Source organism: Ctenopharyngodon idella, chromosome 1, assembly GCF_019924925.1.
Source record: "Ctenopharyngodon idella isolate HZGC_01 chromosome 1, HZGC01, whole genome shotgun sequence".
Taxonomy (NCBI): Eukaryota; Metazoa; Chordata; class Actinopteri; order Cypriniformes; family Xenocyprididae; genus Ctenopharyngodon; species Ctenopharyngodon idella.
The window spans coordinates 41,270,248-41,341,150 of record NC_067220.1 but is presented as its reverse complement, the minus strand read 5'-3'; the positions used below and the strand labels follow the sequence as shown (position 1 = coordinate 41,341,150).

General features: G+C 36.0%; 7 protein-coding genes across 12 annotated transcripts in view; 5 read left to right on the top strand and 2 right to left on the bottom strand.

Moving 5' to 3' along the window:
- The window catches only part of LOC127513576 (protocadherin-23-like), a 24,474-nt gene extending 17,179 nt beyond the window's left edge, over window positions 1–7,295 (bottom strand). Inside the window, exons 1-8 of the mRNA XM_051895482.1 lie at window positions 7,149–7,295; window positions 6,305–6,376; window positions 5,835–5,998; window positions 5,638–5,682; window positions 5,443–5,532; window positions 5,247–5,336; window positions 2,852–2,959; window positions 42–155 (exon numbers count right to left, since the gene is read on the bottom strand). Coding sequence (XP_051751442.1) covers window positions 42–155; window positions 2,852–2,959; window positions 5,247–5,336; window positions 5,443–5,532; window positions 5,638–5,682; window positions 5,835–5,998; window positions 6,305–6,376; window positions 7,149–7,224 — 759 coding nt within the window. The 5' untranslated portion in view covers window positions 7,225–7,295. The remainder of the gene's footprint in view (window positions 1–41; window positions 156–2,851; window positions 2,960–5,246; window positions 5,337–5,442; window positions 5,533–5,637; window positions 5,683–5,834; window positions 5,999–6,304; window positions 6,377–7,148) is intronic.
- Window positions 7,296–14,583: 7,288 nt separating this feature from the next.
- LOC127512246 (mucin-5AC-like) lies at window positions 14,584–17,523 on the top strand. The gene is made up of 3 exons (XM_051892974.1): window positions 14,584–14,740; window positions 15,633–17,384; window positions 17,501–17,523. The coding sequence occupies exons 1-3, from the start codon at window positions 14,584–14,586 to the stop codon at window positions 17,521–17,523; spliced, it is 1,932 nt and encodes a 643-aa protein (XP_051748934.1).
- Window positions 17,524–19,121: 1,598 nt separating this feature from the next.
- On the top strand, window positions 19,122–33,324 carry commd1 (copper metabolism (Murr1) domain containing 1). Its single transcript, XM_051906912.1, has 3 exons — window positions 19,122–19,339; window positions 21,402–21,689; window positions 33,111–33,324. Exons 1-3 carry the CDS (start codon window positions 19,166–19,168, stop codon window positions 33,216–33,218), a joined length of 570 nt encoding a protein of 189 aa, XP_051762872.1. The 5' UTR covers window positions 19,122–19,165; the 3' UTR covers window positions 33,219–33,324.
- A 3,825-nt stretch (window positions 33,325–37,149) lies between these two features.
- Window positions 37,150–45,082, top strand: b3gnt2a (UDP-GlcNAc:betaGal beta-1,3-N-acetylglucosaminyltransferase 2a). Of its 4 annotated transcripts, none has more exons than XM_051908851.1 (3): window positions 37,150–37,580; window positions 40,707–40,795; window positions 42,286–45,082. In XM_051908851.1, exons 2-3 carry the CDS (start codon window positions 40,756–40,758, stop codon window positions 43,548–43,550), a joined length of 1,305 nt encoding a protein of 434 aa, XP_051764811.1. In that variant the 5' UTR covers window positions 37,150–37,580; window positions 40,707–40,755; the 3' UTR covers window positions 43,551–45,082. The 4 variants fall into 4 exon arrangements, with proteins under 4 accessions (XP_051764811.1, XP_051764802.1, XP_051764819.1 ...); XM_051908842.1 differs by having other exon boundaries at window positions 40,687–40,795; XM_051908859.1 differs by lacking the exon at window positions 40,707–40,795 and having other exon boundaries at window positions 37,153–37,580.
- Window positions 45,083–45,917: 835 nt separating this feature from the next.
- On the top strand, window positions 45,918–54,692 carry zgc:66455 (uncharacterized protein LOC393502 homolog). Of its 2 annotated transcripts, none has more exons than XM_051890276.1 (10): window positions 45,918–46,123; window positions 46,202–46,232; window positions 47,720–48,133; window positions 49,232–49,915; window positions 51,040–51,099; window positions 51,244–51,332; window positions 51,445–51,503; window positions 51,583–51,734; window positions 53,838–53,975; window positions 54,097–54,692. In XM_051890276.1, exons 1-10 carry the CDS (start codon window positions 46,046–46,048, stop codon window positions 54,474–54,476), a joined length of 2,085 nt encoding a protein of 694 aa, XP_051746236.1. In that variant the 5' UTR covers window positions 45,918–46,045; the 3' UTR covers window positions 54,477–54,692. The 2 variants fall into 2 exon arrangements, with proteins under 2 accessions (XP_051746236.1, XP_051746247.1); XM_051890287.1 differs by having other exon boundaries at window positions 45,919–46,123; window positions 49,232–49,909.
- Window positions 54,693–55,844: 1,152 nt separating this feature from the next.
- On the top strand, window positions 55,845–61,834 carry elmod2 (ELMO/CED-12 domain containing 2). Of its 2 annotated transcripts, none has more exons than XM_051890302.1 (9): window positions 55,845–55,999; window positions 56,621–56,768; window positions 56,975–57,003; window positions 57,122–57,219; window positions 58,002–58,131; window positions 58,229–58,362; window positions 58,464–58,532; window positions 58,630–58,763; window positions 59,877–61,834. In XM_051890302.1, exons 1-9 carry the CDS (start codon window positions 55,856–55,858, stop codon window positions 60,032–60,034), a joined length of 1,044 nt encoding a protein of 347 aa, XP_051746262.1. In that variant the 5' UTR covers window positions 55,845–55,855; the 3' UTR covers window positions 60,035–61,834. The 2 variants fall into 2 exon arrangements, with proteins under 2 accessions (XP_051746262.1, XP_051746273.1); XM_051890313.1 differs by lacking the exon at window positions 55,845–55,999 and adding an exon at window positions 56,356–56,530.
- A 174-nt stretch (window positions 61,835–62,008) lies between these two features.
- On the bottom strand, window positions 62,009–69,370 carry ucp1 (uncoupling protein 1). Its single transcript, XM_051890328.1, has 7 exons — window positions 69,211–69,370; window positions 68,434–68,567; window positions 66,209–66,416; window positions 65,864–66,061; window positions 65,309–65,410; window positions 63,238–63,418; window positions 62,009–62,657 (listed from the first exon to the last, which is right to left on the bottom strand). Exons 2-7 carry the CDS (start codon window positions 68,557–68,559, stop codon window positions 62,543–62,545), a joined length of 930 nt encoding a protein of 309 aa, XP_051746288.1. The 5' UTR covers window positions 68,560–68,567; window positions 69,211–69,370; the 3' UTR covers window positions 62,009–62,542.
- Window positions 69,371–70,903: the final 1,533 nt, after the last annotated feature.

Genomic DNA, 70,903 nt, shown 5'->3' with positions numbered 1-70,903 from the left:
ATCAGACATGAGTTTAAAGTATTGATCATGACGTCATTTACCTGATTTTCCTCAATGGATGCCTTGTAGAGACTGTGATCAAAATAAGGGTTTAGATTGTCAAAATCTTCAACTGTTATTGTAACTGTTGTGGTGTCACTGAATTCTTCTTTATCCTGCAAAGAATCATAGGGTTTTATTACTATCTACCTTCAAATTATAGTTCATCCAAAAACGAAAATTTCAATGTATTTGAAAAAGCAGTTTAGACAATTCTACTAAACATCTGCATTAGTGTTCCACAAAAGAAAGAAAGTCCTACACTCCTAGAAAAAAAGGCACTGGAGTACTACTCTTTCAAAAGGTATTAGTATGCACCTTTAAGGTAGTAATAATTCACGTAGAAGGTGACATTCTCGTGACTTTGCGCAACATTCCCTAAAAGTTCTATAAGGGTGATGAAAATTCCCCCTAATTTTCATTCCTAAAACGTCCTCTTTTGGTAATGAAAGTGCTGCAGTTAAAGGTTCCTTATATGACTTTAGGTAGGCGTTCTATTTTGGTTATTTTACGGTCACACGAGAATGTTACAAAGAGGATATTTGGGAAGTTAACAGAACATTTCCACATGGTCCTCTGTTTGTCATATTATAACATTCCCGATATGACTTTAGGAGGACATTCCATATTGGTTATTCTATGGTAACATAGAAACGTTACAAAGAGGACATTTGGGATGTTAACAGAACATTCCCATATGGTTCCGGACAGCGCTGCGTCTTTCTGACCCATTTGAAAAAGTTGGTTAAGAAGCAGCCATTTCACCTATAGGTGAAAAGCAAAGTTCTCATAAAAAAAAATAATAAAAAATAAATTACAATAAAATAGAAAATCCTTGCTATCTGTCATTTCCCTATATTTGTGGACCATTGGATACCTGGTATTTCTTTAAACCAACCAGAAAGGTCCTGGGCAGCATATACACCTCAATGGACTCTATGAACGGTCACTTCCGAGTTTTTCTTCAGGCAGCCTATTTACATTCGGTACTGCACCAGAAGCCATTGCTCCTTATGCAGAGCTTTCAAAATGACAGATTAAGGATCTGCAGACCAAGAACCAGTGTGAAAGAAGTGCTGCAGTTGCATTCTAGTTTGGTCCCCTAAAAGTTCCTGTAATGTTGCTAAAGGTTCTGGAAACATTCAGTAAATGTGACAGAAGGACCTAAATAGGACCAAAAAATAACATTCTAGGTTGGTCCCCTAAAGTTCCTGCAAATGTTATAGGAATGTAGTGTATAGACCTAGAGAGAACATCGTACAGTAATAGTCCCCTAAACATTCCCAGAATGTCCTGAATGTTCCCTGAAGGTCCACCAAATAACGTCCCCCAACCCTTAAAAGAACTTCACATCGTGACCGTCTCTGAACGTTCTGGGAACGTTACCAGGTGACGTCCTTGACACCATGCCCTTGTCAAACAATCCTAAAGGATTCCAATAAGAAAATTGTACAGAATTCTAATTCTAATTTCTATCATATTTTCAAACTATTCCTATAAGATTCCTATAGGACTTGTCTTATAGGCATAAATGCATGGCATTAAAGATCATTAAAAAACATTTAAAAAATGATCAATGACTGGCAAAAGCGGCTACCAAACAAAAACTGTAAAATTAAAGTAAAATATCCTCATTTATATTTCTTTAATATCTAATTTATATCTATCACACCTGATTCAACTCAAAATGTTCAGGGCTGCTGCTCCTCCAGGACAGGTTTGAGAACGACTGTGCTTCAGTCCAGAAGCAGAGGTGGAAAGTCCAGGGTTCAGAAAGTAAAAGTCCTGCCATATTTTTTATTCCACCCACTGAAGCGGTGTTAAAGTTAATGAGATAATTAAGTGATTAATTGAGTGATGATTGACCATTACTGAAGACACCTGATGTTAACAAGCAGAATCACCAAAGGAGAAAATCACAATTTTAAAGATCAGTGTTTGCTTTAGTTGAGCTCTTGACCCTTAACTTTGGAATGTTAGATTTTGTTTGATTTTGATTCAGCCAGAAAAGCAAAGAAAAAGGATGATCAGGTGTTATTGGTTATGTTTTCACATAATCATTGTTTGACCTGAATAGCTGAACTCATTTAGAGTCCAATCTCTGAGTTAGATTTACATTATTGATTACAGCAGCACTGTGTTTTTACAGCAAATAATCAGCTTTTTCAATATAATAGAAAAGATTTCTCAAAAGATGTTCTTATCAAAATAAATAAATAAAATTCTTTAAGGCACACAGACATGAAGATTCAGCGTATGTAAGTATGGTGACTTAAAAATTGTGATTTTCTCCTTTGGTGATTCTGCTTGTTAACATCAGGTGTCTTCAATAATGGTCAATCATCACTCAATTAATCACTTAAATATTTCATTAACTTTAACACTGCTTCAGTGGGTAGAATAAAAATATGGCAGGACTTTTACTTTCTGACCCCTGGACTTTCCATCTCTGGCAGTAACTGTGTAGTTACTGATGCAGTGATACAGTAGTTACATTAGTTCATGCATGTGCATGTGCATAACGGCCCCCCATAAATAATTTATGGTTACCCAAACGTTCAGAGAACATCCTGAATGTTCTGTGAAGGTCCACAAAATAACGTCCCCCCAACCCTTAAAAGAACTCCGCATCGTGACAGTCTCTGAACATACTGGGAAAGTTACTAGGCAACATCCTTAACACCAGTGGGGACATTCAGGTTTGGATGAGTAAATGGTGACAGAATTTTCACTCTTGGGCAAATTATTCCTTTAAATGTAAAGCAAAAGTAAAATGGATGTGGGACTAGGATGTCATAGAGTTTGTCTTTACTTTAGCTTGCACGGTGAAGATGTACTGTTGAGCATTGTCGTAGTTCAGAGGTTGTGTCAGCCTGATGTTTCCGTCATCTCTCACTTCAAATTCATCTGGTGCTGGAGGCTGTCAGGGCATATGATTTAAATGAGAATATCAGTAAAACACAAACTGAGCTTACATGATTATACTCAAATTGTGTGTTTGTTTTGTTTTGTTTTTTTCTAAAAAGGAACTGAATGCATTAATGTGTTAAATATGATCTAAATATATTGACTGACAACTAAAATATTTATTTTAATTAGTCAAATTTAAAAAATAAATTGATTAACAGCCATATTAGAAATTTTACTTAGTTGGGCTCTTGACTCTTGCCTTTTTAAACATTAGGTTTTCTCTGGCTGCTGTAACATTTATCAAACACATTTGTTAGTGCAAAGAAAGCTAAAGAAAATATGATCAGGTGATGATGACAATCATCATCATGTAGTGGCCTGATTCACTGAGCTTATTTGGAGTCTAATGCTCTGCTTATGTAGGTAATGTGTTATGAATTTTGTATTATTCTTCATAACAGCCATGTGATTTCACAGCATGAGATCCAGCAGGGTTGTGGTTGTCAAATAACTGGACAAACATAACAAAAACATAAACATAAACATAAACTTCAGTGCATAAAAGGTTTTACAGCTCTACAGCTTTTCTTTGACTCACACAGACATCAAGAATCAGCATATGAATCTCAATAATGGTGACAATCAAAAAAACAAATTCTGATAAACAAGTAAATTCTGAACATAAAACAAGGCACGAAAAAGTCAACAAAAACAGCAAAAATAAAAGCAAACGGTAAGAATCAAAGAAAATTAGTTACAATTCAGCTGCTTAATTTATATAGAACGCAATGCATGCTGGGAGCCATGGGTGAGTTTTGATTGGTGGTACCCAGCATGCACTGCAGCATGAAGCGTTTCATTGATTGTCACCATTGTTGAGATTCATATGCTGAATCTTGATGTCTGTGTGAGTCTAAGCAATGTTGTAAATGAAAACCTTATGTGTGTTTTTTTTTTTTTTTTTTTTTATAAATCTTGAATATCTTTTTTGATTTTGGACCTTCTACTTCAGAATCACATAGCTATTATTATGAATAAGACAAAATGAATAGTACATTATCTATATAACCAGAGCATTATTCTATTTTATTGTTACTTGATGATTGTTATTTCTTCTTCACTGTCCTTGCCATAACAAATGTGCTTTATAAACACAAAGTTGCAACAGTCCGAGAAAACCTAATGTTAAAAAGGCAGGAGTCAAGAGCCCAACTAAAGCCACCGCTGATCTTCATCATGACTTTAAATGAAACTATTATTTTCATTAAAACAGAAATGACAGAAATAAAGTCAATCTGGTTAGTAATAAGTAAAGCTGGTAATGCTGTTTGTGGAGTTGTTTAATGTCTTTTATCTTCAGTTGATTTCATTTAAGACTGTGGCTGGAAGTCAGTTGTAGTTCTTGTGTTCCTCTTTTCTGTTCTTGTTGTTCCTCTGTCCTTCAGTGATTCTGCTTGTTAAAAGCAGGTGTTCATCACTAATGCTCAATCATCATTCAATCACTTAATTATCTAATTAACTTCAACACTGATTCAGTGTTACCTTTTCACACTCTGAGCGTGGACTTATATAAACACCAGCAGTGTTAATTTAACACGGGATTTTGCTGTGTAGCATTCTCTCTTTTTGTTCACCTGTTTCTCCCTTTTTCCCGCGATCAGGCTTCCTCGCTTTGAACATGACAGTTACATGCCTGTACACTGGATTTATTTTTGCATGCGACTTCAGTGGCTACTGCAAATTTAAAAGCAATCTCAAATGTCAGATTTGTTTCTGAAAGCAAACATCTCTGAATCTGATCATCATCTATGCCACAAACAAGTTGATCCCTCAGCATTGGGTTTAAAGTTGCTCCGTAATTACAGTCTTGCACTAAGCGATGCAACTCTGCTACATACTCTGTCACAATCTCTGTCGACTTCCTTATTCTCGAATCAAATTTAAATCTCTGAACATTCTCTGTTAACACTTTACTTTCTGTTTGTACCAGTTACAGCAACAGACATAAACACTCCACGCTCCTTCCCTAACAGATGTAATCTCACTCCAAACTTTTGCTAAAACTTGAGAGCCCTGCTATCATTACTAATAGTGATATTAAACACATTTTAGGCTTAATATTAAGAAATGTGCATTGTGCAATAAAGAAGTACTCCAAATAAAGATTAATTGTAATATTTAGTCTCAAGTGATTTGTCAGTAAATATGTTAATGGGTTTGTAGTGTACTTCGTATGAAATAAATATATATTTAAATACATTTCGGTATAGTTTTTTTCCACTAGGGTTTAGACTCACCAGTATAGAATATGTAATATTGCTGTTTTCTGGAGAAATATCTGCATCTTCAGCTATCACCCTGAGCACATCTGAACCCACAGCCGTCGACTGGAGCAAAAGACACGGTTTAAAAAGAGATGTGAGTCAAACACAGTGATCAAATATGAGTGACCAAACACACTACTGCTGTATAAAGATGTGACAATATACACACCTCTGACACTGCGGCGTTGTATGATTTACTCTGGAAGATCGGAGGATTATCATTGACATCCTCAATATGTACCCACCGTTGATGTTTAACCTGCAATGCACAATGAAATATTTGTAATGAAGATTTATGTGCTGATAATTGTTTTCATAATTCTTATTGAATGTTTTGATAGTGCTATTGTTTAAATAAACATACCCCTGTGTTTGAGCAGGTGACTGAATAAGACAAAACTCCTCCTGTCTGGAAGAAGTAAAAAACACAAAGAAACATACAGTATGTGGCACTTATTTTCTTTATGAAAGTAATATATATGTCTGTATGAATATATAAGTATGGCTATGTTCATTTTATATTTATTTATTTGATCCAACAAAGAAAATAGTGAAACAAACCTCCTTAAGTTTTTCTGCGTCCAGTGGTTTGATGGTTCGTACAGTAGCAGTTGAGTCTCCGTTAGTGTAAACCAGCTCCAATAATGTCACACCAATGGAATCGAAAAATCCCTCCAGCACCAAACGATCATCAGATCTGATATTAGTGAAAATCTCTACATTTCCTAAAGGCCAGATTGAATACATATTTAAATACTCTTAATACACTTTCTAAAGCATAAACACTGGATAATGCCAGTATTGATCTTGCATTACTACTCTTCTAATACTCCTCCCAGAAAGAATAGTTTCAAATTACCACAGAGGGTTTTTATCAAAATATTAACAATTGTAATACAAATACATATATATAAATATTATTTAAAAAATAAAAAAACATATTACATTAATCCAATAAAACTGTTACTTGCAAATGTGGAATTAATATTGTGGACTAGTTATACTCAGTTGGTTAGATCTTGTGGACTCACCTTCATAGTCCTCCAGTACAGGTGTGGTAAAGACAGGAGGTAATTGAAACGCACAGTTTATCTCTGAGGTACCTTAAAAAACAAGTAATTGGTTTCAGGACTTAACAAACAGATAAAAAGCTAAATTCAACAGCACACATACTAAACCACACAATCTATTGAAAAACAAGACAAATTAAGCAGTTTAAAAAAAATGTTCTGAAATGCTTTTCTCTTATGTTGTTCTTTACATATAGCTAACAGCCTACATTATGAAATGAACAATAGTCCTGTTTAGAGCACTGGTAATCCAGATTTGGAAATCTGAAAAAGTGTGTTTCTGATGAACACTGAAGCAGTATTAAAGTTAATAAGATAATTAATTGAGTGATGATTGACCATTATTGAAGACACCTGATGATAACAAATTTTTTTTGTTTGCTTTAGTTGGGCTCTTGACCCTTGACTTTTTAATATTAGATTTTGTTACATGGGTAAAGACAAAAGATGATCAGGTGGTGTTGGTTATGTTTTCACATAATCATTAACTTTGACACTCGAGTATGGTCTCACATATACTCCCAGGAGAGTTAATTTAACACTGGAGTTTTTGTTGTGTACTCACTGAAACCCATCTAAAAACATCTTTAAAAAGATTCGGAGAGAGAATATTTTATTTTGGCATCCTTTACTGCATTTGTATTTTATTTTTGTTAGAAGACTTTTGTCCGTTAAAACATGTTTTTAGATAGATAGATATATAGATAGATAGTTCAATAGTCCATTATTACATTTATTTATTTATTTTTATAAACAACAGCGTCATGTCAGCAAAGCATCCAAACATTAAATAAATTTGACTTACCAAAAATACTCCTAACACTGTGGACATGCAGACAAGCTAAAATAAATAAAATTGAGAACAAATCTATCTTTTCCATAATTCACTGTCAGTGCTGCCTGAAGAGAATGACTATCCCTGTCAAATCTCTCTCTGAGCTGTTCTTTATTGTATGCCATAAACAGCTATTGTCTGGTATAAACAGGTATCAAAGGTACCTCATAGAGGCCAATAATACAGTGATGTGGGAGGGATTTTCTGGAAAGAAGTTGATGTTACAAGTTTATTTAAGGATATTTGAGATGACGAACCCAGATTTTGTTACTGAACATATTTTGAGTTTGTACCGCACCTTCTCATGCAATAGTCTTTTAATTCAGTGGTTCTCACTGCAGATCACTTCAACAATAATACCTAAATATTGTACCATTTTTTCTTATCCCAATATCCGGGATCTTAACCTTTTTTTAGTTGATAGAAAGACTTAGCAAGGAATCCCGTTACGAATCGTATAACATTGAGTGTTGCATTTTATACTTTTCCCCCCTCACAAATATTAGCCCTAGACTCAAATATGGCTTCTGTAAAGATACATGACAACAATGAATAATTCACACTCTGCACAACACAATCAAAATATCAAATATTATCTTATCACTGCTTGAAAATGATTAGAACCAACCTTATATATTTATTACACCAACATCATAAAACAAATCAGGTTATACTGTAAACACTGTACAGAAATGTATAATGGGGATTATATCTTATCTTGATGGTTTTATATAATAAAAGATTTGAAAGTGAAACATTAATGTTGCACCAATATGCTTTACTTTAGCAATCCACACAAATAGACTCTTATGATTTACCACATGAAGATTTGAAAAAATATTTCTTAGTGCTTTTTCATACATTTAATAATTCAGCAGATGAATATCTGCTATTTGATTACAGGTTTTGTGCTCAAATTTATTGTGCGAATTCATGTGACTACAAGTCATCTAACAAGTCATCCAGTGTCTCGATCCCTGTTCTCAGGGAACCATGGTTACATGCGTAACCTGAGACGTTTTACAGTTGCGAGAAAAAGTATGTGAACCACTTGCAGAATTTGTGAAAATGTGAAAAATTTTAACAAAATAAGAGATCATACAAAATGCATGTTATTTTTCATTTAGTACTGTCCTGAGTAAGATATTTTACATAAAAGATGTTTACATATAATCCATAAGACAAAAAAATAGCTGAATTTATTAAAATTACCCCATTCAAAAGTTTGTGAACCATTGATTCTTAATACTGTGTGTGGTTACCTGGATGATCTACGACTGTTTTTTTGTTTTGTGATGGTTGTTCATGAGTCCCTTGTTTGTTCTGAGCAGTTAAACTGAGCTCTTTTCTTCAGAAAAATCCTCCAGGTCCTGCTGATTCTTCAGTTTTCAAGGACTTTTTGCATATTTGAACCCTTTCCAGCAGTGACTGAATGATTTTGAGATCCGTCTTTTCACACTGAGGACAACTGAGGGACTCAAACACAACTATTAAAAAAGGTTCAAACATTCACTGATGCTCCAGAAGGAAACACAATGCATTAAGAGCTGGGGGTGAAAACCTTTTGAATTTGAAGATCAAGGTAAATTGTATCTAATTTGTCTTCTGGGAAACATGTAAGTATCTTCTGTTGCTTCCGAAGGGCAGTACTAAATGAAAAAAAATGATATTTAAACGAAATAAGAAAAATGTGTACATCTTCATCCTGTTCAAAAGTTTTCACCCCCCGACTCTTAATGCGTCATGTTTCCTTCTGGAGCATCAGTGAATGTTTGAACCTTTTTTAATAGTTGTGTTTGAGTCCCTCAGTTGTCCTCAGTGTGAAAAGATGGATCTCAAAATCATTCAGTCACTGCTGGAAAGGGTTCAAATATGCAAAAAATCCTTGAAAACTGAAGAATCTGCAGGACCTGGAGGATTTTTCTGAAGAGCAGAGCTCAGTTTAACTGCTCAGAACAAACAAGAGACTCATGAACAACCATCACAAAACAAAAAAAAACAGTCGTAGATCATCCAGGTAACCACACACGGTATTAAGAATCAGTGGTTCACATACTTATGAATGGGGTTATTTTAATAAATTCAGCTATTTTTTTGTCTTGTTGGTTATATGTAAACATCGTTTATGTAAAATATCTTACTCAGGACAGTACTAATTAAAAAATAACATGCATTTTGTATGATCTCTCTTATTTTTTAAAAATTATTCACATTTTCACAGATTCTGCAAGTGGTTCAGCATACTTTTTCTTGCAACTGTATGTGTATAAATTATGTGTGAATATTCCCAAAGTCTCTGGGTAAACTCTATGGGTTATGTGATTGTTGTCATATTTGTAAAAAAAATACATAAAAACATCTGTCAAAATGATTTTTAAACACGTTGTTTGAATTGAATAAAATAACAAATACTTTGGGTGCCTTGTTCATCATATTTATTTTATGTGTGAGAAAAGCTTGTAGGAGTTTAAAAGTGTTTAGTGTACAATGTGTTTTAAAATCATTCAGATTTCCTGATTAAAACTGTGCTTGATCTTTTCTAGAATTACAAAAACAAAACAAAACAAAGTTCAGTCATTAGATCAGTAAATTCAGCTACTACATGCCAATTATATTAATATCAAGCAGCTGATCATATTTTCTCTTGTTTTCATTGCCATAACAAACAACTACAACAACCAGAGAAAAACTAACACTAAAGAGTCAAGAGTAAAACTGCCTAACTAAAGCAAACACTTACCTTGATAATGGTGACATCAAACCAAACTATTATTTTCAACAAATCATCGACATCTAAACCTCTGTTAATTCTCAATAAGGACTTCTGTAGATGTGTCACATAAATAAAGTCAGTCTGGTTAGTAATAAGTGAAGCTGGTAATGCTGTTTGTGGAGTTGTTTAATCAGATCTTCAGAGATTTAATGTCTTTTATCTTCAGCTGATTTCATCTAAGGCTGTGGCTGAAGTCGTAGTTCTTGTTGTTCCTCTGTCCTTCGGTGATTCGGCTCATTATCACCTAATTATCTCATTAACTCCAGCATGTTTCTGTGTTACATTTGACAGCCTGTAGTGTTCACACTGAGTAGTGTTCAATTCATCTGGGCCAGAGGTGGAAAGTCCAGGGGTCAGAAAGTAAAAGTCCTGCCATATTTTTAATCCACCTACTGAAGCAGTGTTAAAGTTAATGAGATATTTAAGTGATAAATTGAGTGATGATTGACCATTATTGAAGACACCTGATGTTAACAAGCAGAATCACCAAAGGAGAAAATCACAATTTTTAAGTCACCATCATGGAGATCAGGGTTTGCTTTAGTTGAGCTCTTGACCCTTGATTTTGTAATATTAGATTTAGTTAGATTTACATTATTGATTACGGCAGCACTGTGATTCTACAGCAGAAGATCAGCTTTTTCAATATAATAAAAAGGATTTCTCAGACGTTGTTCTTATCAAAAAAAATAAAAAATCTTATGAAGAATCAGCGTAGATAGATGCAGTCTGATTCAGCTACAGTTATTTTTGGGCTTTATGTGAATGTGTTTGACCTGATCATTTATAATAAATGAGCTCTGTACTAAAGAACTGACTCAATTTTTGATGGCAATTGAATTATATTGAATTAATCAGTGTGTGTGACTCAGGTCTACAGATCCACCAGAAAAGAAAACTTATTGCTCCACTTCAAGCCCCACCACACTCCAACTCGAGACCTCAACCCTCCTGCAGGAAAACAGAATAAACAAATACTAAATTATGAATTGCTAAAGGGCTCATATCATGTTATTATTTCCCCCAAGGTTCAATGTTACTAAAGTTGTTTGTTTTGAGTTCTCTCATGCAGGCATAATCACACATTCTAATCATTTGATTGTATAGTGGGTTGTTTCATTCCAATTCATTTAAAGGCAGAGCAATCAAAGTCATTTTGCCTTTTTGTACAAATCTAAAACATTAACAAGGTTCATGTGTTATAAAATAAACAACAAAATAATTTAAAATACAATAATCCATACCAGAACTGCAATACTTATCATTTAAATCATTTTATTTCTTTCACAGTCTGTAATATTATTCAGTTGTTAATATCTTTTTGCTACCTAATGAACATTATCGCTCAATTAACGAAATCAGATTTGAGGCAATCTCTTGTGGCCGTGAAAACTGACAAACCGCTGTCCTGCTTGTGAGTGAATGTGATCCAAACTTTCCCCTCAGGAAATACTGAATGTAAAAGCAGATTGTAAGCATTTCCTGTTGATAAAAATTGATTAAACGGCTAAATAGTTTGTTTATTAAATTTAATGATCCAGTGAGTTTGAGTAAACAGGAAAATTCATAGCCTCATTTAGTTGTTTGTACTGACAGCCCTCGACTGACACATTCCACACCTTCGACAACGAACTCAAAACAATCAATCAAAACAATCAATATAGCTGCAAGCAGCGATGACGGGCCCAAGAACGGCACCACCGCCACCCCGGTGGCTTTAGGACAACTGTGCATGGCGGGCAATGTGCATTTAAATTGGGTAAATATAAAAGAATTATGTCAAAATTGTTTTTATGCCACATTTACTGCAGCCAGTGAAGCCCTTTGGAGCAGTAGTTAAGATTAAAAAAATCCACATTCAAACAAAAATAGCTGACTTCCTGTTGATCTGAGCTAATGACTGTAAATTGGAAAATTGTCCGGCTCAATGAGAGCTATACATGTCAGGATTTTGGTGACTACCCAACCCCCCCAGTTCCAAGTTTTAGTCAAAAGGTGGTGCTACTGAGTCCCTCCCACACGTCCATTTCTAAGGCTTTACCAATGTCTACTGGCCGACAACTCTGATGTGTGTGTTGAGTTTCATGTAATTTGAAGCATGCTCAGAGTCTCAAAAGCACCCAAAAAGAATATTAAAGTTAGACGCCTTGCCATGACAACAGTATTCAAGATATCAAGAATCCTTTCACAGATGTCCATTTGCGGTGTCTTGACATTATTATGACAAAGTTTAAAGCAAATCGAGAGAAAATACAGCTGAGGTTTCATCAAAATCAGTCAGTGCATGCAGAGGTTATAATACACTTCCTGTTTCCCTTTTTTTGCCATAAATTTGTTGCCTCGCCACTTCCAAACCATTCGAGATATCAAAAATTCTCTCACAGTTTAGCATCTTCATTGTCTTGGCTTCATGTTGTCTGAGCTTGGTGGTGATCGGGTGAATCTCGGTCCTGGAGGGCCACTGTCCTGCAGAGTTTAGCTCCAACTTGCCTCAACACATCTGCCTGTAAGTTTTATTATGCCTTGTAAGACCCTGATTAGATGGTTCAGGTGTGTTTAATTGGGGTTGGAGCTAAACTCTGCAGGACAGTGGCCCTCCAGGAGTAGGATTGGACACCCCTGTCCTAGGAGAAGTATATCAAATTCCAGAGCATGGATTTTTCAAACAACCCATATGACTTAGAGTGCGAAAGATGCTTTGCCCGATGAGATCTATAAGTGTATGAATAAAGTTTGGTTATTGTAGGTAAAAAAGGGTGCACTACAGAGCACCTCAAATCCAACCATATAAAAAGGTGTACAAAGTTTCAAGAGTTTTTGAACATGTTAAGGGCCCCAAATGTGCCCAAAAGTTTGAAAAAAAAAGAAAAGAAAAAAAAAAAACGTTATGAATTAAAATAGTTATTCCTAAACATCAGGATTGGGTTAATATCTTTTTGAGCTGAACAATTGTTTTTTTTTAATGAACATGACATCTTGAGGTTGCAAAATCTAGTTCAGCCCTGAACAACTCCAAACATATTTTAGGACATTTCAAATACCCAACTACCACACCTTTATTTCTATTCAGCACTAATAATTATACTGTTTGTTTTGTCACTATAGTGTTAAGAAGCATAGTTTTTTCAAATGTTGTTTTAGGAATACCTACAATATCTATCACAGGAGTGTATGAAAACAAACTTTCTGTGTCATCAAGGAAAATCACACTCTGCTCACTTATGTTCCTCTGAGATTATTTATTTACAAAAACAATATTATGGAATATTAGAGCTCATTGTTTCTTCCTTAAATTACACATTGTTAGCTAACTGCATGATTTGTATGTGTACATTTCTGAATTATCACTTGGACACAGCCACCTCTGACAACAGACAACTCTAAATTTTAATGTAGACACATGCATTTTCTATAAATCTTTGAAATGGTATGTATATAAGCACTATACAAATAAATATGAATTTAATTGAATACAATATACATTAATGCCAATTTAAGATGTTGTCTACAGGGGACACTGCTAGGTCCCAGGAGGTTTTACAAACTTCATTAATGTTTACTCTGTTGTTTAAATCTGTCAAAACAATTGTCTGTTTCTAGAAAGAGCTATTCAATTGACAGTGCCTTGAGCAAAAATAATATACTGTTTTGATCATAGGCTTGGCATGAAATTGTCAGGTCCACCCTGATGACAGATCCACCCCAAGAAGAAAACAGTAAAGATTTAAAAGCTAAAAGCTGATCTTTTCCTCTTGATTATTCTTGTCGTCTAGTAAAAGAGCAGTGCAGTTTGGATGTCCAGTTGTACAAGATCAATTACCTGCTTGTTTTAATTGGAATTATTACTATGGATGTGTGTCTGTTTTGCTCAACCAAACATCATGATCTAAAGTCAAGCAGAATTCAAAGGCTCAAGTAACAAAACCTGCCTGAGCTGTTCTCTAAGTTCCAAAGTTTTACAGAATATAGTGCCTTTGAACTCCCTAAGACGGTTGGTTTGGGTGTACTGTATGAAGAAGAAACCTTGGGAGGAACCAAAACTCAGCAGGGAGAGACCATCCTTCTCTGGAACATTTTGAAATAAATTTGTAAAAAATGTCAATAATGGTGGGATGAAACAAAAGCACAGGTGCAGCTGAGGTGGAGTTGACACTAACATATATAAGTCTGATGACAGTGAAGAATATCTTAAGACTCTCATTCATCTGTATCTCCAACAACAAAACATCTGGTAAGACTCATTTTAATACAGTTCTTGCACTTGTATGATTGCAGTTTCTTTGCTCAAATTGTTTACAGACGTACCTTGTTTAATAACAAACAATATTTGTGTTGAGAAATGTATACCTTTATATCTAATTGGTCAAATGATTATAGAACTAAAACCAGCTATTTTTCATTTCATTTACAAGAAAAAGCATCAAAAGAAGCTTGCTATACAATCATATTAACAAGGTGAATTTTCAGTAAATATAAGTGAATATTGCAAAATACATGCCGACTTATAGATGTACTTCAGCAAAAAGGTATGAGAGGCCTAACAAAATGTTTATATTTATCTCTGCTTTCACTTTCCTGTGTTTAATCTCCCAGATATCCAAGCAGAGAGAGATGAGCATTCTCTCAGTTAAGATGTTGGCGGCATTGGCTCTGGTTCTGTTGGTGTTCAATGCAAGTGAGGGACGGATTCTGAGTAAATGTGAGCTGAAGGCCAAGCTGGAGGCTGCTCAGCTTCAGGAGATTAAGGTCACAGGAGAAAAATTGGACGTGAAAGATCTTGTTGCTAGATGTGAGTTACTTTTATTTCAAATTCCTTTTTTTCTTGCTCAGTCTTCACATGCCATATTTCCGTGTCACATGATGTCTTCTAAGAGGTTCTTTACCTTCTTCCATATGTTTCTTTCTTTCTGAGGCAGTTGTCTGCAAGGCCAGTGCCTCGGCCTTCAACACCAACTTTATTAAAACCATCACTGAGGACAAGCCAGATGACACCCTACCTCAGTCTACCTTAAAGCCTACATCAAGTTTCACTTCAAGCACCACCTCAAGGGCCACCTTCAGCTCCACCTTAAGTACCTCAAAGCCTACATTAAGTCCCACCACTGGCTCCACCACAAGTCCCACCACAGGCTCCACCTCAAGACCTACCACAAGACCCACCACAGGCTCCACCACAAGTACCACCACAGGCTCCACCACAAGACCTACCACAAGTCCCACCACAGGCTCCACCTCAAGACCTACCACAATACCCACCACAGGCTCCACCACAAGTACCACCACAAGTCCCACCACAGGCTCCACCACAAGACCTACCACAATACCCACCACAGGCTCCACCACAAGTACCACCACAGGCTCCACCACAAGACCCACCACAGGCTCCACCACAAGTCCCACCACAGGCTCCACCACAAGACCCACCACTGGCTCAACCTCAAGCTACACCACAGGCTTCACTACAGGCTCCACCACAAGACCCACCACTGGCTCTACCACAAGCCCCACCACAGGCTCAACCTCAAGCTCCACCACAGGCTCCACTACAAGCTCAACCACAAGCCCCACCATAGGCTCAACCTCAAGCCCCACAACAGGTTCAACTTCAAGCCCCACCACAGTCTCAACCTCAAGCCCCACCACAGGCTCAACCTTAAGCTCCACCACAGGCTCCACTACAGGCTCAACCACAAACCCCACCACAGGCTCAACCTCAAGCCCCACCACAAGCTCAACCTCAAACCCCACCACAGGCTCAACTTCAAGCCCCACCACAGGCTCAACCTTAAGCCCCACTACAGTCTTCACTACAGGCTCAATCTCGAGCCCCAGCACAGGCTCAACCACAGACTCCACTACAAGCCCCACCACAAGCCCTACCACAGGCTCAACCTCAAGCTCCACCGCAGGCTCCACCACAGGCTCAACCTCAAGCCCCACCACAGGTTCAACCTCAAGCTCCACTACAGGATCAACCACAAGCCCCACCACAGGCTCAACGTCAAGCCCCACCACAGGCTCCACTACAGGCTCAACCTCAAGCTCCACCACAGGCTCCACTACAGGCTTAACCTCAAATCCCACCACAGGCTCTACTACAAGCCCCACCACAAGCTCCACCACAGGCTCAACCTCAAGCCCCACCACAGGCTCAACCTCAAGATCCACCACAGGCTCAACTACAAGCTCCACTACAGGCTCAACCTCAAACCCCACCACAGGCTCAACCTCAAGCCCCACCACAGTCTCAACCTCAAGCCCCACCACAGGCTCCACTACAAGCCCCACCACGAGCTCCACCACAGGCTCAACCTCAAGCCCCACCACAGGTTCAACCTCAAGCCCCACCACAGTCTCAACCTCAAGCTCCACTACAGTCTCAACCACAAGCCCCACCACAGACTCAACCTCTATCCCCACTACAGGCTCAACCTCAAGCTCCACCACAGGCTCCACTACAGGCTTAACCTCAAATCCCACCACAGGCTCTACTACAAGCCCCACCACAAGCTCCACCACAGGCTCAACCTCAAGCCCCACCACAGGCTCAACCTTAAGCCCCACCACAGGTTCAACCTCAAGCCCCACCACAGGCTCCACCTCAAGATCCACCACAGGCTCCACTACAAGCTCCACTACAGGCTCAACCTCAAACCCCACCACAGGCTCAACCCCAAGCCCCACCACAGTCTCAACCTCAAGCCCCACCACAGGCTCCACTACAAGCCCCACCACGAGCTCCACCACAGGCTCAACCTCAAGCCCCACCACAGGTTCAACCTCAAGCCCCACCACAGTCTCAACCTCAAGCCCCACCACAGGCTCAACCTCAAGCCCCACCACAGTCTCAACCTCAAGCTCCACTACAGGCTCCACTACAGGCTCAACCACAAGCCCCACCACAGGCTCAACCTCAAGCCCCACCACAGGCTCAACCTCAAGCCCCACCACAGGCTCAACCACAAGCCCCACCACAGGCTCAACCTCAAGCTCCACTACAGGCTCAACCACAAGCCCCACCACAGGCTCAACCTCAAGCTCCACCACAGGCTCCACCACAGTCTCAACCTCAAGCTCCACTACAGGCTCCACTACAGGCTCAACCACAAGCCCCACCACAGGCTCAACCTCCAGCCCCACCACAGGCTCAACCTCAAGCTCCAGTACAGGGTCCACTACAAGCCCCACCACAAGACCTACCACAGGCTCAACCTCAAGCGCCAACACGAGTCCAACCACAAAATCCATCCCAAGACCCGTCACAGTCTCCCCTTCAAGGCCCACCCCAAAGAATCCCTCAAACCCCCAAAGAGGCCGCCGTCACATTCCTTTTTTTCCCAAACCCAATGGTCCCATGTTTGAGGAGAAGGAGCCAAAGAGGCCCACCGTCTGGCGCCTGTATGGAGTGTTTCAGCTCAGTGATCAGTGGGCCTGTGATTCTGGCACGGTGCCTTCGCTCAATATTTGCAACATGAAATGCTCTGGTAAGTTTGAAGGAAAACATGCCATATCAAATGTTTTGTTGTTGTTGTTGTTGTTTTATCACAAGCCAGATATACCCAAATTATGTGAATGCTTAGTAATATGAACTAAATAAAGATACAATTCAATATGAACTTTTACCTTTTTTTCTACCAAAGCTTTAATAGATGATGACATCACAAATGACATTGCCTGCCTGAAGACCCTGATGAACAGTATGTAAGTACAAAAGAGCTCAAATACTTATTTTCAAAACACACAAACATGCTTACAATTATATTTAGATACAAAGTGTGTTTTTAAATTTTAATTCAAAAGAGGAAAAAATTATTTGCTTCATGGTAGTTCTTATATTAACACATTAATGTATACATTAACATATACACGTACTATATTAACACACAAATGTGCTTGCACCTCAATAAATGGTTAGAAAATTAAAGACATTGAAACCGTAATGAAATGTATTTACACTAAATATAACATTCATGACTCTGTCTTCTTTTGTAACAGGCCACCTAAACCTAAATTCAACCCCTCTGATATGAAGAAGATGTAAGTTGAATATAATTTTTATGTCTTTAGAATTTTACTATGTCAATACATGCTAACACAAAATTTTAATAAAGGTAAGTATATAGTAATATATTAGTACATTTTGAGATTCTTTTGCTTATTGAATAAGCTGTTTGTTTATGTTGTCAATGACATACGATCATAAACATATTATTTTAGCCATAGTGTTGTGACATATTGAAGTAATAAGGTGTTTGAACTGACAGAAGTTCAACTAGAATACTGTGATTACTAGTGTGTTTGTACATATGACAAACATAGAGTAAATATTTATTATATGTCAGACATAACGGGCGTAAGAAGTTAAATCAGGCCTGAATGTGACTGTCTTCTGTGTGTTACAGCTTGGAGATGTTGTTGGTGAATGAGTGCCGCTCTGTTGTTCCCTCAAAGTATTTTGCTGAGTGTTTTTAGAAGAATATCCACTACCTTTGATTTAAGGGTAATTGGGGTCAAAGGGGTGACGATGGTGGCATCACCTGTGTGAGTTTAAATGTCTAAAGATTCTTTAAAAAAATGTCTTTAAACACTCTGAATGTTTGTGCATTAAGACACTTTATTTTATTGCTGTAATGTTTTTTTTAAATATGGCAGTTACATTTTTATCTAAACTTTTATGAAACTGTCTCTTTTCCTTGCATTTTATACTTTCACTTTATTATTAAAAAAATATTAAAAACTAGAATACTCAAAATGTACTTTCTTTCTGCACTTGTGCTGTTGATTCATCCCACAATTAATACTGATGAGGGATGAGACAGGTTGATTGCATGTGCCTTTTTTCAGATTTTGAAAGTTCTGAGGAGAAACACACACATTCACAGTAACATTTCCAGTTTAAATAGATATATCCTGCAGTAGGGCCATACATATTTATAGCTTCTTTCAGTATTTTCCTTGGGTTGATCTGTTGGAAGAACTGACAATTGCTACTTGATAAAATTCGTACTGTTAAAAACTAGGGTTGTCAATGGGTTATTTTTATATAACCCATTCGAATTAAAAAAATAATAATTTAGAAAACGATACATAACATATCTAAATAACATATTATATTTATAATCTATGTTTATATTAAATACCGGAAGTGAACGCGCAGTGAAGGAAGTCGTGCTGCGCGTGACGCGGATCACATGACACACTGTCAACATCCAATATGGCTGACGCGGACAGCCAGAGATGTGTGAGCGCTTTGTTGAACGGAATCACTCAGAGACTTTATTACGGTAATACAGAAATCACAGAAGAGTTTTTGAAGAATGAGCTCTACGCCGAGATGACGCAGGACGAGTTCCGCGCGCTACATGACAAGATGAGGTCGCTTCTGAAGGTACTCTCTCCTCTTCCGCCACTCTCTATAAGAGTTTACATGACAGCAGGACGTGTATTGCTGTTTCTGCAGTAAAATACAAACGCAAACATTTCATAGAGATTTTGTATTCTTTAAAGCTAAATACAGGTGTGGATTGAACTGTTATCTGTCTACCGCTAGAGAGCAGCAGATGTCTTGCATCACCAGTGGTAGTTGTCAGCCATTAGATGTCACTTACTGAACGTTTATCATTACATAATTCGTTCTGTTTTGCTTATTTTTAATAGTAGGTAGTATTTAGTGTATACTACAGATTAGTGATCGACGATATGGATTTGTTTGAATTAAAAATAATTGGAAAATATATCAATATGCAAAAATATTTTGATAAGAAATATATATGTAAAACAAACAGATTTATACTTTAGAAAGTTTTTATTCTGTAATCCTAATACATCGTTTTTTTAAAATAAAGAAATAGTTGAAAGTTAAAAAATATTATTATTACTAATAATAGAAAAGCAAACTCTTATAATACTTTTCATATACCGTTCGCTTTCTTTAACAGTTCTGTTTACTATTCTAATTTTGTAGACAAAATTCATTCATTCTTTCATTCATTCATTCATTTTCCTATATTTAACCAGTTTAAAAAAAAAAACTCAGTGAGATTAAAAAATCACTTTTAAAAGACTGACTTTGCCAAGAAGCAGCAACAAATAAAAAAACAATTTACAGTATCAACCACAATATAATACAACACAAGCAGGAATCACAGCAACAATTTACCCAAAGTCTTTCCCAAGCTCTGTTTTTACCAGAGGAACAATCTTTTGAACAATGAACATATAAGGGCAATGTCATATTAATTACATCAAATCAAATGTTATGATAAACAAATATTAAAAAAAAAAAAGAAGAAAGAAAAGAAGAGAAAGCCGAAGGTAATTCACATGTCTATAAATAAGTACAAAAGTTACAAATTATTTAAAGAATAGATTTAAGGCTTTAAAATAATTTAGTTTTTTCGCTTTATTATCTTGTTTCCTTTAATGTATAAAAGTAGTGACCTATTTCTATTTTAAAATGAGTAAAATTAGTTTTTTTCCCTCCTCATTTACATTTGTGGATAAAGACGTTTCCATATATAATGAGTAGATTCACAATATACCAAATTTTGAAGTCACCAGTATTATCATAAAAAACATCTTTTACTTTGAGTTCAATGTTAGTACTATTTTTCACAAAAAAAGCCAGATCACACCAAAATAATTTTGTATAAATACAATCATAAAATAAATGGACAATACTCTCAGTTCCCTCTTTACAGAAAACACATTTCAGGTCAATATCTTTACAAAACTTTGCAATTACTTGTTTTACAGGATAAATACAATGAACAATCTTAAGTGACACCTCCCTAATCTTATTGGTGATACAAAATTGTCTGGAGATTTTAAAGGTCTCTTTCCAATTGACATCTTGAAATTGTGATCTCCAAAATCCAATAGCTAAAGGAACAGTGGAAATTTGGCATTTCAGTCTCAAGTATAATTATTATTACATTTTTTTTGTCTTTTAAATTGTTACCTTTCAGTTTAAGACTAAGATCTTAGTTTGGCTTTTCATCTATATTATTTCCTAGCAAATGTATAAGTTCTGAGGAAATGGCATTGATTACCATCATATACTCATTGACAGGTATATAAAATGAAAATTCTTCCTAAAAATGCTGAATAAGTAAGTAAATGATCATTACTATTCAAAATGTTTTCACTAAGCCAATTAACTAAAAATAAAGATTTTTTTTGGTGTAAAATGTATTTATTTAATCCAAATTAAGCATTTGTGAGGGGAGAAATTGTGTTTGTATTAAACAGTGCCTGTTTATAAAAAATGAAGATGGAGAATGAGAGCTCCTGTGCATCTGCGTTCTCAGTGCTGTCAAAATAAAAGTCGTCTTCTGACACTTATCAGCCAAACAGTAAAACTTGTCAGCCAACGCTAATCATTAAAATGGCAAATATCAGCATTTATCCCATACTACACCCTTAAACTGATCTTTCTGTCCTTCCTTCAGTCCATCGCATCAGCAGACATGGATCAGACGCAGCTCGAAGCTTTTCTCACGGCGCAGACGCGTAAGCAGGGTGGAGGTGGCGTGACTCCAGAGCAGGCGGCCGCTCTGGCACGCTTCTGGAAGACCCACCGGACGCGGGTGCGAGAGAGTCTTTTGGCTCAGAGTCGCTGGGAACCCGGCCTCAGGGGCCTGAAGTGGAGAGTGGACCTGCACACATCAGCCAGCAGGGGGCAGGTGTCCAACAGCCCTGTGGCACTGGTGGAGTTAGAGCTCGGCCGCACCGGAGAGGTGAGAACTGAACTGGAGAAATGAGGGTTCAGGTCATGGAAGTTGGATGGATCTCCAAACAAAAGTGTTTTAAAAGCACAAAAGAGATTTTTTTTCACTGACTTTTGCATGCTATGCTTTTTACTGGTATAACCGCACACACACACACACCTATGAATATGTGCAGACATGTCCCGAAAAAATGAAGTCACACCACTCTCTGGGGTTTCAAATTGGTAGGTAGTTGTGGCATGTTGGGTGCTTGTTCAAAGATGTATGTGGAGAAAAGTATGTGTGCAGTTTAACATCCGTAAGCCTCAGTTAAAGTTGAGACCGCTTGAGCTAAAATAATACTGAGAGTATTTTAAGATTTTAAATTAAGAGATGTTAACAAATAGCATACTGTAGTGAAATGATTTTGCATCAGTGAATGAGCAAAGATCATGTTGTTTTTATGATCTTTAAACAAATGAATAGTATCAACAGCATTGCATGTTGTTGCATGTGCATTAACTACTGTACCTGCCAGACAAGTGTTGTATAAGCAAATTGCAGGTGAAATGAGAAAAGTTGCTGCCAAGAAGATTTCTTACCAGAAGCAAAGTTGTATTTAGCATATTTATATTAAAATTATACCATGGCACGGTTAAACCCTTGTTGATTGACAGATATTCAGAGGTTTTGAATAATCTTCTGTAACTGCACAGCTGTGAACTAGTTCTGCTTTCCATGACAGTCTTCCTGAAACTACATTGAATACCTATGGAAAGCATAAATTAATAATTATGAAAAGATAGTACTGCTGTGTAAGTGGAAAAACACTCTAAATGTATTGTCTTTACCCCCTTGGAGTTTGATTATTAATTAAGTATTAAAGGTGCAATATGTAAAATTTTTGCAGTAAAATATCCCAAAACCAAAACCATAGCCAGTGTTATATATTTTGTTCAGTACTTACAATATCCCAAATGTTTCCAACTATTTGTAAATCGTGAGAAAATTGCAATTTTAACCAAGGCTCCGGGACGTGTGGTGAGTCGCCTGTCAATTGCGTCATACCCGCATTACCCTCGGTTTCCGGTTTTATTTTGTAGAAACCATGGAAACACCAAAGACGCTTTAATATTTAGATGTTTTATCAGACAAGGGAACAACTGTTTGGTTACATTTATAGACAGAAAACTAATTGTTGTTATATAGCTCAACACGTTTAGTCTAATTTTCTTGATTTTTTTTTTTTTTTTTTTTTTTGTGATTACCATGCTTTACCATAAAAAAACACTATTTTGTCATGTAGCTAACATAGCATAATCAGATACAGCTTTATTTTTAGTAACGTAATACAGAATTTTCTCCATCATACAATATGTTTTAAAATTAATTGCATGCCATTTATCAACACAAGCCATCTAGCATTTAATGATATTCTAAAATCGATCTATCTTACTGCAGTGTGCAAAAAGTGTCTCATAGCAGCCACCGAGCGAACGCACAGAGTAACATCATAACATCATTTTCAACACACTCAAATGTATCTAATATGATAAACAGAGCTGCGTTACCTCATACTCATGACCGGAAAAGCGGAAGCAGCGCCGGCGACTGTGGCATAATAAAAGTCTCGCTGCTCGTGAAGCGTGTGTTGCGCAATCGCTCCAGCGTCCTCGTTCAGCTCCCACAACACTCGGTCCTGCTCTGCTTCATACTACAGTAACGTTAACAATCGCATCCCTGAACATGATTTCTGCCCAAGTCATATCCCGATTTATTTCCACCGGCTGTGAGGTGAAGACCACATGTCCCAAGATTCCGCGCTCAAACTTGGCGTCATCAAGCTACGCCTTTGTTTTGAAAAACTACATAGTGCACCTTTAATAATATAAATACATTTTGTTACATTTATATACTTTTGTTTATTATATATATATATATATATATATATATATATTGTAACCAATTTATGAATTTTGTTAATCGATATCACATTGGCCGTCTTATCATAAACTCTGTTTTTTACAGAAACACACTGATAAACAAAGTGTGTAGCCCTTTTTTACCGTTCAGACTCATCAATATGTTCCTGAACTGCATGAGGAGCTCTAATCCATGTCTTTATTTCCCGTGATATCAAGAGGTCTGAGTTACAGGAAACAGAGAGCCATTAGTGACATTAGCCCTCATTACTCTGCCATTAAGTCTTTCCGTTCATCATCATCTCTTTCCTATGAAGTTCATTCGGGGTTCTTTCGTTTGCAAATTTTAGATGCTTATCCGTAAGATCTGCTGTGTGTTATCATTTAACCTCAGTGGGGCGAGACGAAAATAACAGCCTTCTTTTTTCTGTTTGATTTCTTATTCTTTTTATTTATTTTAGCAGTGGGCGTTATGACCAAGATCTTATTTCATGATATGAGCAATTTATTTCACAATAACTACAATATATGTCACAACATATTTTTTATTATGTTTTTGTTATTAAAAATAAGTACAGAGAAGCTAATTACAAACAATAGGGCATATACAATAGACTATAACAAAAATATGAATTAAACAAATTAGGTTTTTCAGATACAGTAGGTTTATTTAAAGGTGGGTTAATCCATATTTCAAAAACGCTGTTGGACATTGTTGATATTTGAAATCAACCCAAACAAACACATCCCTCTCTTCATTGCTCCACCTCCAAAACTCACACTCACCACCCTGCGCCGAGTTGGTCTCGGACCCCAATTGCTGCTGGAATGCAGTTGAGTGCACTAACAGTGACGCTAAACACCTCATTCTCTAGAGGTCGTCAATGCGCAGTGGTTTACCTGCACAGCTCTCACTATCTGGCCACTGTTACACGCGCAATACGAGAGTGGATGTCTGTTTATCACAGCTGACGCACAACAAAATAATGCTTCATGAAAAATAAAGCGCAGATGAACGAAGCACAAAAAATGAACAAGTCAAGTCAAGTCACCTTTATTTATATAGCGCTTTTTACAATGTAGATTGTGTCAAAGCAGCTTTACATTGATAACTGGTACATTGTTTGGCTGCACAGCAGCTCTTAAAGAATAGTGTCAATGCAGGCAGATCAAAGCACTGTTGAAATCAAATGTCAAGTCAAGTGTCCCCAACTAAGCAAGCCAGAGGCGACAGCGGCAAGGAACCCAAACTCCATCAGGTGACATTAGGTGGCAGACAAGTGGCAAATTGGTGTTAAAATGGAGAAAAAAACCTTGGGAGAAACCAGGCTTAGTCGGGGTGCCAGTTCTCCTCTGGCCAACAGTGCTTTGTTACAATTCAGGTTGCTATCATAAGTCCAATAGGATCGCAACATTAAAAGTATTTATTTCAGTTCCATCCAATTGAGGATCGTATTCATCACGCCGGTATGGACGGTTGTTGAGGAACTGTGTCGTGGCTGTCGTGTCGATGAGGCCCTCACAGTGGAAGATCTAGTTGACTCAATCTCTGCTGATACGTCAGGGCTGCGTTGTGGTCGTGTCAAGGCGCAGGTCCTTGGTCTCACCTGGATACGGCCCGGATCCGGTTGACTACGGTGAACCTCGGGATAAACAGAAAGACTAATATTAGCGTAGATGCCATTCTTCTTCTGATGTAACGAGTACATCAGGTGTTATAGGAAGTGTTCCCGGTTCCGGCTGACCTAATTTATGCAGCCTAATAATCCTTTAATGGATTTGAAAATATAAATTGGTAATGTGTTACGTGTATGCCAGGTTAAAAAGATGCGTTTTTAGTCTATATTTAAACTGACAGAGTGTGTCTGCTTCCCGAACAATGCTAGGAAGATTGTTCCAGAGTTTAGGTGCCAAATAGGAGAAGGATCTACCACCTGCAGTTGATTTTGATATTCTAGGTATTATCAGCTGGCCTGAATTCTGAGATCGCAATAGACGTGAAGGACTATAATGAATTAGGAGCTCGCTCAGGTACTGGGGAGCTAAACCATTTAGTGCTTTGTAAGTAATTAGCAAGATTTTAAAATCTATACGATGTTTAACAGGAAGCCAATGCAGTGTTGACAGAACTGGGCTAATATGGTCATACTTCCTGGTTCTAGTAAGAACTCTAGCTGCTGCATTTTGTACGAGCTGTAGTTTATTTATCAGGCGAGCAGAACAACCACCCAGTAGAGCATTACAGTAATCTAGCCTTGAGGTCATGAACGCATGAACTAACTGTTCTGCATTTTTCAGTGATAGCATATGTCGTAGTTTAGATATATTTTTAAGATGGAAGAATGCGGTTTTACAGATGCTAGAAACATGGCCTTCAAATGAAAGATTGGTATCAAAGAGCACACCCAGGTTCCTAACTGACGACGAAGACTTAACAGAGCAGCCATCAAGTGTTAGACAATATTCTAGGTTATTACGTGAAGAAGTTTTTGGTCCAAAAATTAGAATCTCTGTTTTTTCTGAATTTAGTAGTAGGAAATTACTGGTCATCCAATTTTTTTATATCAGCTATGCATTCCATTAATTTTGTGAATTGGTAAGTTTCGTCAGGGCGCGAAGAAATATAGAGCTGAGTATCATCAGCGTAACAGTGAAAACTAACGCCATGCTTCCTAATGATATCTCCCAAGGGTAGCATGTACAGAGTGAACAGCAACGGTCCTAGTACTGAGCCTTGTGGTACTCCATATTGAACTTGTGATCGATATGACATGTCTTCGTTTACTACTACAAACTGATAACGGTCAGATAAGTATGATTTTAACCATGACAATGCAATTCCACTAATGCCAACATAATTTTCGAGTCTTTTTAAAAGAATATTGTGATCAATAGTGTCAAATGCAGCACTAAGATCCAGTAACACTAATAGAGAGATACAACCACGATCTGATGATAAGAGCAAATCATTAGTAACTCTAATGAGAGCAGTCTCAGTACTATGGTACGGTCTAAATCCTGACTGGAAATCCTCACAGATACCATTTCTTTCTAAAAAGGAACATAGCTGTGATGATACTGCCTTTTCTAGTATTTTTGACAGAAAAGTGAGATTTGAGATCGGCCTGTAATTGACTAATTCTCTAGGATCAAGTTGTGTTTTTTTAATAAGAGGTTTAATAATAGCCAGCTTAAAAGTTTTTGGTACGTATCCTAATGATAAAGATGAATTGACGATATTGAGAAGAGGGTCTATGACCTCTGGAAGCATTTCTTTCAATAGCTTAGTCGGTATAGGGTCTAACATACATGTTGTTGATTTTGATGATTTAACAAGTTTAGACAATTCTTCCTCTCCTAAAGCAGGAGTAGTAGACGGTTGCATGGTTATTATTTTTTCTCTAATATTATCAATCTTGCAAGTAAAGAAGTTCATAAAGTCATTACTGCTGTGCTCTTTGGAAACATCAGAAGTTGAAGCTTTATTTCTTGTTAATTTAGCCACTGTATCAAATAAATACCTAGGGTTGTGTTTATTTTCTTCTAAGAGTTTTGAAAAATAGGCAGATCTAGCAGATTTTAAGGCCTTTCTGTACTCAATCATTCTCTCTCTCCACGAAAAACGAAATACTTCTAGTTTTGATTTCTTCCAGCTGCGCTCCATTTTTCTGGCTGCTAACTTTAGTGCCCGAGTGTGCTCATTGTACCATGGCATTGGATTAATTTCCTTAATCTTTTTTAAACGCAAAGGAGCAACTGAGTCTAATGTGCTGGAAAAGACAGAGGCAATAGTTTCTGTTGCAACATCGAGGTCTTCTAAGCTGTCTGGTATGCTAAGGCGATGAAAATGATCAGGAAGATTATTTATAAAGCAATCTTTAGTGGTAGAAGTGATGGTTCTACCATATTTATGGCATGGAGGCAGTTTAGCCGCCTTGACTAAATGTAGTATACACGAGACTAGATAATGATCTGAGATGTCGTCACTCTGCTGCAGAATTTCAACAGCATCAATATCGATTCCATGTGACAATATTAGATCTAAAGTATGATTACGACAATGAGTGGGTCCTGACACATGTTGTCTAACACCAATAGAGTTTAGAATATCTGCAAATGCCAATCCTAATGCGTCTTTTTTATTATCTACATGAATATTAAAATCACCAACATACAGTACACAATAGTAAATCCAAACAAGAGTTCATTGTTAGTCTCCAACAGCACAGCAGCTCCAGACTATCAATGACACTCAAACCCAGTGTTACTCACGCGTGAAGCAGAATCAAAGCGGCCTCCGCGTCTGTTTTCAGGCCTTCCCACTTAGTTCTCTCCAGCGCTGGAAAGCTTTTCTAATATTAACGCGGGTCCTAAAGCACTTGCCCAGTCATAAACCTTCATTCCAGTGATATTCTTTTGGGCTCTTTTGTATTGTGTCCCATCTCTCGTTCTGCAGTCTTTCTTCAAATCTCCCTCTTGCTCGTTCTCTCTCCTCGACCGTCATACGCCCCCTAATGCTGATTGGCTACATGTTTGTTGTTGGTGTCGGTCCGACTAACTTCGAAACAGTGTTTTTGAAATATGACTTTTTATCTCACAATTCTGACTTTATAACTCGCTATTTTAAGTTTTAAATTTAAGTTTATAATCTGAGAAAATTCTGAGAAAAAAGTCAGAATTGTGAGATGAAAAGTCGCAATTACCTTTTTTATTTTATTTCATGGTGGAATCAAGCTTCCATACATTCATGTGTTTCATCACACTGAAGTGTCAGTAGTGCTGTGCTACGCGCATATATTTACATACTGTGATATATACGGTATAGCAAAATCTCTAACAATAGACATTTTATATCGCTGCCACGAAATATATTGTCATACCGCCCAGCTCTTTTTCTAAATGCACATTCAGCGCTGTAAGAGGAGCCTCCTCTCCGCTCTAAGTGGCTTTCAGCCGTTCGTTTGTCTGAGTGCTCTAATTGTTTCGTATCATTGGTGCCGTGTGCAGAGAGATGCATTACACGTCGTATGATTCATGCTCAGAGAATAGGGGACTGTTGGGTATTCAGTTCTCCTCAGAGCAGCAGGAGAGCAGAAAGGTCCCTCATCATGGCCGCAACGATGCTAAAAGGAGGAGATTGATACAGCGGTGAAGTTAACATTTGACTTTCGTTAGACATTTGGTTTCATACCCATTAAACTCTGTGCATTTCATGTCAACCAACTCAGATATGCATAAACTGATGTCCTTTGCATAGCACAGGGCTCAATTTCATGAAATAAAATATATATTAGCCCTATAATTCAATTAAACAATTGAACTATATGACGTTATGATATCAAACTAATAGTAAAATGTTCAGAAAAATATCTTTATTGCACAAGGCTCTGTTTTTGGAATTAGCATTTCAAGTTTTATAATAATTGTGGAACTTGAAATGTATGCAATACTGTAAATCCATTAAACTACAACACTGCTTGGCCTAAAGGTATTAATCTAACTGTAAAATATTATTCCTCATGTTGCACAAGGCTTGTTTTTCAGATTATTATTGTTTTTTGTTTTTTTGTTTGTTTTTTTGTAAGGCTTGTTTTTCCGATTATTAATCTGGTATTTTTTATAAGGCTTGTTTTTCAGATGATTAATATGGTATTTTTTTTATAAGGCATGTTTTTCATATTGTTAATATGGTATTTTTTTATAAGGCTTGTTTTTCAGATTAATAATCTGGTATTTTTTTTATAAGGCTTGTTTTTCAGATTATTAATATGGTATTTTTTTTATAAGGCTTGTTTTTCATATTATTAATCTGGTATTTTTTTATAAGGATTGTTTTTCAGATTATTAATATGGTACTTTTTAATAAGGGTACTTTTTAAATACAGAACTGAACCCAAATCCATTAAACTCTATTAAACACTGCTTGGCCTAAAGGTATCAATCCAACTGTAAATTACTCAGAATATTATTCCTCATGTTGCACAAGGCTTGTTTTTCAGATTATTAATCTGAAAAACAAGCTTTAAAAAAATACCAGATTAATAATGGATTATAATACCAGATTAATAAGAGATAGATTCTTCATTCTGGGTCAGGAGATCAATTCAAACCACGAATCATTTCAGATATCTCAGTCCCGTGTTTGTGTTTGGACAGCAAGAAAGAACGAGACTTTAACACATCCACAGAACACAATTGTCAGTCCTGCTTTAGAGTGCAAATATGGTTACATAAAGTTCAGTTATTATATTATATTGCATATTGCATTTTCTAACTGAAATGACTCCCTTAATTTTTCAGGACGGACCTGTTGCCTAGTTGTCTGTCACATCGCACAGTGTGAGATTTCAGATCATGTTTCTGTTTTCTAGCGAAGCTCCCATCAGTTTTGCGGTCTGTGCTTGTCAGCTGCTGTCAGTTGATTAGATTTCACAGATGAATTTGCACCTTAATTGGGCTTGTTTATTAAATATTGTTTTGTCATTTGTGCTTTCAGATCTTATTATATTTACTTTAGTCACTGTCGCTGTGGTTACAGGTTATGTGATATGGCTATTGTGATCATACAAAAGGGGTTTTGTCTGTCCGGGTCCTTCTCGTTTTTTACCTGGTCAGATTCAGCCCAGTGCTTTTTCCTCATTTTCTGCTTCTATTCCCTGTAACTCAAAGATGCAGTATTTTCAGCCAATCAGCAGTGTTTAATACCTAGTTGCACTTCACAATTTTTTCACAAAGGTTTCTTTTGTTAATATTAGTTCATGCATTGGGTATCGTAACCTAATAATGAACACAGCTTTTATTGCATGTATTAATCTAGGTTCATGTTTTTCCTAATCTTATTAATCTAAAGTCGTGTACTATGTGTACTAATACGTTTTTTTTACAATGCCAGTTACATAAAATTACAATAGTCAAAAATGTATTAAGAACAAACCAGAATTAACAATGAACAATAATGAATAATTAATTATTTCTGTAATTATTATAATTGTTATCGTGTACATATTCTACCATTCAAAAGTTTTGTAGTAGTTAGTAAGATTTTATTCAGCAATGATGCATTAAATTGATCAAAAGTGACAGTAAAGACATTTATAATTTATATATTTCAAATAAAGGATGTTCTTTTGAACTTTCTATTATTCCAGAAAAAAATGTATTACAGTTTCCACAGAAATATGAAGCAGCACAACCGTTTTCAACATTGATAATAATCAGAAATGTTTCTTGCACATCAAATCAGCATATTAGAATGATTTCTGAAGGATCATGTGACACTGAAGACTGGAGTAATGATGCTGAAAATTCAGATTTGATCAAAGGAATAAATTATATTTTATAATATATCACAATTGAAAACAGTTATTTTAAATTATAATAATATTTCACAATAACATCCTCATAACAATTTGCACCAACACATTTTAAGTAAAATAAACTAAAACTTACCTGTTATTATCAAGTAAAAATATTATAATAAACCATGCTTTTAAAGTGTATGCTTTACTTAAATATATAAGTAAATAATATGACAGTATGATAAGTAAAATAAAAATGACGGTAACATTCGATAGATCATTTTTGGGTGTGAATGTGTCATTTTGAGTAGAAAATTAACTCCATATATCACAAAATCATAAGTTACTTAACAACAAAAGCAATGATAAAAAAAAAAACAGCAAAAAAATAAGTAAATTTTAAAAAATCACAAAAATTTACTTCACCACAGAATCATTTTTATGAGTGTGGTTGATTTTCTCTTTTCTTTTGTTGTTTGATTAACATTAATCACACAGACGGCTGCAGGATTAGTAGGCTGCTGTCACTTTAAGACCTGACGCATAGATCCAATACATTGGAACACACCTGATTTATTTCTTGACTGTTTATATTCACTTATGACATACCCAACTGTGTTTGCTAGGATACTCACCAGGACATGCCTTTTTTTAATTATTATTATTATTACATATTTTAGATCATTCAGCCCCAATAATCCATGAAAGAACTGAATTCGCCATCACATGCTGTCTAAAAGGCGCCTTTTTGTGCGCACTCTTCAGGTCTGTCTGAGCCCGGTAGCGCGAATTGCGCTACTTTTGAGCTCTTTTTCAGGGCTTATTGATCTTAGTGATCAAACACGTCCCGCACTTTATTTTCTCACTTGTGTGGATATATTTTAGTCCCTTCAGGGAGTGGAAGCAGAGCTCTACACACATGTGCTGCTGTCACACATTGATGCAAATTATGAAAAACGGCTCTTATTAGAATGCTGTTATTCTTAAAGTATTAATACTGATAAAATGTGAAATCGTACAGTTTTTAATAGCAAGGTATTGCGATACATGTAATGCAGACTTCTTTCAAAAACAATAAAAAATCGTACCGACCCCAAACTTTTAAACAGTAGAATATTTAGAAATTTGCCTTTCCTGAAGGAGGCACCTGCAGCACATAGTGTTAAAGCTGAAGGTTAGTTCATGTTTTATTCTCTGGTTCTGTGTGAATGAAACGATGCTCAGGAGCTGCTTTGGTGTCTGATGATGTCATAATGACCTGCTTCAGCTGCTGATGTCATCTGATGTCATTCCCATTCTTCATCATTCCCATTCTTCTTGTCAGTCCCATTCTTCTGCCCTTCTGGATCATTTTTTACAAAAAAAAAAAAAAAAAGCCTTAACACTATTCTTTGCTGCCCTGTAATTAAGGGATAATGTAGTATAAGTTACAAAACAAACCATGATGGTGATCAGGACACAGGCCAGAATTGTAGACTAAATGTACTTTAAGTAAACGGTTTACCCACTAAATACACTGCATCCAAAATTGAATACTTCCCTACTATATAAATATAATATAGTATGTGAAAAACAGTACACCAAAAAGAGTAGTATGTCTGAATACATAGTATTTGAAAAACAGTAGCCGAAAAGTCCCCAGAATGACCTGTTGCCGCCGAGATTCTGAAGTGTGCATTCAGTGGACACTTTACTATCCCATGAGGCCACGAGAGAGGATTTATGAATGGCAGTGAAGCAACAATAACAATATGGCGGCTGTAGTACATCCGAATTTCATTCATACTACTACCATATTCATACTATATTAAACAAACTTAACTTAAAATATTGGTGCACAAGTGATATTAGAGATAGGAAGCTCTGCAACAATGTGCAAACATACTTGTTCACAGAATGCTGACTGACCAATCAGAATCAAGAATTCCTGGAAATTCTCATTCAAATGGAAACATTCTATTTATTGGTTCTAAATAACAGGTTCAGAATTCTGAGGATTGATGTTGATTCTCTTTGAGTGGAAACTACTTTTCAGGTGTTTTTCATGCAGTGAATCTTACACCGCTGTGTTGATGCAGGTCGACTCTGTAACAGGCGTGTCAGCAGAAGTACTGATATCACACGTTGACACTCAGTGCAGAATGTGTTGTTTAAAATGATTTTGGGTCACTTCAGTTTCACCATTTGTACTGAATGTAAATAGTTTCTCTTTCTCTTTCTCTCTACTTCAGAGCTCTGAGTTTGTGTGTCTGGAGTTTGATGAGCAGAAGGTGAATCTGGTGCTGAAGAAGATGGCAGAGCTTCAGGAGAGCATCGACAGCATTGTGCACCGCAGCTAGAGCTTATCTGCGTGTTCATAGGTGTGTGTGTGTGAGAGAGAATGTGTGTTTGTTTTAAGTACTGTATTGTTATATTCATGATAAATAATCATTGTCAAACCTCAAACTTTGATATGTGTTTATTTTATTTTTTTCCTCTCACTTTGATAGACATCACACAGGAACATTGTGAATGATGCACTTAAATGGGCCCATCCAAAGTCTTCCTCATGTTTCTCAAATCCTAGCAACCACTGCAAACCCTTTACATACATTATGAAAGTTTGTTGTATCTTTACGAAAGTTCATCATCATTATGAAAGTCATATCATAAGCTAATCTAATTTTAGTAGTGCTTTTGAGTGTAAACACTTTCAGAGAGCTTGTTTATTGATCAGGATGCAATTACCAACAAACCCACCTGTCCATTGTTAAATCTGCAAATATGAGCAGGGGAAAAAACCTTAAAGACTTTTTATGCATTTTGGCAGACACCAAAGTGACTTACAGTGCATGAAAGGTATGCATTTTTCAAGTATTAGTTCCCTGGGAATGAAACTCATGACATTGGCATTGCTAGTGCAATACCCTAATACTTTTGCAGGCCCTTAAAGATTTTTTTGCTGTCTATTAAGGGTGTGTTCTAGGGGTGTAACGATTCAAATTACTCACGGGTTCGGTATGTGCTGTCGAGCCACACCAGAGTTTTAAATTAACCATATGTGCTAACTGTAAACACGCCCTTACTCACTTCACAGGGTCAATGGTGCTTTTAAGTAGTCACGTAGTAACTAAAAGAAGTGATAACCCTCAGTGCAGGTGCCTGAATGACCTGACATGGACCTGGAAGTCTTCTTGATGTATGCGAGTTAATGTTTGTTCTGTATGCCAAATGATATAGTGTTCTAGGAACAGTAGAGATGTGCTAATGTCATGATCCATCTTTATCACCGCTGTGCTTTTGAGCGAAGGTCATCCTTCTGAATGTCGAGTTTATAGATAAGCCCACTGTTCCTATATTTTAAAAACCAAAAATGGCATGTTGATAAAAATTGGTGTCTCGTTGTGATACAAATGCCATTCGTTTGTAGCATAGACTGTAAAAAAAAAATATGGACGACGCACCTCCACTCTCTTCCATTGTAGAAAAGTGAAGCCGCTGTGGTGAGAAATCGAGTCCCCCCAGGAAACGGGTCTCCTTTAGGACCCTGAGTGATCCCATTGGTTCAATGGGCTTTTAATGGGTAGTATTTTTAGTGCCTGGTTATAATTCCTGCAAATTTACATAGTTTAAAATGCTTTTTAAAAAGTTTTTCAAATGACATGGTTCATATACTAGTATATGAATATTTCTTGTTCTTACTGTTTTTTAGTTAGCTTATGAACTAGCATAGCATACATCTACCTTATTTGGCTGCTACTTTAGCTTATATTATATTACGTATGTTTTTTGCTTCTATTACCGGTTTCCAGTTTGTTTTATTATGCAATACATAGGCATTCATTTCATATTTCAAGCTTGTTGTTTGTGCACTTAATGTACAACATACAATAGTGAAATAGGTTATAATTGGTCTAGACATCACGCTAAAAACTTTTGATCTGGCATTACCGCCTGGGTCCTAAAGGAGACCTGATTCCTGGGGGGGGGGTCGATTTCTCATGACACCACCAATTTCCCAATATGGCGCTGAGATCTTGTGCTGATTCAGGACCCGATCCAGCGCAGTAGTGAGTAGTGAGTCAAGGCCCCGCTCACACTCCCACAGAATCATTTGGTATGGTTTACTTCAGAAAAACTCATTGTGTCGGTGTGAAAAAAACCAGTTATGGAAATGTAGAAATTCAAGTTAAATATCCTCCCGAAATTCCTGAAAAAATTCCGTTGGTACCTCAGTGACTACTTCGCTTAGAGAAGCTGTCAATCATGACTTCACAGCGCTGTTTTTATAACATCAAATAAGTAACTAAAACCAAACTTTTTTTTTTTTTTTTTTAAATGAACACTTGAACTTACATCAGCGTGATAAAAACTACATAAAATGACAGAAACCATCTTTGAAAAAAATATATTTGAAGTGTAATTTAATTGTTTAGTTTGTCTCAGGTCCCTTTAAATTACATGGAGAGGGCGGGGTTTATGACCTATACTGGGACCAACCACCTGGGGGCGATAGAGACGCTATGGCTTCACTTTTTTCAGGACTTGAGCGGCATGCTTGTTTCGTAGTAAAAATTTATATTTTAGATAAACCATAATTTAACATTTTTTAAATGCATGAATGTTTGTATTTTACTTTTTTATAAAATATATATATATTTTTTTTTTTTAGAAAATAAAATTGCAAACCTCATAAAATAAATAGAAAATAAAACAACTTATAGAATTTTAGTTTTTATATAATTTCCTACTGAGGTGGAAACAACATTCACTGACTTTTGATGTTGCTGTTAAGTTTTGGATGCTACTTTGTACCCCTTTATCTTTTATTTTTTATTCTTTTGTCTGTTTCAAGACTCAGTGTTTACTAAGGGATGATGATGCCACCCATTCTGTTTAAATATTTAAGATGAGTTAACACCCATCAGGTGAACAGGTCGAGACGTGTCTGTGGTCACACAGGTGTGAATATTTGGACGTGAACCAGACGAGGACTGTTTTGTGTTTATCATAGACCAAACACATCAGTGTGCTTTTGTTCCTGCTCTACCTCAAACAGATGGTCCCCGTTCTGTCATTTACAACAAATGTGTGGTTTAAACAGACAAAGAGCTGGTGGACGTCCAATTAATTATTCAGAAGAGGAGACAATGGGTGTAATTGTGGCCTTTGAAAAGTATGATATAAGGTTTTTAGTGATGATCGATCACAATGAAGCAATGTAGACATCTCAGAAGAAAGCTATGGCTGACGCTCTTATTGATCGCCTAATGATCGCATTCAAATAATGAGTCATTTGTTCATTTTACAAGCCTGATACTGACAGAACCAACTGTTAATGCTGCCACTGCGGGTCTTATTGTGCTGAATAGAATAGTCTTGCATAAAATGATTTTTATTACTAATATAAAAAGAGCAAAGAATTTTAGTTATGTTAGTGAAATTGAGTGCCTATGAAATTTGCTTTCAGAATATTAATATTAAAACAGCAGAACTCTAATAAATTACTTATGCTTAATTTGACTTGTACTGAAAGGACATTTTAATAATGGAAAATATTTAAATAAATAATATAATATGATAACTACAATATTGTTTATGGTGGTTGCATCCATATTGCACTGTTTTTAGGTAATAAAGCCATTTAAGGAATTCTTCATACAAAAAATTAAGTGAATCATATTTTTAATGGATGAAAAATCTATATAAAACTCTTTTCAGACTGCAGCCTTCCACATGATGCAAAAATATTTTAAAATGACAGCTACAGGGCGAATAGTGTGACCAAGAAAAAGTGTTTTAATGTTTAAATCAATGTCATTCCTTCTTTATTGGCCATTTTTGGCATATAGGCCTATGTAAAACATAGGTTAAAGTTAAAAACGAAAGTTCACCTGCCTTAAAAACATGAGTAAACTCAACTGAAAATACTCAACTTGAAAATAACCTTTGTTTCAACTCACAAATAGTCACGAAAATGGATTACTTTAAGTTTAATTTTTGAAAACGTATAAACTTGAGTTCTAAATCCAAAACTGATCATGACAATTGGATTTTAAAGAGAAGAATTAACTTAAAATAATTTAATGGGGCTATCAAACATATATACACGTACAGTGCCTATATATTATATGCAGTTTGCTTTCAAAGTGAAGAAGATGGGTTTGTTACCCTGAGGCAAATCTGGCAGAAAACAGGAATTCACACATCAGATACGTTGAGGACATCTTATAGACACACTGGTATTTATAATGAAGTGATGATAGGCTATTTTCTGAAGCCCAACCCTAACCCCCAAACCTGTTGATATCAGTACATGTAAAGCAGAACGGGATTTGTGCGCATTGAAAATTGTGACGAGCATTTTCGGCATGTTTCACTCTATTTGTGAGATTATACAAAATTGTCGTAGCTAAACCTGTGCACACGCGTGCCCGTGCGCGCGGCCGTTGTCGGGGGGAATCGTGAGGGAGGTGCTCGCGCTGACGGGGCGTGAGGAGACTCTGACTTGACTCGACTACATGCGGTACAGCTCTGGCACGTTACAATGTAAGACTCGCTGTAAAAGGGACTTTCAAGTTTTCTAAAGAAAGAAACAACAGCAGCTCCGTTCGGTGGACACAGCAAAAGAGAGAAGTAAATGTTCCGTGTTTGAAGAAACATCAGTTGTGGGCCGCTGTTATAAAGGTGCGGAGAGTCGCAGCTGCCACCTACTCGTACAGGTAAATTCAGACAAGATTAGAGTTACGAGTTAGGAATTATAAAATGCCAAAATAGATAGAATGTGTCGATTGAATAAAAAAATAACGATAATGATCGCTTACTACATGATATTAATGTTTTTATTATGGTATGTCTGTTATTCACCTACTACCCTGATTTTTAAGGGCAAGTGAACGCTTGGTCGTTTTATTATTATCAATTTCAATAAATAGCCTAAAAGAAATTAATCTATCGTCTGCCAAATCCTTAAAGGGATAGTTCGCCCAAAAATGAGACTTATTAATATTTTCTCATGTCTTGTCTTTCTAAAGCTGTATGAGATTGTTTGTTTGTTTTGTGGGAAACAAAAGTAGAATTAGGAACAAATGCCATAACAGTATAAATGGTATGACCTATACAGTATGTGCCATTTTTCACTGGAAATCTTCTCAAATGAAACATGAAGCACGTTGGACATCATGAAATTTGGCTAAGACACACTGAAAAACCAATAACATTTTTATTGATGTCCAACCTGCAACATATTTGATTTAAGAAATTTTTCCAAACAATTTTTTTTAAATTTCAGTCTGTTTCTCACTTAAAGCTAGACTGAACGAATTGGATAAGATGTAAACCACATTCATGGTGCTTTTATTCCTTTTTTGGCTCCGGTCCTTTGGACTTTTCCAGGTATCTGCCATTGAATGAAAAAAAAAGGCCTATCTGATATATTTTCTGTGTGTGTTGGGAAAAAAACAGATGTGTATCTGAAACATCACAAGGGTGAAAAAATACAGAATTTTCATTTTTAGGTGAACTGTTGCCTTAAGGATGATTTGCACAGTTTCAGCACTGTTTAAAAAATAGGCTACCTGAGCTTTAGTGAATAAACCATGACGTCTGTGGAAAGTCCTCGTAATGACAGGAGTATCAACATGTGTGTAGTCACAGATCTAATGAACACACACACAACACATTGCTGTTTACATTACAGTGTATACAGAAGCATTATGCCTTCAGGATGTTGACTACACCTTTAAAATCACAGTTTTCAGCAAGAGACAAATATGGCTTAAGGAAAATATTGTTTTCCCCTTTTTAGCATTTACGTAGCCATGTTTTTGTTTTCTTCGACATGTTGCTGTTTTACGAAGCAATTTGTCTAAATGATTGTGTGAGTGAGCAGTCTAAATGATTCAGCCAAAAGCGATTCAGACTGTTTTTCTATTAGTTTAATTTAGTTAATCAAAGTAAACCGTCCAAACAAACAACCTGTTGGTACAGCTTGTCACTCAAATGTGATTGACCAATAGCAAATCACAATGATCCAATCAATTCCCGATGGACAAAATCAAGTCCCGCCCTACATTTGTTCTTGTTTGTGAAGCCGACTCACTCAGATACATCACAATATGGAAGAAAAGACTAGGGCTGCCCTCGACTAAAGATTTTTCTAGTCGACTAGTAGTCGTTCATTTAAGCAATTAGTCGACTAATCGCACGTGTATGTTAATAAGCTATAGAAATCATAATAATAATTGCCTATGTATAGTACCCATAGCCTAATCAGCACTCAAGCGCATGCATAAAGCTTGCCACAGCACACCAGCAAAAGTAATGATTATGAATGTGTCTTGAAAAAACAGAAAGGAGACCGTCTAAACATTTTAATCATTTATTGATAATGTTTTCTGTGTTTTTGACTGCAGAGATTAAGTCGACGATGCTGACTCATCATCTCTGCAGTAATATGCACGTTTCATACAGATTACATAATCTGAGAATATTTGTTTTCCGCTTGAATTGGTTGACAATCTCTTGACATTTCAAGCTTTCTATATATTTCTCTTGTCTATGAGGCAAGTATACACTTGGTTTATTTTTTGACGCACTCAAGTTCACAGAGACCGAGTCGGCAGAAAGCGCATCCTGTTTGTTTTGTTTATTTTACAAAGGTACAGTGTTTTCTTGTTTTTTTTTCTGCGACTAACTAATACATTTTTTGATCGACTAAGGCTCTTCTAGTCAACTAACGATTAGTCAAATATTAGGGGGCAGCCCTAGAAAAAACTATCGCAGCTTCCGTTGCATGCTGACTTTAAGAGCATTAATAGGCGGTACATTGCCAAAATACTGCACACATTCCTTTACAGATATCATAAGTAGCCTATATCACAAAATATTGGTTTGTTTAAAAGAAAAGTCTTTTAAGAGATTAATATGTGTGTACTGTAATGGTGTGTGACAATTTAGTATGACATTAAATTTAAAGTGATTGCATCCTAAATACATTTTAGTTCTGGTATAAAATTTACCTATTTTCTTAATTTTTTTTTTTTCCTTTTTCTCTGTTGCATTCTTATTTCCATTGCCAATCTAGCAGTTCTAGCTCAGTCACTTTTGTGTTATTCACTCCTAATGCTGCACAAAACATGCATGTGGCCTGTAAAGAAGAGCTCTTGCACAATAAAGTGTAAAAAGTAGAGCAGTGATAGCATTGAGTGTGGAAAGTTTTTCAGAAATGTAGGTGAGATCATGCTGGGAAAAAAATCTAAATTGCAGTCATAAAATGGACCTGTTGCCCTGCAATAAAATGCTTTCGAGTTTAGTCTCCGATGGCACATCACTTGATGTCATTTGATGCATACTGCACTCAAAATATGGCAAGCTGACGTCAAATCTTTGAAAATGTTCAGAGGCTGAATATCATGGGGCTCATCACTGAGATTTTGGCCACTATTTTGCCTTGCAAAATCGATCAAACACTTTAGATGTCAGTCAGTCAGATGGTCTCTTCCTGTCTTAGTGGGTCAAAATAAACTGCAATGTGGACCATACCAGAGCTGTTTCGTCAAAAGGTCTGGCTACACGAGACTAGGAAGAGTCTGACGCTGCACATCTGTAATTGGTATCATGAGGAACACATGATGTGTTTGAGTGAATGAGAGAAGGAAGCATGTGACACTATGTAAGATTCAGGGTGATACTGAAAACTAAGCTTGAGCAGAAAAGAAAGGCCGATATTAAAGAAAACAGGTTGAAAGGGGAATGGTTGGATGGTGTGGAGACTGTGATAGAGAGAGACCTTGGGTTCGGTATGAAACATTGGCTGATATGCAGCAGGTTCATCCCTTACTGTTCAGGTACAGTCACAGGAGGAGAAACCCTGGACGCTTCCCACCGGATTCACTCATGGATCTCACCCTAGACTTACCCTGCAGATGCCCTCGCTGTGAGTAACGGACCAACCGTTACTTTAACATTTTATGTTTTCAGCTGATTTCCTTAAAGGAGTAGTTCATCCAGAAATGGAAATTCTGTTCTGTTTTACTCATCCTCATGTCATTTAGACCTGCTGCTGTTGTTACTGTTGTCGTTTTATTGTGGTACACAGAAGAAGAGTTTTTATCTGAGCCTTCTGAAATCATACAACAGCTTTGGGTGTCAAACAAAAGACTTAAATTGAGGTTTTTTATGCACAGTGCTGTGATTTGACATGCAGTAAGTCATTAATTTTGCTATTATTGTAAATTTTTGAGGTATACTCTTAAAAATAAAGGTTCTTTATTAGCATTAAGGGTTCCATGAAGAACCTTTAACTTCCATGGAATCTTTCAATTGCAGGAACCCAAAATGGTTGCTAAAAACCCCTTTTGGAACCTTTGTTTTTTAAAAGTATATGTAAAAAAAAAGCTGAAGCGACATGGGTGAGTGAATAATGACAGAAGTTTAGTTTCTGGATGAACCAGTCCTGTAAGCTCTTTTTACTTGCCTACTAAAATTGACAGGCAAAGTTTGTTCTTTGCTCCTTCCTTTTAAAAAATTATTAATCTGTTGTGGTTCATTTCTGGTTTTGCATGAGCACGCTGCTGCTTTTTTTGGGTTGAGGTATAATAATGTGCTGCACTAACACCATAAGCCTTTAGTGCTCTATTCTGGTTATCTACTCAAATCCATTTGTTTGTACAGTTGTTCAGATGATGTTTTAAATGTGGACCACAACATGATGAACAATCATTTTTCAGACATTTTTGATGCTGTTTGTACAGTATCTATATATGTTATATAATAAGCTGAAAAGTTGTTTTAATGAAAACATAAATAAAAAAATAAGAGCAATTTGTGGCAAGGAGAAAGTCATTTCAGGGACATAAGGGAGAAGCTGTTAAATAAAAAAATTAAATAACATGCACCAATGTAATGAATTGTGCACAATAAGAACAGGAACCTACATTAAGACAATAAAGGCCTGTTCACACCAAGAACGATAATTATAAAGATATGTCACTCCTAGAAAAAAGGTTCAGTGGGGTTCTGGATTCTTGACCCAATTTTAATGAGAAAGGAGAAATGTCTCATATGATTTCATAATACTTTCATGTTTACATTTAATTATTTTGCAGACACTTTTATCCAAAGCAACTTGCAATTGAGGAATAACTATTTCTTTAACTCTTTCTGCTGCCTGAGTCTTAATTCACTGGATAGGTAAAGGTTTTGCAAAGAACTCTCATGGTTGAGGTTTTAACACATGCTGTTTGTCGGTCAGCTCAAAGGGATTTGGGAAAAAGTCCATACTGACTTTTTTTTCTAATGTAACTAACATGTTCCTCCACTTTCCAGGTGATTGTGGTTTGCCCATCCCACTTTCTCCAACGTCTTCTGTAGACCATCCACACCTCTGTGACCCAATAGGTAATGAATCTCCTTCTGTGTCTATAGGTGGTGAGGGCATCTTCAAGATGGATAGCAACTGGAATAGGACCAAGGTGCTCGGAGTGCTGATGTTAGCCAATTTTCTCCTGTACATCGTGGTGGAAGTGGCCCGAAGCTACGGGCAGGACCAGGTCGTCTACAAGCGACAGAAAATGATGCCTAAAGTGTTCTGGAAGAAGATGAAAGTCAGCGGGGCCTTCTGGAATCGTGAGCAGGAGCGTCTCGACGACATCTATTACCTGCCGCTTGTGAACGGCAGCGAGCCCCCTCGTGACTTTCGGGGAATCCCACATTGGCTGAATCGCACTAGTCCGTGCCTGACAGACGGCAGAGTAATGACACAGATTGAAGACTTCAGTTCCCTACCACAGCGATTCCAGGATTTCCTATTGTACATGGGATGTAGGTCGTACCCCTTGATAACGGACGCACCCAAAGTGTGTTCTAAACCACCGTACCTTTTGCTTGTGATAAAATCCATTGCGCCACATTTCGACCGACGGCAGGCCATTCGGGAATCATGGGGTCGCGCTGGTGTCCTCGACGGTCGGCGCATCGCCACGGTGTTCCTACTTGGCAAAACGACTCCAACGGACCACTTCCCGGACTTGTCGGATATGGTCAAGCACGAGGCGGCATTGTACGGCGACGTCCTTCAGTGGGATTACCGAGACTCGTTCTTCAATCTTACCTTGAAAGAAGTCCTCTTTCTGGAGTGGTTTGGGACACATTGCGCTTCAGCCCAATATGTTTTCAAAGGCGATGATGACGTGTTCGTCAACACGCATCATATTCTGACCTACCTAGGCAACTTTTCGGTGTCCAGCACAAAGGACCTTTTTATTGGTGACGTGATCACCAATGCCGGACCACACCGGAGCAAAAACCTCAAGTATTACATCCCCGAGAGCGTGTTTCTGGGGGGTTACCCTCCATACGCGGGTGGCGGAGGCTACTTGTATTCGGGTAATTTGGCACTGCGGCTAAGAACGATCTCTCGCCTGGTCACGTTGTACCCAATCGACGACGTGTACACGGGGATGTGTCTGCAGAGACTGGGACTGGTACCGGAGAAACACATGGGCTTTAAGACCTTTGATATTGAGCAGAAGAACAGAGAGAATCCATGTGCTTACAAAAGTTTGATTCTGGTCCATCCCAGGAGCCCACAGGATATGATAAAGATCTGGTCTTGGATAAATGACCCTAAAACGAACTGTGACACTACACCGGACATGAATAGTGCGAAGAAACGCGGAAAAATCAAATAGAACCCATTATAATCAGTAATACTGTCTATACCTACGGAGCCCCGGACATGACATGCAGGAAAAAAATAGTAGGCTAAATCGTGCGCATGATTTACTATTTTGTTTTATAAATTTTTCGATTTATAAATCATGCGCATGATTTATAAATCAAGGGAATGAAATAGTAAATCGTGCGCACGTTTTAGTAAATCGAGGGAATGAATTAGTAAATCGTGCACACGATTTAATTTTTTTTCTTGCATGTCATGTGCGGGGCTCTAATACCGGATGTGGTGCGAGGAGACAATTGCTGACTTACTCCACACATGGGCTGGGTAGGGCGGGGTTTAAAAATGAGAGGGCCAATAATTAAAAATGGCCAAACCCCAATATTTGATATCCTTGATGCTGCTCTGCTGCACTCCATTACACACCACTCTGTTTGTTGATAGGATAACAGAAAGTTTTAAAAGTTACACTTTTAGGCTGGTCAGCAGTCTAACAGCGCTCATCAATGTCAAAATGATTGAGATGGCCAATCAAATCAAAGAGGGCGGGGCTAACTGTTCACAGAAGGTGAATGTGAATTCCAACGTGACGCTTTAGTTTTAATGGTAAAAGAGTGCGTGGTAAGATGCAAGTTGCAAAACATTTAATATTTGACAACTGTTTTACAATAGACATGTTCAACAACAGACAGGCCTAATATCCAGTGATGCAAACTACTCAACTGTTTGTGTTTTCGAGATATTAGACATACAAATAAGAGTGAATGTGGGCATATTTTAAAATAAAATATATATTTTTTAATTGATTAATTAGAACTATAACCTCCCCCCCGCTGAAAAAAAGGTCTCCCCCCCAATATTCAAGACATGGTTATGGCCTTGCCTGAAAGGGAAGTTGTTTAAAGGGTCGGAGCAAGTTATATTTTAAAGAAAAATTGTGAAGAAAAACTTCTTTTTTCTTTGGAATAATGTGAACCGATGAAGACCACAAAGTGGGGATGGTGCTGCATTTACATAGTTTTTGCCTTTATTTACTCACACTGAGTAAAATATGTGAGAAATCAGGGTGTATTTTTTATAACAAGAATGAGCTAAAGAGACTGAAGGATTTATTTTGTGTAATTTTATCATGTTGCTTTTATTTATGCCCGTATTTGTGTGAGGGAAAAGCAGAACTGAGCTGTTTGACTTCTATTGCATTAAACCTCCATATTCTCAGGAAGCTGTTGTTTGATTGATCGCCAATTACACTAGCAAAACAACGACAATATTAGATGTTTTTATTACTTAATTTGTATGGCGTTTGTTCAAGTGAAGTTAAGTATATTCAATATGAGTTGTAATCATATGTTTACAGATTTGTAATCACGGATAAAGCGAAACATTCTGAAACAGGCTTGACCCCTTATATGTGAAACTTGTGTTTATCATTTAACAGTTAAGCACTCAGTGTTTTGTATTTAAACTAATAAAGTTCTGCTGTGTCCATATTTGTCATTATTGTCATCCGAGGCACGGAATAAAAGAATAAAACATTCATTTCGAGTCTGTATCTCATAATTCTGACTTTCTTTTTTTTTTTTTTTTATAAAGTCCGAAGTGGGAGATATAAACACAAATGCAAGAAAAAAAAGTCAGAATTGTGAAATAATGTTATTGGCTGTTTAAAAGTTATCTATGTAAAATGTTATAGGTTTAAATATTTCATGCTATAACTGCTATATGTCCCCTATGAACTGCATGTGTGAATATTATATAGACTTACTGTTTACATCAAATATGCTTTAACGGTAGACTAATCATTGCAGGTTTCATCAGTCCAGGCTGTGACGCAACATAAACGTCAAAAGGGCGTCTTCAAGGACGGTATTCTCTAAAAAAATAAGACTATTTTTTGCATGCCGGTTCTGACATCCAAAGACAGAACAAAACGTTTTTCTCTTATTCTGCGGATTTTGCACATTTTCCGCCACTTGTTACCGCTATTTTTCTGCCACCAATATGCGCGCGCAGCTGCAAGTGAAGTCTACTCCAAATTGGTCTGATCACATGATCCTGGTGGCACATCCTCACAGTTCATTTTCAAAAATTAGGCAGTTTATTTGATATTTTCCCTGGGATTTAAACCCAAAGAAGTATACAGATTTAAGGTCATATTTGATGCAAAGTTTTATTTGCTATATTATCAGGCTTGACGTATATCTTCATGTAGGGAGCATATGTAATGTCCTGTACTCTTAGTATTTTCTTCAAGCACTCTGCCATGATATCGTTATCATCATATAATTATGCTCACGTTATCATTGCATAATGCTTAATACCAACCTGAATATGTATACGTGATCGAGCAGCGCCCTCTGTCGGATCAAGAGAGCGGCGCATGTCATTCAGTCATGCGCGACCTCATTAACTGCAGATATAATACAGGTGATGCTGGCAGCTTTTCCGTTTATGTTTTAGAACAAACAACTGACAACAACGTAGAAAGTTCACGATCACAATTCTAAAATGCCACGGTGGCATTTATTGAGTAAATATAGTCTTCTGATATTAATCTATTCGACACGTTTGATAAACAGTGCTGAGGTGAGTAACTCTATTTATGGGTCATCTGATGGCGGTCTGATCGCTTCACATCTCACTCATACTGTCTGTTTTTGGCAGATCAACAGAAATGAAGGCCAAGCATCCGCAGGTAAACAGCTGTCAGTCACATTCACATGAATAAAAGCTTTTTACACGAATGAAAATAAATGTTGCTCTTGCTTTAGACTTAAAGGGAAAGTTCACCCAAAAATTATAATTCTGTCATCATTTGCAAGTTGTTCTAAACCTGTATGAATTTCTTTCCTTTGTTGAACATGAAAGAAGATATTTTGAAGAATGTCAGTAACCAACCAAACAGTTGATGTGCCCCATAGACTTACATAGTATTTATGTCCATACTATGGAAATCAATGGGGCCCGTCAACTGTTTGGCTACCCATATTCTTCAAAATATCTTTTTTTTTTTTGTTTTCCGAAGACGAACGAATGTCTTATAGGTTTTGAACATCTTGAGGGTGAGTAAATGATGACAGAATTTTCATTTTTTTTGGTGAACTATCCCTTTAACATATTTGTGGTGTGTCCTCAGGGATTTTTTGACACCAAAAGACATCCTTTAATAAAATATTTAATGTATGAGATGTTATAGTAAAGCTAAAAGAAATGATAAAATTAAATCTATATTTTGTAAAAGACATATGGGGTGACGTCAGCTAAAAAAATTATAGATAATGGTGGGTGGGTCTTGAAATGCTGGAATAACAGTACTTAATTTGAATGTCAACATTTGATTGGTCAAATATAAATCATGTGGGCATGGCTACTAAAGTGCTGGAATGTCTGAGAAAAGTGCCCGTTTAAGTCTAATAAAATTAAGGTTTAAATTCTAATACAAACAGTATTTCAATCTACAATATTATTACATCTGTTCATGTGATAATTAAATGTTATGCTATGATGTATACGTTTCTTCGTTCGATTTTATAAATATATAGTTTTGTTACTGTCCCAATTTACCTTAAAATGTTAGATAAAATGGGACAGTAGCATTCAGCTAAAGTGGAACATCCTATTAAAAAGAAGATAATACATTGTTTTGTTTTACAGAAAATGTCACAAAGCTATAGGCAGAAAGGAAAAAATGGGAAAACATGTCAGCCAAACAGAAGAGAGAGGTATAATCAGTGGAGTGAAGGAAGAATGAAAGGGGCAATCAATGAGTACAGGGTAAGGGCAGGTGGGCCAGGAACCTAGACTTTGTTTTTTGGCCAGAGCATGGTGTCCACCCAAAATCCACCCTTGAAAAAAGTGTGAAAGGTGTTGAGTAGATATAGTCATACCTCTGGGACAACATGAAAATGTGCATCCCACTTTTAAAAACCACCCATATTCCTTCAAAAACCATAGATGGAGATACAAGAGGCCTTGAGCATTTGTTTAAAACATTAATGGTGTAGGTAGAATAGATTGTTTACCAAAAAGTGTCCCATTTTTGCTGACTTCACCCTGTATTTATTAACGTTATTTTATTTGATCTTATTTTTATTCATTTAAATGCCTGGTAATTATCCCTCTTCAATGAAAATATTTAGATTTTTTTTTTGGGATAAATGCTCAGCTGCTCTCTCTTGTCAGGTGGAGGTCGAGAGCGATATGCCTTCTTTGCCTTGCGGAGCTGCCATCAAGTTCTCCGAGCTGACAGAGGTGAGTTCTTCTCCCCGGACTACCTGTGCTCAAACCCCCCCGTGTGGTGCAACTGGACCATCCAGGTGCATCCTGGGAAGCGTTTGGAGCTGTATCTGGAGGACTTGACGTCCCCGGATGCCTGTGAGCTGAAGAGCGATCAGATCCACCTGGATGAATTTCCATCGGCTGCGGGTGGACAGAGGGTCCTGGAAAAGTGCTGGAGAACGGCCAGTTATGTCTCTCTGTCCAACACAGTTCATGTGGTGCTGCTCATCGACGGGAACCCGCCTGCACCGTACAGGGGCTTCTATGGACGTTATAAAGCTTTCGGACCACAGGATATTCCTGTTCTCGTGTATGAGGGTGAGTGAGTTTTTATATAACTTGTGTTTTATATTACATTTTTTTTTTTTTCTCTCTCTAGTGTGTGTGTGTGTATATATATATATATAAAATTTAGTACTGTCAAAACAATTAATCGCATCTAACATATAAATATAAAATATAAAAAATATGCATATCTTATATATCCTATTATATTTACACATATTTATGTAATAGCTTTTCATTAAACTCACAAGCCCCCTGCAGTTCCTTCACGAATCCCAGTCCTGGGAAACTGACTTAATGTAATATTTAATACACTTCATGTTGTTGATAAAGAATGGAATATATTTTCTTTTTCTTTTGTATTTTTATATCAATATGGTACAAGATTATCCTATTCAAATCAATGTGATAAATGAGTTTGGTCAAAAGTAATCTAAAAGTAATCAATTTTTTTTTTTTTTTCCTCATGTAATTTGGAATATATATATATATATATGCACACACACATATACATACACAAAGTATATATAGCTTTTAATGTTAAATGAAATTTTTTATTATAAGTGCAAAAATTATATCTATTCCATAAAATATCTAAAAAAGTTGTTGTTATTATTATTATAATGAGCAACATTTTTTAACATATTTAGCCCCCCAAATATTATTTTCATTGAAGAGGAAATTACAGCTGATTTAAATGAATAAAAAAAAAAAAAAAAAAAATTTATATATATATATAATTTTTTTTTTTTTTTTTTTTTTTATTCATTTAAATCAGCTGTAATTTCCTCTTCAATGAAAATAATATTTGGGGGGCTAAATATGTTAAAAAATGTTGCTCATTATAATAATAATAACAACAACTTTTTTAGATATTTTATGGAATAGATATAATTTTTGCACTTATAATAAAAAAATTCATTTAACATTAAAAGCTATATATACTTTGTGTATGTATATGTGTGTGTGTGTATATATATATATATATATATATAACTCAAAAATATTTAGATATTTTATATAGAATATAGTTTTGTGTGTGTACATGTATGAAGGTGAGTGATGTTATTAACTTATTTATTTTTTTAGTAAACTGATATGTAGATGACACCAGCAGAACTCTCTTTACAGACATTCCTGTAGACGTGATCGAAGCAGCATTAGGTGATGATGAAGATGAAACGGATGCAGTTACAGATGCTCCACCAGGTCTGAACACCCAAACCACTTCTTCTGTTCTGACCCGCTCTGTGAAGATTGGATCCAACTCAGTGACCAATGAACTCCCTTTTGGGAAAAGGGAATCCTGGGAAAAGAGTGCCGGGGATTCAACTGTGGATTCAGCTCCTCATGTTCTCGCGTCTGGTTACAACAGTGAAGTTGCATCCGATGATGATGCATACTACGATGATAATTTCTTTGCAGCGTCACAAGAAGGAGCTGGTCGGTGGGCAGCTGAGACCCAGCAAAACCAACCAGGAAGTGGACCGGCTCTAATCCGCTCCAGATACCAGGCGGCCTACACAAACCTCACAGACACCCTCAGCGCAAACACTCACATGCCACACATCAGGACCGAAGCTGTTAAACCCACCGCTCGCTCTCCATCTGCCATGCGCAGGGATGTGGACGTGCAAGCACGCTTTTCTGATGAAACTGAGCCGGGCAGAGCCAAAATGGCATCTGATGTTGGGGAAATGAGGTGGATGAGACAGCGGGATGATGGGAAAGAGGTTTCTATGAAGGCGACAGTGACTGAGAGCAGCATCACACTGGACATACAGCCCAAATTACACCGCAGATCTAAAGGTGCAGGTACTTTTTTTTTTTTTTTTTTTTTTTTTTTTTTTTTTTTACATTTAATAACCATTACGTTTTGCATAACCAGAGTCTCTTTTATGACCATCACTGGGGTTTATTGCATTGAAATTATTTCCATGACAATCAAACATTTTCTAATTACTTAAAGAAATTAAAAATGGCCTATAATTATTATTATGCAAGGGGTAATATTAACAATAATTATTTTATGAATGCTTAAGAATATTAGGCTATTATTTTTGTGTAGTATTAAAAATATGAATTATTTTATAATTCAGTAAATTAAAAATCATTTTCATTTAAATGGATACTATCATGACATACAGTTGCGCTTACAATTGCAATTTACTTTTTAATTTAAATGTCTTTGTGTTTTTTACCATTTCCATATATTTCATAATGGTAATGTGAATTTGGTGGATCATCATCAATTAACAATAATTAAAATTAACAATATTAAGGATTTTTATTAATGTTTAAAAAAGTTATTAATAATAATAATAATTATTATTATCATCATCATCATCATCATCATCCAAGGGGTAATATTAACAATATTAATGATTTTATTATATTTTTTTTTTCAAAAAAGTTAACAATAATAATAATAATAATAATAATAATAATATATTATTATTATTATTATTAACTTTTTAAACATGAATAAAATAATTCATATTGTTAATATTACCCCTTCAATGATATTATTATTATTATTATTATTATTATTTTTATTAACAACATTATTATCATCATCATCATCATCATTAACTTTTTAAACATTAATAAAATCATTAATATTGTTAATTTTACCCCTTGGACGAAGATGATGATGATGATGATGATTATTATTATTATTATTATTATTATTATTAACTTGTTAAACATTAAATTATGATGATAATAGTAATTATTATTATTAATACTATTATTATTATCATTATCATCATCATCCAAGGGGTAAAATGAATATTAATGATTTTATTAATGTTTAAGAAGTTAATTATTATTATTATTATCCTCCAGTGGGAAATATTAACAAAATTAATGATTTTATAGTTTAAAAAATATTATTATTATTATTATTTTCTTGCATTGACCTTTGTTTCCATCCCCAGTGAAAACTCGCTACCAGCAAACCACAGGAAATGTCACCAACAACAGCCATTTACCTGGAGGTGAGAAGTGCTTTCAAACTGATTATTAACCTGATAATTCAGCTGTCAGTTACATTTTATCATTACAATCAAAATAACAAAGTTTTGGTTCACTGTAGAAAGAGTAGAGCAAACATTCTTCTGTAATATCATCTGTCCAATCAGAGCTCTTGTTGGAGGTGGGTGTAGAGGTCCGTCTGGAGCCTGAACATCATGAAGAATCCTCTTCCCTCAGATCTGCTCTAGAGACCATGGTGATGCTCACTATTACGTTTCCTTAGATATTCCCTAAATATTATGATTCCCCTAGATAGTCAGAATATGGTTGTCAATCGGGCAACTTTTGGGCTCTAAATTTGTTTACAGATACGAGAAGCATGTGGACATCTCACCCCGAAGAGCCTAGACTTCAAAAGACTGAAAAAGTGAGCACTTCCTGAAGCATGTTCATTTGGGAGATTCTCCTAGTTAGTAGATCTGCTGACAGACTGGGTTTGTTTCTAGGTTGAGTTCTGGTGTTTTGTTCATCGTGTGGCTGCGGTTTGAGAAGGCTTCTGTCGGGGATCTTCAGTCCGGTCTGCAGGGGTTACAGGGCACAACCATCAGATCACAAACCAGCAAAACTCAGGGCGTCATTGCATCAGTCTCTACTGAAGGTCATCACACACGTCACATGACCTTTCAGGTTTCATAATCCTTGCTGTGACCTCATACTAGCCAAAGAAACGCGCTGCTCTCTGTCAGTATCTTACTGAAGTGTAGAGTTGAACCAAAGGTCAGCCCGTGGCCGATTACATAAACTGCTTACATTTGTCTTACAAGTTAATCATACATTTTTCTTCTTTAGGACTGGGGCCACCAAACACTGTTAAAGTTCACCCAAAAATGAAAATTGTCATTAATTACTCACCCTCGTGTCGTTCCAAATCCGTAAGACCTTCGTTTATCTTCAGAGCACAAATTAAGATATTTTTGATGAAGTTTGAGAGGTTTCTGTCTCTCCATAGAGATCCAACACTACCACTCCAAGGTCCTGAAAGGTAGGAAAGACATCATTAAAGTACTCCAGTGGCTTAAACTCAACTTTATGAAGCAACGTGAGTGCTTTGTTTGTGCAAAAAAACATAATTTACCACTTTATTTACAAAATAATATTATCAAAAGCATGTTCACGCAACAATGCCGGCTCTCGCGTGAACACAACACGTATGCGTCATGATGCTCTTGTGAACACCCGCACATGTGCGTTGAGTTGACACGCGAGTCTGAACACAACACGCGTTGCAGACTAATATCTTTGTGGTGAATTGTTTTTTTGTTTTTTTTTGTTTTTTTGCACAAACAAAGTACTTGCGTTGCTTCATAAAATTGAGTTTAAGCCACTGCAGTCACATGGAGTACTTTAATGATGTCTTTTTCCTACCTTTCCGGACCTTGGAGTGGTAGTTGCGTTGGACCTCTGTGGAGAGACACAAACCTTTCAGATTTCATCAAAAAGATCTTAATTTGTGTTCCGAAGATGAACGAAGATCGTATGGGTGTGGAACGACATGAGGGTGAGTAATTAATGACAGAATTTTCATTTTTGGGTGAACTAACCCTTTAAGACTGCGTTTTAAGAACTAGTCTGACCAACTAGCACATTACAGATTTGTCTAATTTGAATCCTAAAGTAACTGATTACCCCTCGACTAACTAGTTGGTCAGACTAGTTCTTAAGACACTGTCTTAACATATAGTGGCTGTTTATCAAACTGGTTGGTTTCTTAAAATCACTTGAAGTGTCCACATGTACGTTAAAGCATATTATATTTGACTTTTTATTTAACGTTTAACTTTAATAACAGATATTTGCAGTGTGTGATAGTTCTAGTGTTCTCAGTGTGTAAAACAAAGTAAATATGGAGCTGTTTTGAGATTGCATGTAAAATATTTAATTACTGTCTGTTGCGGTGCAACAGGGTTCTTTAAAAAAAAAAAAAAATTCTTTAAATTTAATATTTGTGATATTTAAAAAATTAAATGGTTTAAATATTTAAACAATGAAATTTTGTGAAATCACTTTTTTACATTTTTATTCGTTTAAATTCATTATTTTTAATTACTTTTTGGAAAAAGCATTTTCTTTTTTTACATTTAATCCTCATTTAATTTATTTAGTACATAGATCTTTTAGCTATCTATATACTAAATAATAAATACATTATTTTATATATATATATATATATATATATATATATATATATATATATATATATATATATATATATATATATATATATATCACTTAGGCTTCAAAAAACATTTAATTTAATAAATGTTAAAGAAAAAATGATAGCTTTCAATTACACTAATGTTGAATGGCTATAATTCATGTTTAAAATCGGGGAAAAATGAGTTTCATGGAGACATCAGTAGCAGTATTAGTATCAGTGATCCTGGCCTTCATTCATGAAAAGATGCCATTAAACAAGTATTTAAAATATACTGTCTTTATGTTGTTTCTACATTAATTTGGAGAGCAACTGTGAAATTGTTACATTGTAAAATATATTAAAAACATATAAAAACTTAAGTGTTTTTAATTGCGATTAATCACAGAAAAAATGTGTGATTAATCTAGTTAATTTTTTTTCATCGATTGACAGCACTAGTATGTATGCATATATATTGTGTATATACATGCAGCTGTTATCTTACCAAAACACCTGTTTATCTCAATCTGCTCTGAACAGGCCAATTTGTGTGTGTTTGAACAGACATCAATGAGTGTGAGACACAAATGGTGGTGTGTGATGCTCATGCTGAGTGTGTGAATCAGTTTGGATCGTACTCCTGTCGCTGTCTCCATGGTTACCGTGAGGGAGCGAGCATTTGTGTGGGGTCTGCTGAACCTGGTATGAGACTGATATTCAGAAGTTTATATCGACAGGTCTACACTATTTTCCCAATAACTTTCCTCTGCTGTTCTCTAAATTGCCTTTCATAACTTCATTTTCCTTTCCACTCACTTTCTAGACTGTAGCGGGACATCATCTCCCACAATCCTCCGGGGTGTTTACGCCATCTGCGGCCTGCTCGCGTTCCTCTTCTTGCTGTTGCTGTTGGTGATGCTTTATCTGTACCGCAGACACTACAGGGGGGCGTTCCTGCTTCGCTGCCAGAAAACCAGCATTAGCAGCGTTGTGGATGCTGTTGCCAATGACGATGACAATAATAACACAGGAAATGATAATGGCAGTGGTGTGAACCCATCCAGATTCCCGCCTCCACCCCCACCCATGAGGATGCCCAAAGACGGCCACCGCTCTCTGGACCTTCCATTATTACGCTTCAGCTCTCTAGTGCCTCCTGATGGATTTAGAAGTAAAATACATGCAGAGAAAGAGCAGTTTTGATTGATTGTCACTAAGTACACTGCACTTCACAGGGTGTGTGACTGGTCTTATTTGTATTAGAGAGCTATGTACTTCTTTTACTGTTTCCATGTATGCTCTTTTTCTATTTGATTTATGAAGTATTTTGGTAAAACACTGGTTTCTGTTTGGTCTGTTCTTGTATTTTTGTTCAAAGAAGATTTCTCACTCTTAAATAGAATTGAATAGAACTCAAAAGTGCTTTCTTTGTACTTTGTGGTTTTCAGTGTTGGAAGTGACGCATTACAAGTAATCAGATTACTCAATTGATTTCCCAAGTAACTAGTAAAGTAGTGTATTACTTTTAAATTTACAACAAAATATCAGTTACGTTTAGTAATGCAATATTGTACCTAACACATTACTTTTAAAAGTAACTTTCCCCATGGTTTTATGCAACTAAATTTGTTTGAGAGACAGAATTGAGTTGAAGGTGTGACGGATGGTGAGAATGCAAGGACTTCTGGGATCCTACAGGAATGGAAACCTCAACATATCAGGAAAAGTAGTGCAAATGATTTTACAGTTTACAGATTTTACAATTATAGTACAACACTTCTAGTTTACCTCTTGCGGCTAATGAAATACTTCTGCGGCGCTTTGTAAAATTAGGTATGCTCCGCTCTAAAAAATTTTCATTAGCTAAAATTGCTTTTGTAAGCGTAGCCTCTACTACAATAAATCTTTGGAAATTCAAAGGAGGTGGGAACCTGTACATTCATTCAGTATCGTCGATTTACAATAGACCTTATTCAGAGCAGCGCCATGATGGGTATGAATTATGAAAGAGAAGGTGTGAGGGACAGACTTGCCATGTTTTCAATAGCATCCCCTTTAAGGAAATTAACCATGGTTTTATTATAGTAAAAGTGTAGTACCTGTTTTTTTTTTTTTTTTTTTTTTGCTACAAATACCATGGTTAAGCTATGGCTAGTGCAGGAAAACCATGGTTAATTTGTGGTTACCATGAATTAACTACAGTAACCATGTTGTTTTGGTTTTATTTGTTGTAAAACCACGGTTAATTTTCTTAAGGGCTGTATAAAGCTCCTAGATCATTTAATTTTCCACAGCTCATGTTGTCTTGAGTTTTTTTTTTTTTTTTTTTTTACTTAAATTTTTTTTCAGTGTTTTGTCAGCAGAACAATTCAGAAACACGTTAAATAACAGTACAAACCACTGAAGTGATGCATGTCTATCCCTCTCAGCCTCGCTTTCGTTCCCGCTGAAAATCAAAGATGGCGCTGGTGTGAATAAGGTTTTTAGATCAGTGATTCTTAATATAACAAGCCAGAAAAAAGTTTTTTTTTTTTCTTCTCCCGAACAGATAAGTGTATTATTTTATAAATAACCTATTCCAAATGGTCTATATATATTATAAATTAAAGTTTAAAAGTGATTTGTCACAGAGAGGGTCATTTGAGCCCTCTGGGATTATGGTTCAATCGTCCGTTCTTCTGCGCATGCGCACCAATCCGAATCATTTCCGGGAGAAGTGGCTGCTAGTAAGTGTGATGTATACAGTTACTGGACTCCATAACATCTTCAGTAAATAGTATTAAATGCTAGAAAAACCAGCGACTCAACGTAAAGCAGTATAAACGGCGGCAGCGTCACGCGAATTGCGTCATCAGTTGAATTCACGCTACTTATTTGTGTTTTTGATGTCCAACATGTCTCGTGCATGAACAACCTGTTGTGTTGTGCTGTCCAGCTGATTTTCTTAAAGCATTACTTTTTTGGCTTACGTATCAGCTTAATTAGTCATGCAGTTGAATAGTTTGTGTGAGTTCTGAGGGCTGATTTGATGGCGGACAGTGTAAACAGAGTCATGCATAGATCTTATTGGTTAGAGATTACTAATAATGCTTATTCCTAGCACAATGCTTGGTGTTTTGACAGAGTACAAGGATCAGCAGCAGCTCATTTGCATTGAATGAAGTGTATATTACTTATGTGTGGCTCTAAGCCAGTAAGAGTTGTGTGCACGAGCAACAGTTCATTCTAAGAAAATGCAGGGAAAGTGTCCATCTTGTGTATGTTGCGTTCCTGTTGCGTGTCTAATAATGCATGTGGAGAAAGTGCAATAGTTGGACTGACACTAACTGATCATGTTTGTATTTCAGAGGATGTTGGGGTATATCTGGAAGTATTTCTACTCCTCATGTTTGCGCTTCTGGTTGAAATGGTTGCTCCGGCTGGTCACAGGAAGATGCGAGTTACAGCGCATTTGTGCCCGATGCAAAGCTGGAGCTCTGAGGACATCACAGATAGGTGACTTTGATATGTGTGCACTAGACTTTTTTATGTATATTAATGTATGGGAGTGTAGTAAAGGTATCGTTTTAACCTTAAAGTTCTGTTCATGCAGTGACCTGTTTAGTGATTATTATATTTGGCTGAAACTCTTCTTTTAAGACAAAATTTGAATTGTCATTCATCAGTTTTGCAAACCTGTCGTTGTTGTTTTACTTTTGTAGAGTATTCTCTGAAGTCCTCTAAAAGCAAGGTATGTCTGAAGACAATCTGTTTGCTTCAGCACTTTATTATCTGAGTAAACATTGATGGGAACCACATTGATTGATCTGCCAAGATTGATCTGATGAACTCACTTTGTGATTGATCAGGTATTGCGAGCTGCTATGTCTTTGAAGGAGAATGATTTGGAGGATCATCTGGCTCAAATAATCCAGGAGAAGAGAATCAAGGAGCAGAAAGATCCTACGTGAGGCTTTCTTAAGACTGCGTTAACTTCATTCAGTAGGGAAAATCAACTTTAAAGTGAAGACATTCAAATTTTTTCTAGATATTTATATATTTGCTCTGAAATGGCATAAACTGTAATTTTTCTGAATAGAGGGACCTTCATTTTGACCAAATAGCCTCAAGTTTGTTGCAATTGTTTTTGTAAGACTTTTGTTTTTAACAATATATTTATTGTTAAGAAACATTTTACTTTTCACAAAATACAAATTACACATTACAAAAGAACCATCATCCTTTAATTTGAAATAACAATATTTCAAGGAAGAAAAAAGAAAAATACTAAAATTAATAAAAACTGCTGAGAAACTACAAGATCTACAACATAATTTTTGCAATGTATTAATGTAAAAATCTAGTTAAAAATAATTTGTCCCTAATTAAAATAAATATTAAAATATATTAAAATAAATATCAAAACATTTTAATAAATATTAAAAATATTTTAGGTATTTATTTTAATATGACAAATGCATGAAGGTGAATAAAAAACACTAGGACTTAAGTGAGCATTTATGAGTAGCAGTGAATCATTGAATAAACATTATGAATTCATTCATTGAAACACTTTGAAGTGATTCAAGGAAACGAGTCAAACTTTTGTTCTACTGAAGTTTAAATCAGAGACTCACTGATCAAAAAGTTTTATTGGCTTCACAATTTTTATTTTCCCTGTTTATATATAGAATGTTGTGGATATTATCAAGGTCTAACAGCAGTTTCACGTGCAAAAACCTCTTACAGGTTTAAGGTGAATCTTCGCCAGTGCTTGTTACAGATCAACGGATATAACAAGCTGTTTGAGGCAGTTGAGGAACTAAGAAAAGAGGTGTTCGACCCTGAAAACGAGAAACATGAGACCATGCTTCTGAAGGTGATTGATTTAAAGTCTGATATCTCACATGAAGATGATTTGAGCTTCAGAGTTTTTCAGTTCTGACGAGTCTGTGTGTTTGTTTGCTCTTGTCCAGTTGTGGGACTTGTTGATGCCGTCAGTGAAGTTGGAATCGAGGATCACTAAGCAGTGGGGAAACATTGGCTTTCAGGGCGATGACCCGAAGACTGACTTCAGAGGGATGGGGATGCTGGGACTCACAAACCTTCTGTATGTGGAACATCTCTGATTATGATTAATTACAGGAAGGTACTGTTTTCTTCCCATTGCTTCCTTGATCATTTTAAGTTGAGTTTTTCTTTGTTTCTCAGTTTTTTCAGTGAGAAATACACCAATGCTGCCCGGCAGGTCCTGTCACATGCGAATCACCCCAGACTAGGGTAAGTCCTCACTGATCTACGTCATACACCACACTTAGCGTTACTCAAGATTGTTAGTGTAAATTATACTTATTATGATTTCTTTGTGTCATTGCAGATACTCGTATGCCATAGTGGGCATCAATCTGACCGAGATGGCGTACAGCTTGATGAAGAATGATGCTCTGAAGCTTCATTTCTATAACACAGTACCGGGAAAACCCCAAATGCAGCACTTCCATCAGTTCTACTGTGAGTAAACACACACGCATATATATATATATATATATATATATATAAAAAATATATAATATATATAAAAAATATATAATATATAATAGTGTATTAAAGGATTAGTTCACTTTTAAAATAAAAATTACCCCAAGCTTTACTCACCCTCAAGCCATCCTAGGTGTATATGACTTTCTTCTTTCTGATGAACATAATCTGAGATATATTAATAAATTATCCTGACGCATCCGAGCTTTATAATGGCAGTGAACAGGACCAACAAGTATGAAGCTCAAGAAAGTGCATCCATCCAAAGCAAAACGTACTACACACAGCTTCGGGGGGTTAATAAAGGCCTTCTGAAGTGAAGCGATGCGTTTGTGTAAGAAAAATATCCATATTTAATTCATATTTTTCTTTACGGAAGGCGGTCTGGCGGAAGCTAGATATTTTACTTTATAACTTGTTAAATATGGATATTTTTCTTACGCAAATGCTTCAGAAGGCCTTTATTAACCCCCCAGAGCCGTGTGGAGTACATTTATGATAGATGGATGCACTTTCTTGAGCTTCATACTCATTGATCCCGTTCACTGCTGTTATAAAGCCTGGATGTGTCAGGATATTTATTAATATAACTCAGATTGTGTTCATCAGAAAGAAGAAAGTCATATACACCTAGGATGGCTTGAGGGTGAGTAAAGCTTGGGCTAATTTTCATTTGAAAGTGAACTAATCTTTTAAAACGGTAAAGTTTAAACATGATAGAAGTGAATCTGACAAAACTTGTCAAAATCATGGCCTTGTAATATTTCATTAAAAAATAAAAACAAATTAGAAAATGTATGGTTTTAGTACCATCATTTTTTTTTGCATTATGACATTTACTCTCCAGATCTTATTGTCTCGTTCTCATTACTATAAAAAACAAATAAAAAAAAATACTGTAAAAAAAAAACATACTTTCTTAAAATCAGCAGAAATGCAATGGAGGACTATTGTGTTGACTAAAAAAAACAATACTTCACAATTTATACTTTTAAATTATTACTCATTTATTAATTATTTTTAGTTTTTTTTGCTCAGAAAATCATCACAGTAATGGTCATGTGTTTCCTCTGTCTCTGCTGGTAGGTTACCTGGCGTATGAGTTCGATAAGTTCTGGGTGGAAGAGGAGCCGGAGAGCATTATGGAGTTTAATCGCTACAGGGAGAAGTTTCACGACAAGGTCAAAGGGCAACTTCAGGCGCCGGAGGTCACGCTTCTCATGACTGTGGACCAAGAAAAGTGACTTCAGCGTTCCAGCATCATTTAAAAGACAATAGGAAACCGAACAGTTCCTTTTTGTTTTCTTTTTCCATTGACTTCATGATAGTTTTTAGTTGGGAAATGTACAACGTGCATGAAAATTTATTTGAATATTAATAATTAAACAGCTGTATTAAGTGTACATCAAGGGTACATAGCTGGTTGTTTAGCTACATTTACCTGGTCAGGGAAAAGACTTCCACTGTTAAGTATTACTAATAATACTTTAGAAGTGATATTTTAAACTTCCCCATCACACTTGAACGTTTTGGTCGTGTACACATGAATCCTGCTTCTTAATGTTTACCCATCTCAGGAAGTTGATGTTTCTGTTCATAAGATTTTAAGAAGTTGTTTTTGTCTATATGCAGATGATTCAACATCTTTGCATGTTAAAATGCGTTTAAGTTGTATTAAACTTTCACCCGTCATCGTCTGCACAATTCTTGATGTGGCCTATAAACAAGTATTTAATATCTAATCGGTTGTATGATCTGTTCTGTGAATATTATTCAGACCTCAACTCAACTCCAAAGTACAGCATTTGTATGCACAAACGTTAATGTAACGCTGTGTTGTCTTATTTATAAACGATGTTTGGTTTTGAAGATGTAACTTTTTATTCCTGATGACCCAATTAATTTTATAGTGTTGGATTCATACCTAATGTTGAAGAATAAAATTAGTGACTGAACATTTATACGCAATGTTTGCTTCTTTTCTTTAGAGCTTTTGGCAATAAGAATTAGTTAAAAGATTTGAGATTAGTAAAATAATTTTATAATTTTTTTTTTTTTTTTTAAGTGGGTAGTTTGTTTTTTTGCATGTCTTCCATCCTATACCTGATCACCATTTCTTTTAATCATTTTTATTCACCTTTTTGCCTTTACTAGATGATTTTAACTGTGACATTAATTTTTATTTAAATAATCCTTGTAGTCTCAACAAATATGGTCATAAAATCTGCTTGGATAACAAGCAAAATGTTTAAAAGTCACCTTGTTGTATGTTACAAAAATGAGGTTTATAGAATTGATTTTTATATATATATATATATAGCTAATCAACATCTGTATGACTAATGCATGATACCATAAATATTTAAAAAGGCTATATGTTGAATTTAGAAACTCTTGTTAATAATGACACTGGTGGTTGTTATGTGAACTGCAGCCAGCAACTTATTACTCGCACTCGTGCACACGTAACACGAGACTGAACGTGATTCAAGTTCTTCAAGTTCTTTTTTGTTCTTTTAGAAGTAAAAAGTTGTCTTTGCAGCGATATTCTGTTAACAACCATGAACCATCCACGCTAAAACCGACATTTAGACATTTAAAAAAACAAAAATTATAGCAATGAGAAAACAAAAGTCTGCACAAGCAATTCACCGACATCATGTCGACAGATGAGGTAAGTAAAATTACGCAAAGATAAATTGAATATATAGTATATTTGAGACTAAAGATCTGGCTATATGAGACTATAGTTTTAATTAATCCCTTTTCTTTGCATAACATATTGACATTACAGTACTGAATGTTTTTTTTTCTGCATTATTATGTACATTGTATGCATTCGTTTCATGTGTCATAAGAGAGACTCCCGGGAGCGCGCGTAACCGTCACATCCTTTTGATTTTCCCGGCAAAAACGTCCCGAGTCATTCGCATAAAAATCAGTCTTCAGGCTTTCATAGACAACCTAAGAAGCAGGGGAAGGTCTCGTTTTTAGGTTTCGTTACAAGCTGATCACACATTGGCAATAAAAAAAAACAAAACAAATATTACATTAAAATTCTTACATAGCCCCTTTAAATATCGAAGTAAATTATTTGACAATGTATTACCAGTATATGACATTTTTTTTATGAAGAGAGACTCATGCCTTTGAAAATCAATCTTATTTCACATAAAGTACCACAACTTAATATTCCACAGTCCCCATAAAGGCATACAGAAGTATAAAGGTGTTTTATTGAAGCATGTGCTTATCTTCTTGTTTTTATAGGTTTCCAGGCAATCTCACTTTCTAGGTCATTCCAGGGTTATGTGTTTTAAAATACTTAGGGTTTAAATAGACATTAAGGTAAATGGTTGCTTTAAACAAAGCACTAATTGCTTAAAAAACGAGGAAAGATAAATATTACATAAACATTATGTACATTATATCAAGGGGGTGAGGTTCAGAACATCCTCTCATTTCAATCTGTGCATTGGATGATCAATAGTTGTATTGTGCAGTGGTTTCATAATTATTTATACATGAAAAATGCCCTGAAGGAGAAAGGATGACGATCATGATCTGATTCTGATGTTTCTATCAAATGCTTTGATGCATCCTGTTGTGTTGCCTGTTCAGCTTCAATGCTGAAGTCTGAAACTGGAAGTTGCTGCGCCTGCGCTCCGGTTTTCATCGCCCATCAGAGGTGTTTAAAACAGCCGCTCGTGTGAGTCCGTGTGTTTGAAAGGATGTCAGTTTGAGTTAGGCATCTACGTGGTGGCCTCGATTCTGTTCCTGGACATCATCATAGCCCTCTTCAGCTGCTCGAACGACACGAACATCACCACGTTCCAGGAGCCCAACCTCAGGAAAGATGGAACGAAACTGAAAGAAAAAAAAAAGTTTCATCTGTTAAGGCCCGTTCACAGCAAGCACGATAACTATAACGATAACGATAAAGACATAATTCTAAAATTCGTTCTACATCTAAAAGAATGGCAGAGTCCACACCACAACTATAACAGCACAGAGAAACAATATCGTTGGAATCACCTTCAGAGCATTTTTTTTCCAGGTGATGAACACTAAAAACATTGACAACCAATCAGAACCCATCCTGCTTAAGAGCTTGAGCATTTAAAGAGGCAGACAACAAAATTACAGCACATGCTTATAATAAACAGAACAATATCGTGCATTGATGTGGATGCTTAGTTATCGTTTTTTGGTGTTAAGGGGCCTTTAGTCAGAAATCCTTTCAGACACGACATTTACAATACATTTAACAGCATTAGATAAGGTTTTACTATTATTCATCTTTATTTAACCAGGATACAAATGTGAAATTTACAAGTAGTCTGCAATAAAATTTCACAATGTGACACAGTGATCCCAGTGGTATAGCATATGTCGTAAACAGCATGCAAGATAGATAGGGTTAGTGTTAAAGTATGTGCTCGCTCACCCTTTGTAAAATGCGGTGGGTCCCTCTTTGGTCATCATAGTAAAGGCGCAGTTGAGGGAGCTTCTGTACTGACCGGGAGGAGAGTTCATGTAGCGAGTCTTCACCACGTCCACAGGAGACGCGATCACCGTCGTGATGAAACCGGCTCCGAACGCAGACACAAAATGACATGGAAGATTGTCTGCAATGCAAAAACAGGAATAAATGTTACTGAAATGTGTGCATGAAGGCTCTATTGTTACTCATTATATAATATAAAAAACATTTCTCATTTTCATTTAGTTTAACACTCTGGTGCTGTTTGGTCATTTTTTTCTTCATCGCAACGGTATGAAAATTGGTAAAAGTTTTGGCACTTGCTATGTGGACACAAAAAAACAAACAAATAAGCTAATGGACATGATTTGAAAAGGTTAAATGGTCCTGAAAAAAAGTCACACTCTAATTGTTCGCAGTCAAAAAAAAGCGCATTGGAAACAAATAGAAATCGAATTTAATCTAGTGGAAACGTTTGGTACTGCGCCCAAACAAAATCTTACTGAAAGCTCATTTTTTGAGATATCAACCTCAAATTTGGAACACAGCTTGTTTCGATTTATGTTTCTCTTACAGTTTCAGAGTGAAACATGTTTTGGAAAATATATATCTCATATAAAATTTAAAAATAGTATATTATGCATTTTTCATAATAATAATATACTTTTTTTATTTTCACTTTTGTAACTTTTTTTCACTTCACAAGTGTCGTCTTTAAAAAGAGACCAAACTTAAGTCTGTGCTCCAAAGCATTCAAGATTCACGACAGTTTAAGTTGGAAATTTCAATTTCAGGTCTATGCTCAAAAAGTGATTAACAGACAGTAAACGGATCATAACTATTCTATAAATATAATTTAGTAGCAAAAAATCCCCTCAAAATACAAAATATTAAATAAAAAACATTATCGAACTAAAATATAGTACATTCATTTCACTGAAATACAAATTCATTCATTTTGACCACCATGTGAGCAGCAAGTACTAAATTTACTAAATTTACTTGATGTACTCAAATAAAAAAAATAATAAAAACATATACATAGTCGCCTTAATGTATATGGAAATGACATGTCTGGTGTAGACCAGTGTTATTTTAGTATTATTTATATACTATTATAGCATTTATTAATATTTTAATTAATTTTATTAAATATTTAATTTATTAATTTAATAATAATCAGCATTTACTTGTATATTTAGTTTTCCATTTTAGTTTTAAGTTTCATCATTTTGTAATGAGCTTCTATAATTTTTTTTTTTAAATATTTTTATTTGTTTATTTTTATTAAATTTTAGTTTTAGTCATTTTAGCACTTACACGAAAGTTAGAAACAATTGGCAACTAACTGAAATAAAATACTTTTTTAAAGTGTAATCCTAACATTTATATTTAATTTCAGCTTTTTTCAATTAACATCAACACATGTGAACAGTTTTAGTTTAAGTTAACAGTACAGCATCACAGCGTCAGAGACACTTTGATCTGTGTGTGTCTGTGTGGAGCTTCATCACACCTTTGCCCTGCTTTCACAGGCCTTTCACTACAGATGTGCTGATATCGTGTCATAGTTTGCTGACTCACCAAAGCATGACCTGATCACCAGTACTATCTTATCTGGTAAAAGTGGTTTGTACTGGTTGATTCTAACATTTTCCACACTGGTTATTGGAGGTTGGACACTAAAGGGAGGGTGTGTGAGCTTTTGACCAATCACAAACGCTCCAGCTGTGTCTCCTTATGGACTCTTGGCCTGATTTCGAGGCTCCTTCACATGCTGGCACATGCTTTGAGTTTTGGGAAACATGCTGAAATCATATGTTATGGATTTAATGATTCCTACTTAATAAAAATGCTAAATAAAAACAGGATTGGTAACAGTAATGTTATGTTATATGAACAGCCGGTTTCTTTTTGAAACAGGATGTTGAGTGCGACATATCAAAGGGCTTGTCCTGTTTATTTATATATCCAACTGGCTTTTTAAGGCTCCTGATATCCAGGTGTACTGTGAGTCTTCAGTCATGTGACTTACCTGACATGAGCTTATGTTTGAGAATGGCTTCTTTGATGAGATCGTAAGACACCAGCTCTGTGCAGTTGACCAGGGCGTTCCTCGTGATGTTGGGTAGAGTTCCTGTATTAAAACAAAGCACAAATAAATAAGATATTCATTAGGATCATCAGTGCTGTTGTTTCTTAAGCAAAGCCAGAGCTGGCATGAGAAAAAAAAACATGCATATCAGGATTAAGAAAATTATTTTGGCCAAAACACATTTTGAATATTTGAAAAAAAAATTTCCTGTAAGCAAGGGATTTAAATGATTCTAACTGACTCTAAGACAACAAAGAGTCTAAATAATAATAATTAAAAAAAAAACACTATGATTACCCAATAATTCACTGGCTCTTTTTAAATCAATTGTGCTTCACATTTTGTATGGCACACTGAGCTGCTACCTATATAGTGTCCCAAGTAATTCACTTATTATCTGCTAAATCCGGTTGGATGCTGCCATACAGAGCAGCCCTTGTGAAAAAGAAGTACACTTCATCATATTTAAAATGAGTAATTCTTTCCGAGCCGCACCTTTCCACAGGCCTCTGAGCCCCTCGAGCTGGAAGATCTGTCTGTAGGCCTGCATGGTGCCGTTGTAGCGTCTGCCCACACCCTGCAGGTTCATCTGCGCCTGGAAACGCACCTTCACCACATCTGTAGGCTGAGCCACGGACACGGCCATCGCTCCTGTGGTGCAGCCCGCCAAGATCCTCACGCCCACGTTAGGGTCTGCAAGGCGAAAATCAACCAGACAATAAACAAGCGTCCATCCCAATATTCTCATTCTTGTCTAGCAGAAACAGCTGAGATCTTACTCTTTTCTTTTCTATGCAATGATGTGTGTTATACAGAGGCATGTGGACTCGTTGAACTCACTGTCTTTGCCGCGCGTGTAGAAGCTCTTGACGCTGTCGTAGAGGCCGATTCGTATGGATGCGAAGGCCATCTGTCTCTGAAGCCCAGCGACCAAGCCGTTGTAGAGCGAGCGCGGCCCCTCCGTTCTCACCATGGTGCTGATGGTCCCGAACACCCCTCTGTAACGGATGCCCTTAGCAGCGCCCGTCGCCGCCTTCTCTCCCTGGATCTGGGACAAAACAGAAACATGGAAAGATTATAATGGGAGTAGACCAGAGAAATACTTTTTAACTATAATTTTGGAGGGCTGGAGCCACGGAGGGCATCGTCCCCTCAGCTGGACTATTCTGCCCCCTCAGTCAAGATCAATGTGAAAATGGATTTTAATGATGAAATAGAATAGAATATTTTAAATAAGCACAATTTCCAAGTGCATAGGCTTTCTGGCATTACTATTAGGCTGCTCTAGCAACATTTTTGTTAAGGACAGCCTGTTTCGCAAAGTCACATTTTGATTGGCACATTTCACACATTAACATACGAACTTCCTGCACCTCGAAGAATGCAGCTCTACTGAGTAGGCTAAAGGCCCGTTCACAACAGAACGATAACTATATTTGTGTCCACACCAACAAATGATAACGGTTTGTTTATTCCGCGCTGCGGTTTCAAAGTGTGTACAACATGTTTTTGCTGTTCTTGTTGCATTTACACGGCTTTAACCAGCAGATGTCCTCAGTATGCTATGTCTCGAGTGAATAGCTAGTGTAATCGATCTAATCTAACAGTGAATTTAGCTGACGCAGTCAATATAGTGAAATAAAAACAATGCCTAGTCTTTTTCACTGCAACTTCAATTGAAGCAAGACAATGTTGTCGAAACTAGCACTGGATATCTGAGGTAATTTAATGTTACACTGTTTGCAATGAGATTCATAATCATCTCATGGTTAATAATTCTCACCATTTATTCTGAGGGTATGGCCGATTGTTTTCCATATATCCATTTTCTTTAAAGTATCCTTGAAAAGGGGGTTTGACTTGTCAAACAGTGGTGGCTTTTTCTGAACCTCGGCGATCAATTTCACCGCAATGTTGTCGGCCATTTTAAATGCCCGAGCCCTTAAATTAGAATGGATTCTGATTGGCTGTCAGTGTTTTATCATTCTATATCGTAACTATATCTTTATCGTTATCTGTATAGTTATTATTCTTGTTGTGAACGGGCCTTAAAAGTATCTTTTCATGTTTAGGGGGCTAGATAATTGGTGTTTTTATTTTTTACATTATCAGTGGTGGTATCATGGTAACTTGTCTGTATTTATGGTAAAACCGCTGAAATTGTGTATCTAAGCTGTATTTATATCTGGTGGTCTAAAACATGTTTATTTCATGGCTATCAATGAGTCAAATTTTCAAACATGTTGGTCTAGGCCTAATATTATTCAATGCTCTGCCATCTATATTTGCTCAGTACTTTTAGTCTCATAGCTGTAGTTGCTACAGGTTTGTATACGGTCCGACAAATATGTGAATTGGCCACATGTTTTTCTTGATGGGGATACTTTGTGTTAAATCATTGTCCGCTTTTCAGTGCTCGACTGGTGCCGGTGTTGTGTCAAATTCTGACCCCCACCAGATTATTCCCCCTCCTTAACCTCTGCGAACCGCTGATTCGATACGCTGATTCATAACGCTCCGAAGCTTCCTGAAGCAGTGTTTTGAAATCGGCCATCAGTATATAAGTCATATATTTGTTTTTTGTTAGTTGCAGGATTGCAGGAAGTTGAAATTCGGCACACCTGCTCTTAAAACTTATATCATAATAAAACTTTAATTTTAGTTTTTTTGCCAAGACATACATTTTAAGACACCTACCAAAACGCCTTAAAATTAATAAAAATATTATTGTTGCAAAAATATATAAAAATATCTTATATTTTAATATATATCATAAGATGTAATAAATTTAATATATACTATAATTATAAATATAATTTAAAACAATCATATTCAGGAACAGATTATATAATGCTTTTAAATAGATTTTTATATTAATATATTAATTTTCTTCTTCACAAATCTAAAAAAAAGAAGAAGGTATACATTTACAAATATTAATACTTAGCAAAATTTCTAACAACTACACAGATTATTTATATAATTTTTTTATAATCATAAAAATATTGGTGCAAACACAGAAATGCAGCAGCTACAGAGGCTCTGCTGGGACATTCGTTCTGTACCTGCAGGCGCACTTTAGCCGTGTCCAGAGGGAAGGTGACTAAATCAGCGATGCAGGCGGCGGATCCTGCACTGAGGACCTTCACAGCCAGAGGAGGAGGAACATCGGACGGCTTCAGACCCACCATACTGACAGCTGTCAGACACATGCATTCAGTGTTATTTACAAAACTCATTATTTATTATGACCATTCTGCACATTTTAAATTAATATAGTAATACATTTGAGAAAAACATAAATGCACATATGAGAACAAATGTGGTGCATGAGGTGCATCCTGGGATGCTTTTAAAAAGTTGTTCCTGTTATTGCTGCACACTTGTTGCATACAGCATACTCTATTCTTCATCCATTAAACATAGTTCTTAAAGAAATTCATATCTAGGCACAATTTATAATAGTCTGCAACACTAATTTCAAGCATATCAGCAGAAGCCTTTTGTTAAAAAGCATGAGAAATCCAGTCAAGTGCCCAAGCTTTTGACCGGCGGTCTAACTATTTACAACATATGCAAATGTAAAGATCAAAGTATTTCAGCTAGCATGTGCACTTTCATAACACAATACGAATAATATTAAAAATAATACATCACATTTACTTAATAAATTACATGATTTTGCATTCTATTTTAAAGAATATAATTATATAACCACATATTTATTAAGATTTTTTTATATTTAAAAAATGTCAAATGTTTTTTTTTTTAAAAAAAGAATATTTCATATAATATATTATTATTTATAGATCACACACACACAAAGCTATAAGATGACTGACCTGTGAGTGAGTTCCTCTGTCTGATGGAGTGACAGGGCTGCGAGGATGAAAACTGGCGCTTTGGAGGGAAGAGGACAGGCTTGGTCCTTCTTTATATATCATTATCCAAGACTGTTTTTCCCTCTGCTCAGGGAGGTGTTTCTCTGGGAAAGATTACTGGCCAACACAAAGTCCAACCTCCAGCACAGAGTCCAAAACATCCCACATCCAGATAAACAAGCCTTTAGATAACTTGGTGGACACAAAGCTGTTGAAAACTTCATGCTTGAATCATTGCGAGATGTTTCTGTCATTAACATGCACAGCATCAATGAATGACTACCAATGGGTTTGTGTGTAAAAACATTCATTTCAGCTTTAAGCAGGACATTAACCAATATATGAAAATATCTGTTCATTGCAATGCTAACTGGAGATGTTTATCATATAGCTAATAATGAAAGTGCAGATGCATTGAAGGATACCAACAGTGCTCTCAGCCAATAGTAGAGCTGGGGCAGTCCAGCGGGGTCTCAAAGATGATTGGCTTCATGGCAGGGTGTGCTATGAGCTGTATGCTATGAGCCAAACAACAAACCTCGGAGAATGTATACGAGTTTCTGTTTAACAGATGGAGGAAAACAAGCCAGCAGGATTTAATGGTAAAGCATCAATCATTGCAACAGTGCAATCAAACGCAATACGCATTAACCGGAATGTTCCTCGACGTTCCTCAAACAAAATAAAGTGCTCAAATTAAACTACTTTCATTAAAAGTCAAAGACCTTTTCGGTTCTTTAGACAGATGGTTTGAAATAGTACCATTAATATCATCAAAGACCATCAAAATGGATAAAATGTGATTCCTTTGCCACTGCATTACCAAAGAAAAAAAAAAAAGATAAATGTATATTTATTTTAAACATATTAATAATTTAAAATGATTAAAATTGAACTATGTGATTTCTCAGCCACTGCATTACTAAAAAAACTATAAATGCTAAACGAATATTAAAATGAAACAGATATTATTAATAAATAAAATAATAATAATGAATAACAATATTATTATTAGTATTATTAATTCTGCATACAGATATCAACCATTAAAATCTGAACAAAATTGAACAGTTAAAATTGAATTAAAATGTGATTTTTTTTTCCCCACCACTGCATTACCAAAAAATGATACATTTATATTTATTTAAAACATAAGTATTCATAATAATAATAATTTAAAATGATTAAAATTGAATTATATAAAATTGAACAGCCACTGCATTACTTAAAAAATATAAATGTATACTTAAACAAATATTAATAATAAAAAAATAAAAATTATTATTCTTCATCAATATTATTATTATTATTATTATTATTATTAATTCTACATACAGATATCATCAAACAACCTTTGAAATTTGAACAAAATTGAACAGTTAAAATTGAATTAAAATGTGATTTCTCTGCCACTGCATTACCAAAAACTATAAAGGCTAAATGTATATTTAAATTAAACATAAGTATTAATAATAATTAAAAATTTCTGAAATTGAACTATGTGATTTCTCCACAACTGCATTACCGAAAACTATAAAGGCTAAATTTATATTTAAATTAATTATATAAATATTATTAATAAATAAAATAATAATTAATAACAATAAATATTAATAATAATAATAATTCTGCATACAGAGATAATCAAACATCA

Bases quoted from the DNA above. Each gene is read 5' to 3' on its own strand.
- elmod2 (XM_051890302.1), top strand. From the start codon at position 55,856: ATGGTCTATATATATTATAAATTAAAGTTTAAAAGTGATTTGTCACAG. The intron at 56,000-56,620 runs GTAAGTGTGATG...TTTGTATTTCAG, and splicing joins TCCGGGAGAAGTGGCTGCTA to AGGATGTTGGGGTATATCTG. The intron at 57,004-57,121 runs GTATGTCTGAAG...GTGATTGATCAG, and splicing joins TGAAGTCCTCTAAAAGCAAG to GTATTGCGAGCTGCTATGTC.
- commd1 (XM_051906912.1), top strand. From the start codon at position 19,166: ATGGCTGACGCGGACAGCCAGAGATGTGTGAGCGCTTTGTTGAACGGA. The intron at 19,340-21,401 runs GTACTCTCTCCT...TCCTTCCTTCAG, and splicing joins AGATGAGGTCGCTTCTGAAG to TCCATCGCATCAGCAGACAT. The intron at 21,690-33,110 runs GTGAGAACTGAA...TCTCTACTTCAG, and splicing joins AGCTCGGCCGCACCGGAGAG to AGCTCTGAGTTTGTGTGTCT.
- zgc:66455 (XM_051890276.1), top strand. From the start codon at position 46,046: ATGCCACGGTGGCATTTATTGAGTAAATATAGTCTTCTGATATTAATC. The intron at 46,233-47,719 runs GTAAACAGCTGT...CTCTCTTGTCAG, and splicing joins TGAAGGCCAAGCATCCGCAG to GTGGAGGTCGAGAGCGATAT. The intron at 51,735-53,837 runs GTCATCACACAC...GTGTTTGAACAG, and splicing joins TGCATCAGTCTCTACTGAAG to ACATCAATGAGTGTGAGACA.
- ucp1 (XM_051890328.1), bottom strand. From the start codon at position 68,559: ATGGTGGGTCTGAAGCCGTCCGATGTTCCTCCTCCTCTGGCTGTGAAG. The intron at 66,417-68,433 runs GTACAGAACGAA...GTTTTGTCCCAG, and splicing joins CGGCTAAAGTGCGCCTGCAG to ATCCAGGGAGAGAAGGCGGC. The intron at 62,658-63,237 runs GTGAGCGAGCAC...TTTTTCTTTCAG, and splicing joins CCCACCGCATTTTACAAAGG to TTTCGTTCCATCTTTCCTGA.
- b3gnt2a (XM_051908833.1), top strand. From the start codon at position 40,612: ATGGTTGGATGGTGTGGAGACTGTGATAGAGAGAGACCTTGGGTTCGG. The intron at 40,796-42,285 runs GTGAGTAACGGA...CTGTGTCTATAG, and splicing joins ACCCTGCAGATGCCCTCGCT to GTGGTGAGGGCATCTTCAAG.
- LOC127512246 (XM_051892974.1), top strand. From the start codon at position 14,584: ATGTTGGCGGCATTGGCTCTGGTTCTGTTGGTGTTCAATGCAAGTGAG. The intron at 14,741-15,632 runs GTGAGTTACTTT...GCTCCACTACAG, and splicing joins GAAAGATCTTGTTGCTAGAT to GCTCAACCACAAACCCCACC. The intron at 17,385-17,500 runs GTGATTCTGGCA...TTTTATCACAAG, and splicing joins GCTCAGTGATCAGTGGGCCT to CCAGATATACCCAAATTATG.